This window comes from Mytilus trossulus, chromosome 12 (genome assembly GCF_036588685.1).
Source record: "Mytilus trossulus isolate FHL-02 chromosome 12, PNRI_Mtr1.1.1.hap1, whole genome shotgun sequence".
Taxonomy (NCBI): Eukaryota; Metazoa; Mollusca; class Bivalvia; order Mytilida; family Mytilidae; genus Mytilus; species Mytilus trossulus.
Window position 1 is genome coordinate 36390283 of NC_086384.1, and position 69327 is coordinate 36459609.

The following is a 69327-nucleotide window of genomic DNA, read 5'->3' on the forward strand; positions in this document are numbered from 1 at the left end:
AGTCATCTCTGCAACATTTTAAGTAAATTTATATCTCAGACTGGTATCTGCATATATATTCAACTATTGCAAAAATGGCTCTGTTTGAACACTTCTAGTATGTATAGTAGCTAAATTGTGTCAGATATATGGTTACAGATGATACTGTTGTGACAAGATTTCTAAATTGACCATTTGAGGCAGAAAATGTGTTCTTAAATTGACAAATAAGCATACAGTAAGATGTGGACTGGAGACAGAGGCTAGATAAACTACTTTATATAATCTTGACTGTTGTAATGATTGACTGCTAAACATTCCATTTTTGATATTCTGATATGCTTTCTATATCATGTATATGTATCAAAACAGTTTTTAACAGGTTCTAGGTATTTATTTTATCAGAAAATATGCAAAAAGGGTAAGCTGGCAATAATTAAAGTCTTGTTTTTAAATTCTTTAAAAAATTTAAACAGGAGAGGGGGTATAAAGTGTAAAGTAAAGAAAAACTCAGAGTATGCACAGTGATTTCATTAAGACTATAATTCTGATAAATGAGTATTAATGTGAGAAAAACTGATTTTAGAGAGTTTTCTATTTGAATAAATGTCTGTATAGGGTGCACTTTGTGAATACAGCTGTGTCTGAAAACCCTCCTCTTTTGGGGAAAAATTTAATATTCATAGAAAATTAATTTTGTTTTCATACTAGTTCCCAGTTATGCTCTCTGTGTTCCATATCGTAGAGAAAGAACTTGGGAATTTTACCAGTAAATAAACACATGCATATTGATTACATTGAAATCTGTTATAACCTTTCCTTCGAGGTAGGGGTAGTTAAGAAAATTAGTGTAAGTTTTAACTCTGAGAAGTTCAGGGCATATAAACGTGCAAATGAACTTTCAATTCTAGGATAAGATTTTTTTCAAAACTTCATAGTTAAAGTGGTACAGTTTAAGCCGTAAAAGAAGTTCCTATGGGAAATTGCTTTGTAAATATAAATATTTACAAAAATGCAACCTACATATCACCACCTGGTCTACATGTAAATATGTTATATGCAAAGTAGTGGTCAATTGAACAACCTTTTACAAGGTCATGATTTTCTTAATAGATATTCCCCTGTATTTGTTTTGTTCAATTTAATCAACATTTTGAGAATATATAATCATAAAGAAAAAATAAATATATATCACATACCGTATAGCGGGTTAGTTTCGCGGGTTGTAAATTTTCGCTTATTTTCGCGGATAGAACAAAATCGCCAAAATAAATTCCGCCAATTTAAAAGTGTACATGCAAAGGTAATGTTAAAAATGTTGAATCCGCCAAAATATTTCGTATACCTTATTCAATGAAAATTGCGAAATTTTACACCCGCGAAAATAACCCGCTTTACGGTATATTTATATATATATATATATATATTTTGATAAATAAAAAGTCATTGGTACAGAAAATATAATTTAAAAGTAAAAAACACAAAAAATCACATCATAAATTGAACATTGTTTCTGTTAGCGCTTTCACCGAATCTCCAGCGGTTCATCAGACAGAATTGTTTTCGTTAATAGTAACGACTTGTGACGTTACGTTATTGTAACGACTTGTGACGTTACGTTATAGTTACGTCATGCGGTAATTGTATATATCTTACGGAATTTTATTAACGGACCGAATTTCACTTCCTATTTAGTGTGGGCTTATAAAGTTCAATAAAATATTGTTCCTTGGCTTCACGCGGAATTTTATCTTCGGTCCACATATATTTTAAATTTTCCCTTTCCACACTAAATAGGAAGTGAAATTCGGTCCGTTAATAAAATTCCGTAAGATATATACAATTACCGCAATTACCGTGATTAACGTCACAAGTCGTTACTATTAACGATAACAATTCTGTCTGATGAACCGCTGGAGATGCGGTGAAAGCGCTAACAGAAACAATGTTTGATTTATGATGTGATTTTTTGTGTTTTTTACTTTTAAATTATATAAATCCCAGCGAAGGAAGAACCAAAAATTTGCGAAAGCAAATTTACAGATCTAACATTGTTGGGTTGATGTTTAGACGAGTTATATATATATATATCGCTAGATTAAAACTGACGTGGAAAGGTAACACATGCCCACCAAAAGCTCTTTTTTTGAGAGCCCAGGTGGTCGTGTGGTCTAGCGGGACGGCTGCAGTGCAGGCGATTTGGTGCCACGATATCACAGTAGCATGGGTTCGAATCCCGGCGAGGGAAGAACCAAAAATTTGCGAAAGCAAATTTACAGATCTAACATTGTTGGGTTGATGTTTAGACGAGTTGTATATATATATATATATATATATATACGTCTGATCCCGGCGAGGGAAGAACCAAAAATTTGCGAAAGCAAATTTACAGATCTAACATTGTTGGGTTGATGTTTAGACGAGTTGTATATATATATATATATATATATATAAACGAGTCTAAATTGAAAACTACGTTCAAACCTATGACTGCGTTGGATAAAAACCGCAATTTTTATACGTGTGCATGTCAAACAAATTTCGTTGTAGAAGGGTCTAAAAACAGCACAAACAACATTTTCCAAAAGACCAAAAGAGTGAAAAAGTATATTTAAACAAAACGCATTTGACTAACAGGTCGAACAACTGATGTTCTTTAACCCTGCTGACTGCCATTGGCGATTGCCAAATAAAATTGATCACAGGTTGTAACAAAATGGATCTTATTATAAATTTAATACGTCACAGAAAAAAAATTGTTAACTTGTGGACAGGATGTTGTGCCACAAACATTCGGTGTCATTATTTCTTTAGTACACCATATCCGGATTTCGACATTAAATGCCTCTTCAGTGATGTTAGGGATCGAAACGGTATTTGGAAGGCCATATAAAAAGCACCCTCATTTTTAGAGAAAGTATCCTCATTTTTAGATTAACTCTTGAATTTTAAGAGTCAATATATAGGATGAACAGATCATATAAACCGGAGGGAAAATATTATACATGCCCAAACAAAAAATATAAACGAGTCTAAATTGAAAACTACGTTCAAACCTATGACTGCGTTGGATAAAAACCGCAATTTTTTTTACGTGTGCATGTCAAATCAAACAAATTTCGTTGTAGAAGGGTCTAAAAACAGCACAAACAACATTTTCCAAAAGACCAAAAGAGTGAAAAAGTATATTTAAACAAAACGCATTTGACTTACAGGTCGAACAACTGATGTTCTTTAAACCTGCTGACTGCCATTGGCGATTGCCAAAAAAAATTGATCACAAGATGTAACAAAATGGATCTGAATATAAATTTAATACGTCACAGAAAAAAAAATTGTTAACTTGTGGACAGGATGTTGTGCCACAAACATTCGGTGTCAATATTTCTTTAGTACACCATATCCGGATTTCGACAATAAATGTCTCTTCAGTGATGTTAGGGATCGAAACGTTATCTGGAAGGCCATATAAAAAGTACCCTCATTTTTAGAGAAAGTACCCTCAATTTTAGATTAACTCTTGAATTTTAAGAGTCAATATATAGGATGAACGGATCATATAAACCGGAGGGAAAATATGATACATGCCCAAACAAAAAACATAAACGAGTCTAAATTGAAAACTACGTTCAAACCTATGACTGCGTTATATATATTTAGCACATCATATTGTCATATATGTTCACATTGGGCCCGAGCTAAGAAAACATATTATTGATGCAGTTCGGTAAAAGTAAATAGATAATCTATTAAAAATTCATGACTACGGAAATTTCTGAAAATATCGAATGCTTGAGAGTCGGCTTTTTTTCAAAATCAGCCTTTTAAAACAGATTATAAGATTTGTTAAAATGAACTTTAATGTGTTCCCAATGAAACAAAAACCCTGAAAAGTCAAATACATGTGAAATGAACTTGTTTTATCACTCCGCTTCCTGCAATCCAACATTTAGCACTGGGTCGATGCCACTGCTGGTGGACGTTTCGTCCCCGAGGGTATCACCAGCCCAGTAGTCAGCACTTCGGTGTTGACATGAATATCAATTATATGGTCATTTTATAAATTTTCTGTTTACCAAACTTTTTTTCGAAAAACTAAGGATTTTCTTACCCCAGGAGTAGATTACCTTAGCCGTATTTGGCACAACTTTTTGGAATTTTGGGTCCTCAATGCTCTTCAACTTTGTATTTGTTTGGCTTTTTAACTATTTTGATTTGAGCGTCACTGATGAGTCTTATGTAGACGAAACGCGCGTCTGGCGTATAAAATTATAATCCTGGTACTTTTGATAACTATTAGTAATGCTATACGTTGTTGACGAAACCGCATCAAAACAAAATGCGTAAAAATAGATATTGTACCTTAAATTTTCTATATTAACAATCAATTTCAATACAATAAAAGAATAACAAAAAAATATATCGGAAATTATTCAACTTGTCACCGAATATCGCTGATAATTTACTCACACGCCTTCGTAACGTTTGATGAAATACTGTTAATAAATTGCTGATTTCATTCAGAATTAAAATCATTTCTCTATTTTTTTTTGTATTAAGCATGTTACCACGTCTTTCATAGAAGTGTTTTTGTTAAATCCTCCGTAATTATCATCGTCCACTTAAAAGTTATTGTAAACTAAAGTTTTTTGAAAACTGCTAGTAATACTGACAACACAACAAAATGCATTATCACAAAATCGTCCAACGTGCGCCTATTTTACCATCAGTGGATTTGCTCTTAACATGAAACAGATAAGTGCTGCCGGCAACGTGGTTACCTGGACTAGTCTAGACTGTACTGGGGTGGATTGTGTTGGACTGGACTGAGCTGGCCTGGACTGGATATAGCAATGTATTGGACTGGACTAATACTTAAGTGCATGTTTTCCATGTCTTTTTGTTTGACAACTGAAATGATTGCCTTTTTGAATTTGATTGTCTGTTTCTCTACAGTTTCATGCTTTTATTTTGTTCGTACATCTATATGACCATTTTGATATTTTCTTTTCTTTAAAAAAACATTTCCGGTCATTTGATCGGTTTTGTTATAAAATTCTCTTTCGGTATGTTGTTTTTGTAAATTCTGATCTGTTGTCTGTTTAGAGATGTGTTCACGGTGAAAGAATTCCAAAATGTCTGTCAAAATATGGTATTATTTTCATCGGTCGGTCTTTGCATGACAATCTAAGCTTGATTTTTAAAATTTAGTTTTGTAAACGATTGAAATGAACATACGAGAAGATCTGTAGAATTATGTGAGTTCAATTGGCGGATTTGTAATCTTAAATCAAAAATTATCTTTGATGACAGTTTTATTGTGTTTTCTTTAAGGTAGGTACGAACATTGCAATTGCTGAACTTTTGAATCTGATGAGCCTGTCTAGCATCTTACATTTTTCGTGCAAGACATCTCCAAAGAAATATAAATGTGTGTTATGATTCAAGATTTCAAAGCTGGTAGTTAATTTCTCCGATTTTTTTCTTTCTAGCTCTCCTGTATCTATTGTATGTATGACTACATGTTCAGGCAAAATTGTATTGAATCAACCTGTTCAATAACATGCACAGACATTTTTTTCAGGAATGAAAGCATAAAATACAGTAACAGACACACATATAAACAAAAATATAAATCATTATCCTGTCTGCATCCTATCTTCTTTCAATGAATAAAATTATACATTGCAGTGCATCTCTTAACAAAGATATGAAACAACAACACATTTGGTTGTTCATGCAGTTAGTGCTTTTCATGGTATACAGTACTTATTGTAAGTATTCTATATAGAATAATAGCATTTTTTGTTTTTGATACTTTCGTTATCATCAAGAATATTAAGCGAGCCCGCTGGGACAAGCTGAAATTTGAGCTGATGAATTCAGTATAAAAAAATAGAATGCCGTTAGTCTTTTAATCTGCAATCTGTCTACACATTCTGTTTTATTGTACAAAGTTTGAATTAAAATGAAATAGCTAGAAAAAAACTACTTATACACGTACCAAACGTTGGGCTCGTTGCTCGTTCCAATGACTGAAGTCGCGTGCATTTCATTGATAAATTGAAGCGGCTGGACAAGAAAATGTGCCGTGTCTGCACTAATACATAACGTCATTACCTAATATTTTCGAGTATCAAGTCCTGTCCATGATAATGAAAATATTAAGCAGTAAGATCGAAGGGAAAATGTACTTGTTGCCGAGAATATTAACTCTTAATTTTTTAACTAATTTCTCAAATATTGTATAAAGGATTTTCAAGGAACTAGTGATATTTTGTTTAAGAGCCAAATGATACCCACATCAGCGTGTGTATTTTTTTTTCGTTGCGTTCAGACACATAAGTGCCTTCGGCTGTTATCTGCTCTTTGGCCTTGTTGTTGTTTCTTTGACATTTTCTCCATTTCCATTCTCAATGTTCATAATGTTAAGTACATGTAATACCACCAAACGCCAACAAGTAATATCTGTATATCCCTCGGTATAACCATCATAGGAATAAGTACTTTCAGAACTGGCATGAAAGTAGGGATACCTTCTCGTTGAAAATGTAATGACGTAGCTCCAAACCCCCACCCTTGCATTGCTTGTCTGAATAGTATGACCCAACGTTAGGTATTTACTTGGTTTGTATGGTATTCTAGGTAAAGGCTTGTATCGGTTTTCGCGAATCTATTTATTTTGACTCGAGATCCGTGAAAACATTTTCGAAACCCCATTTTTTACAGTAAAAATGCATTATTGTTTAATTGTTCAGAGAAGAACAGTAATTAGCTTAAATACTTTATACATATTACAAACTAAATGTTTATTCTCGGATACAAAAGACTTTAGAAAATTTAGATTCCTCTTCATTTTGTTTTATCTCACTCTTTCTTTTAATAAAAGAAAATACAACAAGATTAAAGACGCCGATTGAGTAGTTTTTAGGTGATCATCAACGGAAGTCATAATCCTTACTTTATACACACCTTGGCTCATTAGTGTAAATCACAATTAATTGTTTTGTAAACATTTTAAACACTTTTTCATGAACATAAACAATGTATCATTAATTATATGTAAAAATTCTATAAAAGATAATCTTAGGTAAACACTCGTTGAAAAAGCATGTCAGAAATCAATACAGTGGTCAGTGACTGGAAATTTAATTACAGGTGTATTGTCAGATTAACTCTTCAATCCATTTAAATGCCGGAGGTCATGTTTTGACATATGTGTTTTAGTTCGAGATAAATAATGGATTTTGAATGCTTTTGTTAACCTTGAGATCGTAAATTTAGTTCGACTCAACCGAAATTTCGACACATCCAATTTCGACTCATCAGGAGTCGAATTACATACATTTATATGGAACAAAGTTCGGAACCACGTGAAAACTTCGACTCATCCGAAATTTCGAGTCAACCGAGTTCGAGACAACGAGAGTTAACTGTATACATAACGGGAAGTTTATCTCATATAGAAGACTCAGATCTCTTCAATCAACGACAAAAGCTGTGACCACAAGTAAGACTGTGGCCTAGACGAGAAGAAGTTGATAAGTAAAGCTAACGAGAAGACAATGTCTTTGTACCTATAGTCTAACTGCCAAAATATTAATCAATCTATGTTTTGGGTGCCTTATTATCCTTTGATAGATCAAAGCTATCCATTGTCTATCATTGGTTTTATCCAGAGTATCGACTCTGCCTAGAACCACGGAGTACAATAGCTTGGTACTCTTGAAAGTTTTCACTACACACATAATGTATTTTATATAAAAGTACATTTTTTCGACAAATTATTTTAGGGTAATTTTTGGTTTGATTTAAACGACATGGTACCAAGAGAAGCAGAATTGTCACAGGTTTATTTGTTTATATGGTTATATTTTCATTTGTGGATCGATTTCACTTTTTCACAAGATAAACACAAATATCAAATATTTTCTGTTTAGAAATTCGATATATATTCATGAAGACAAATCTATAACCAAGTAAGCAAACATGCCTAAGGAATGTTAGGTAATGCTACGTCTTTCAAGGCCTTGTTGTTTTAAACCCAACCATAAATGCCGTCAAAATAGTTTTGAAAAATGCGTTTTTATATGAAATATGAAGCACAAATATGCAGGTGACGAATACTTTGACCAAGTTCTGTATTTCATTTATTTTACCCAATCAGACTGTAATGTCTTTTGCAGGTATTACAGAAAAGCTGTTATTCTCCACTCCAACGTCTTTAAAAGAGATAGACTTGAAAAGTGGTGTAGTTCATGTGATTGCAATTCAAAATGACAGAGTATTTTCAATGGCGTATGATTATCAAGAAGAATATTTGTATATTCCAAGGAGAAATGAAGGAGACATAGCTAGGTATATGTTATAAATTTGATTGAGTTAAGCCATTTAAATTGATTTGTTATAGTGTGTCTTTCTATGTTATGATGTTACACTATTGTTTCAGAAAATGATGAGTTAATTGAATCGTTTAAACCAGCTGCAAGGCGCGTTTTTGGCGTATTGAATTTTAAACCTGATGCTTTTTGTTATCTATTAATCATGTTTTTCTTTGTCTAATATGTTCTCCTATTTATTTGTATTGTAGTCCTGTAATATTATGTTGTCATCTCAATGTTATATTTAACTTTGCCATTATAGTGCGAGGTTTGGCATGCCACAAAACCAGGTTCAACCCACCACTTTTATTCCCCTTTAAAAGTATCCTGTACCAAGTCAGGAATATGGCCATTGTTATATTATTGTTCGTTTATGTGTGTGTTGCATTTTAACGTTGAGTCGTTTGTGTTTTCTCTTATTTTTGAGATATTGAGTTAAGACATGGCACGGTACTTGTCTATCCCAAATTCATGTATTTGGTTTTCATGTTATATTTGTTATTCTCGTGGTGTTTTGTCTGATGCTTGGTCCGTTTCTGTGTGTGTTACGTTTCGGTGTTATGTCGTTGTTCTCCTCGTATATTTAATGCGTTTCCCTCGGTTTAAGTTTGTTACCCCGATTTTGTTTTTTGTCCATGGATTTATGAGTTTTGAACAGCGGTATACTACTGTTGCCTTTATTTACACCTGTCGGACGTCAGGAATCTGACGTGGTTAAGGAGTTGCCGTTTGTTTATGTGGTTTATATTAAATGTTTTTGTTTCTTCTATTTATTTAATATAGATTATGCCGTTATTTTTCACGTTTAAAGGGTTTTGCATTTTTAGCAATTTTTGGGGGTGAGCCCTTGCTCCGTGATGAAGGCCGTACTTTGACCTACAGTGGTTTACTTTTACAAACTGTGACTTGGAATGAGTAAACCTATGATTAAGTCATTTAAAAATTACTTGGTTTTCATTAAGAGCATGTGGTTACCATATTGAAAAATCAAATTATAAAAGGTATATATTTCGCTAATTATTATTAATAAAAGATTCCGACTTGAAAATCCTACCGGTGTATTTCTCTATTTTCCCCCTAAAATCCATTGTTATCATATTTCTTTAAAATTGATTAAGTATTTACAATTTTACTGTAGAGAAACATGCAATCACTACATTTACCCTGTGTACACAACAAAGGGCAAGTGTATTAAGCCTTTTGAAAACTGGGGTTGTCAATAGGCTTAAACTCTGTTTGAAAACAAGGGCAATCGACACATAATAGAAAGTACAAACAAGACTTCTTTTCTGATATCTTAAGATCTTTGCCGAAAATATTTCCTATAGGACTCAGACAAATCATGTACCAATTCATGATGTCGACTGTATGTGCAAGTATGTATGAAGTGTGGATTTAAGTATAAAAAAGAAGATGTGGTATTATTGCCAATGAGACAACTACCCACAAAAAGACCAAAATGACACAAACATTAACAACTATAGGTCACCGTACTTCGTATCTAATTTAGAACTGATTCAGCGTCCGGAGCGATCAACTGTTATAACTCATGTCACAATTTCATTATAAAGGCGTTTTAAAAAAAAAAAAAGGGCAAAACTCGGGACTTTGTCCGGTATATCATTTTTTTTTTATTAATATCTTCCGTATTACAGTATGTGAATTCCCATGCATGTACAACTCAACATATAGAGCTAGATTATCATACCCAACTATAACAGTCATATTCAGGATCTAAACTCTGTCGATAGATATAATCGGGTATACAATATTGTTAAAATCAGAGCAATCGTATTCTACGTCTCTATTGAAATGCATACACTAACATTTTTTTTTAGCAAGTTTAACTTTATATCGCTTCTTTGAATGCCTAGATTTAGATTAAAATATTGAATCAAAAAATAAATAATGAAATCATATGTAATGAAATCCCGTTGAATATCCTATATAATAAAACAAAATCCATTTAAATAAAAGTTTGAAACATAATATTTCTTAAAAAATAATTATGGAAACATAAATATCTTGAATATCTTTTAAGCAAAAAAATATTTTTTTAAAGAAATTTTCATAATATTCATATTTTCGTAGAAGTTAATGATCATACATACATTTTTTTTATTCGACCGTGTCGGCAAATTAGGAGAAAATGTCCATTTGTACATTTGTACATTTGAACATGTTTATCATAAAATTTAAACTCTGGTAATACATTTATACACAGGATGTTTAATATCACCTGGTTGCTTTTGGTTTGCACGTCTACCTGACAATATTTTGTTATGTAACATTACATCTCAAGTAAGAGTTCACCTGTTTGGAACAGGGATGCGGACATTTTAAAAGTATAAAATATGTATCTATAATTATTGTTGGGCGTTGTTAATTTCTCTCTTGGGATGAAACATTTGTTTGTTCTGAAAGGAATTTATCAATATCTGAATATATTTCTTAAGGAAAATAAATTACGCAGAAAACCGGAAAAAAACCTTTAAAAAAGAAGAGAAAATTTTTATAATCAATTTTATTGTAAACTATTTTCTGGTAGCAGTATATTCTGAATATAAGTCAAAATATATGTCCTCTTGTCACGCTGTAAATTATATTTTTTTATCCAGAAATTTTGAAATTAATCATCGAAATATCACCAAAGAAAACAACAGAAACATCAGAGATTTTGCCAAAAAAATCAAATATAATCTAGGAAAGCCTTACTATACAAATCCTTGATTTGATGCAACATTTCCATATGCATCATCCATCATCCACCATTTTGAAAATCCTAAAAAAATCGCTTTTTTAAATCGATGTTTCACAATTTTGCTCTGAAATTGAACTGTTGTAAGTAGTATTATTCGCCAGATTTATGTTTTAATACTTAATCGATTTGCAACGTTTTATTATTATTCACGGAATTTTTATATCTATTTTACAAGTAGACATGGGTATCGGTAATTTAGCAAAAAGTCAGCGGGGAAATGACGAGGACAAATACATGACAGAATTTAATAAAAAAAAATTAACTGCTATGACTAACATTGTTAGATAGAAATATGTTTGAATATGAAGGATTGATTTGCAAAAGTTAGAAAACGGGAAAATTCACCTTTAATGAAGTATCTAAGAATTTAATTTGGGGAAATATAATACAAAATTGCGGCTTGTTTACGTCACAAAAGTCACGTGATGTCTATTTTGGTTGGATATGAAATGAAAAAAAGCGATGAGCAGTAGGACCTGTTCAGAATTATATATATTGTATTTCAAGTCCAAATATTATCATTTATAAAAGTTTATAATTCTGGTTTAGCTTGGTGAGTTTATCTATATACATCTATTTGACGGAGCCAAGACAAGTTATAATGTAAACACATTATCAGCAATACACACTTTAGATAGTAAAAGAGAGGTATATTCAAATATATACGATATAGCATTATATATTATATAAATAGTGCAAAAAGATATATATATATATATTTACAAAATGAAGTTTTTATCACGCGCAGGTACGCTTATCCCAATTCTAAAAATAAAACGTTCCAAACTGTTGTCGCAGCACAGACACCAGAAGGTATAGCATTTGATGAGGTAAACAGACAGCTTTACTGGACAGAACATGAATTTGATGGGAAAATAATGAGATGTGATTCGGATGGATCTAATGTGACTATTATTGTTAGAGAAACATATCCTTATGTACTCACAATAGATATTAAAAATGGGTTTGTTTGATTATAAAGACAATAATATGAGACAATATCTGAAAAAAATCGAATTTCCCTGTCTCAAGTTGTTTTTATTTTTATTCAGGCATCTTTTTGGAAAATGTGAACTGTTCGTGTTAACAAGACTATAAAATGCATCAACTACACCAAATTAAACATTCTTTTTAATATTGTTTCTTATAAAAAAAAATCCTTTTAAAGGGTCACCCCCAAAAAAATCATAAGGTCCCTTGTTATAATCTGAAAATTTAATCATTTAAAGTATATCTAAATTTAGTTAATAGCCTTCCTATTTCACAAATCTGATAGATTGTATAAAACATACCATTACTGGTCAGATTTTTATATTACTAAAGCGTGTAAGAACATTTTGCATTTTAAAGGATATTTTAAATGTTGTCTCAAGGGGTAATTTCTTTACTGTTACTGCTGTTTTTTTTTCCATCAGTGGACACGTTTTAAAAACCAAAATTTTATTTCTTTTAATGTAATGTTAAGAGCATCATATCCTGAATGTATAACTCCACATGTTTAGGTGAATTGCAGCCAGTTTGAAAATCTGAACTCTCCAAAGATCAGAATTTGGAGAAATAATTTTGTTGTTCTCTCCTGTTACAGCCTTTTTGTGTACCTTCATAGAATATTTTATTGTCAGCACAGTACATGTGCTTTTATAGTATCTTAATTATTATTATATTAATATGTAGATGGAAAATAACCTCTACATAGTTCAAGTAATTGAACAAAAAGTACTGCGTAATTCCTTTCTGTTACGTTCTGTCATGTTACCTGGTAAAAAAGTAACAACAGGACCATAACCGGTAACAGGAAGGATGTTCAAGACAATTTCACTGATGAATCAAAAAGTTTATCAAGTATAAGCCAACCATTTCATTAAATATAAGTTATCATCACCATATTAAATAAATTTCAAAATAATATACAGTATATTGAATGAAAAAAATAGGTTTTTGCTTTTGATAACAGCAGATAACATTGTGCAATTCTAGTATAGTAGATAGTAACAGAAAGAAATTTTGCATTACCTAGGCAGGATTTCATCTTACAAATACAGTTTGAAAGGATAAATGATATTGTTTGCTGGTATCTTCCAATTGTGACCAATCTGATATGATCCGTTTTTCCTCACCTATAAAATAAAGCCTTTTTGGAGAAAAAAATCCATTCTGTTTCAAACTCTGTCCTCTTACTATTGTCCTGTTACTCAAGTTTCTTTCATGTTACCGACATATCTGACTATATTTTTAAAAGTATATTTCTCAACCTTTTGTATTGCAAATGCTACAACCAATAATTGGCATTTGAGTTTTGCAGGATAGACTACTAATACACAAATAGTGTCTTAAACTTATTCCTATTCCCATTAAAAACTTTTTAAAATTGATTCACAAAGAACTGGATTCTTTTTTGTACCATTTTTAAAATTGCCATTGTTTCCATATAAAACAATTGTTGGAATAACAGACAACAGTTTCAAGATCCTCAATGTGTTTTCTTCGATTTGTGCTATTAAGATATCGGGTCTAACGACATTTTTTTCTTATGGCCGAAAGTTAGACTTTATTAAGATATTGTCTCATATGTTTTTTTCCTACAGAAAAAGTAATCTCAATGTCAATGGTTCATTTTTATTCATCACCAATTGTGTTGCAAACCTATTATCATATTTCAAAATATATTGATTCTAGCATTAGATTTCTGTTTCTTATTCCTATTTCTACTATGGAATAGATTACATAATTAGGGAAAATAATAATATGAATCATCAGACTACATGAGGTTAACTGAGTTTAAAAGTTATCACAGGGCATTAAAATACATAAAAACTGAGTGCCAAATATGATAAGAATCTCAGACTGTGCGTGTATTGCAGGTCATACAATCATAATAACAATTTGTTAAACTGTTCACCTGCATAATGTATTTTTGCCTTACAATTTGTTATGCATCATTTTTCAAATTGTGTACTTTATTCATGATTTTGTACATTTACTCTTAGATGGATATTCTATGGTCAATCGCTTGGGAACGGACAAGTTAGCAGACTTGCACTTGACGGAAAGGACAAACTAGTCATAGAGACATTTACAACTAATGTATATGGTATAAAAGTTGGTATGTCAATTATATAATAACGTGAATAAAAGGAACATTTGCTCTGGCGAAATAACTTACTCTTAATATTTGACAGCTTATAATTTTTAATGACATAAAAAGACCAAAGGTCATAATATTTACTAAAATAATTATCATTGATGATCAAACTTTCTGAAAGGTTTGTAAAATACTGATTAGGTATTTTATTCTATGGGCATAAAGAGCAAAGCTATCGATGAAGTTCACATTGATTCGATATGAAATAAAGAATTACAGTCTTAAATATTGTAGTTTAAAAGCAAATATATATTTAGAAGATAAGAAGATCATTCATTGTCTTGTTATTCCAAATTGGAACCAGAATATATTACTTTGTTAAAAAAAAGATGCAAGCATATTTGTTTATCATGATTTTTTTTTAATTCATAGAAAAAAAATACATGTTAATGCGTCTGTCAGTTACATTATAATAACGTGAAGATAAACATACAAGGACTTGTTCAATATGATGGTGTTATATTGAAGCAAAACGAAAGAGATCGAACAATTTTGCAAATCCCGATAAACATGATAAACTCCAAAACTAACAATTACATAATAAACCAATAAATACACACATTAATTAAATTCAATGCATTGCCTTAACTAGTAATTAATGTAATCGTTGTCATTAGGTTTATGAAACGCGGGTTATTCAGTGAGCACCACATTTTTATTTGACTTTTTTCATCAACAGAAAATAATATAAGTCACTCCTTAAATCAACAACATGTATTTCTATTATTGTAAATAATATTTCAAATGTGAAGCATAGTTTATTGATAAATTCACATGTTTAAACTTTATCAATAACAGGTGCATGTTGTGAACATAAATATGAGCTTTCGTAAACGCAAATTTGAATGGTTTTTCCCGAATTGTGGTATTAGTATGAGTAAAATAAGTTCAGAGCAGATGCTTGTCGTCATGAGAGCAAACTGTATTGAAAGTCAGTACTTTATTTACAAAAGGGTGTATTGATTTTCGTTGATGAATGAATTACTCGGTATGTCCTCCTTCCATATAACGATTTAGCATATAAAGATAGAGTGCGTCATATTTACAATCTAACCAAGTTATCATATATTCAAAGATATACATACAATCAATAGTTACTGGTCAATATAAAAAAGTGAAGATTTACAAAACCAATCAATTCATATTTTAAGATTGATACACAATAATGTTTAACAATAAATTGTAACTACAAAAAAACAAAAAAACTGTAGAACAGTAGATGATATGAACACTTTTTTCATCTTCACGTTTTTCATAAATATTTAGTATTGCAATGTTTGTTTCATTCTGAAACTATTACGAAAATACATCAATTCGCAAACACGTTTTTAGTTATCTGTTGTTTCAGATGTTAGTGATAAGCTGCTTTATTGGATGAATTATGGACCAGGCAATTTAAGATCTGCTTGGTATAATGGATCTTATGTCACTACAGTAGTCACTTACAATTCTGGACATAATAACAGAAACATTGACATCGTTGGTGATACAATCTTTTTCGCAAGCGGAAATACAATTGTGAAGACTAACAAATACTTAGGACAACTTCCGACTGTTGTGCATAGAGATACAGAAGAAATTTGGGGTGTTTTGTATTATAGGAGAAATGGTAATAAAGTATGAATGATTAAGAACACATACAAATTAACATTGCCCTACTTCGTCAAACAGATATACAGAAAAATTACAGAAATAAAAACACGAAGCAGAAGATATGGAACCACACAAAAACTTTGGGTAAGCTCAGGTTCTCCGGACGGGTATGCATATCCTGTCCAAATGTGGAACCCGTCGTGTTGCTCATGTTAATACAAAGACAGGTTTAAATTATTATTATTTCAACGCGAATTTAACAATATTTAAATAATAGAAGATCATAGTAGTTGTGAGACTCTTGCAAAATAAGTGTTATTCATGTTTCAGTATCAAGACTTTGAACCCGTTTATGCATGTTTGTGTTGTAACGGTTTCAAATATGTGTTTTATGTAAGGATTGGTCTTGGGTTATTTATAAAAAGAAAGGCGTAGAATGTCAAAGGGACATTTAAATTCCTAAGTCGAACATAAACTGACAATGTCATGGTTACAAAATACATTATGGAACATAGAAAATCAAATACCGAGTTACACGAGCCCCACCGAAAACTAGGATTGATATCATGTTCTTAGAAATAATGACCAGATCCTGTTTAACAAGTGGCATCCTTTGTATTATTTATGTTAACACAAATACAGGGAAGTTGTAGACCATCGAAGCATATCTATATATGTCACTGCATATTTAACACTCACAAATAAAATGTAACTGTTTGTAATTGAAATCTTAAAAATCAATGTTAAATACAAATTATCCGGAAACATTTTCGCTTCAATTCTGCCATAACATTGTCTAACAGCTAACAAATTGCTTTTTTGTACAGTTATTCATGCTTGTAACAGTTGTTTGATACTATGTATTTTAACTATTATTATAAACATATTCTAGTTAAATGAAATCAGGTTCTTTGAATGATTTTTTTTAATAAAATTTTACAATCTGAAATTTGATATACGATTATCTTACAAACTCATATTTGTTTAATATTATCCCTTCTCTTTGGTACTATGATTAAACACTTATAAAATTATTAAATATTAGAAAATAGCAAATGGAAAGAAATTTGTCTCTTTTTTATCGATGAGTCAATAGTTATAAAGGTACCAGGATTGTAATTTAGTACGCCAGACGCGCGTTTCTTTTACATAAGACTCATCAGTGACGCTCATATCAAAATATTTATAAAGACAAACGATTACGAAGTTGTAGAGCATTGATAATCCAAAATTCCGAAAAGTTGTGCCACATACGGCTAAGGTAATATATATAAGCAGTCATGTTTCTGTTTTTGACTACTGTCTTAATATCCTTGGAGAAAAAGTTATGGATTTATTGAACAATTAACTTCGGTAACCTTGGAGGAAAAGCAAATAAAAAGAAAAAAAAAACACATGGTAAACCTTGAAAAGAAAATAACCAAACAAATTTCTACGGCTGAATGCATTTTATTTATGTTGTATGAAAAAAATTCATCTCACAATGTTTTATATTTTAATAAACAAGAGCAGTTTCAAATATATGACATAAGTTCATGAGGTACGAAATGGTTGATGCATTTAGCCCATAGGATACGAAATGGTTATTATCGTGGGTACAAAATTGTAAATGTTGGTATACATTTTTGGGTACGAAATTGCAGAGGTACGAAATGGTCAAGGTATGAAATGACTTGTTCCATGCTTCATAAGGGTAATATATTTCGTGCCTCATTTTGCATTAGTCACGTTGCACATGGTGAGTACAATTTGATTACAAATCTCAATTTGTGATGTTACTATGGATTATGGTTCAATAGCTTCCGTCCATGCAGAAACCAGTGAAATGAAGTTCAGAAATGCAAGCTTTGGCTTAAAATATTGAAAACAACACGTTCTTAATTCCTTGCGTCCGAAGCGCAACGTATCCATTGAGTGCCATACACATACATACTTAATATGAAGACACTACTGAAATGCAACAACGCTTGTCAAGCTGACATCTTCTTTTTTGTGTACAGTATTAGCTTTCATTCCACCATCAGTCAATCTTCAGTAGTAATTAAATTATGATGCAACCGTAACTGTAATATCCTTATGTCAATTTCCATTAGAGTCCACAAATATTAAGTGTCAATTGTTAAAACAGTGTAATTACAGAAGATGCGATTATATCACTTAAACATATTTTAGTATCTTTTACATACAAGATTGATATGTTTATTATGTACAAATGTAATTATGTTTTGCTACTGATGATTAAACACGCTCTATTATACGAGTTTAGATGTTGATTATCAAATATGTTATGAAAGTGTGTAACACAAACTACACGAGAAAACACCTAATTAAGCGATCAACCAAAAAAAGGACAAATGTACTATCATAGATTGTTGCTTCATTGCATATGTTGACACTTGCTTTTGCCTTTGCTCTTGTTTGTTTTTTGTTTTCTACCAGCTTGCAAAAAAGAACAATAACCTGAAGAAAGTGATATTCAAGAAAATGATAAGACGGCGGATAGTATCAAATGCATATATACATAGATATAATTTGACGAAAAAAATGAGGAAATAGTATGTACATCATTTTGTCTCTTCTCAAGTTATGTTTTATCCATAGATGAAGAACCCTTTAATCTTATTAACGTAGTTTTCTCTTACACAATCAAGACAGCTTTTAACATATAAACAACATACACAGCGGTTACAATTATAAATGAAAACCTCATAATCTTCTTTATAGACATAAGAAGATGTGGTATGAATCAAAATGAGACCGCTCCAACCAATTTGTAAAAGTAAACCATTATAGGTCAACATTTAAATGTTTAAAAGCTTGAACAGTTTAAATTCGTTTTTTGTAAATTTGTGTTTTTGTTTGTTTGATATTTTGTTGTTGTACATACACTGCGTCAATAACTGTGGTGTTCCTTATGTCAACAACTTAAGCTTTCCTTTTTATTTTTTTTTCTATCTAGTTGCTTCTTATGGGTACAGAAACACCGTAAGTTTGTTAATTTGACAAAGGAAGAAAATCACAAGAACGCACAATATGGCATTTTCATAATAAAGAAGGAGAGAACATTTCAAAAATAGTAAATAAAAAACATACGAACGCAAAAAATAACATTCTCCTACACTATGAATTCTTAAGATTGGTGCATAGACTGTTATTTAGCTTGAATGATCTGGACTATTTTGTTTGATACACATATTGATTTGGCTTTAAAGAAAAACATCGGCTTTATTTAATTTTTTGACATTTCTATCTGCAAATATTTTGAATAAGAGTAAACTAACAAAAAATTCAATTTAAAAGCGAAATAAGTGAAACAATAATTGATTTTTTTTAAACTTACACTGTTGATATTAATGACTTAAATTCAATGTACGAATCATTCCGCAATTTTGATAACATAGACATTATATGAACGATTGATCTTCAATGAACAAATAGTAGCTCATCAATTATTGAAAAACTTAAATTATTTAACTACATAAAAGTGTTGGATATTTAATTCAAACTTTCTAGATGAACTTTATATTATGTTCCTACAGTAACACATAAACAAATCTTCTTTTTTGGGGAATATACAGATGTCATGGTGTTGTCGTGGTTGCTTTCTGGTTAGAGTTAAAATTAAACCTTCCCTTTTAACTAACATCTTAGTAGAGGACAGTACAATAGTTTGGGACTGCCCTAATTACAGCTCAGTATGCTTTGATATAGTATCATTTACCACAAACTCATTCAGTATTCTATCTGATACATCTCATCAGAGTTCACTTCCATCTAACTGTATCAAACCTATCCACGCATCAACACCAGACAGAAAGAAGAAGGATAAAAGTCAAAAAAGAGTACCTATTAAGATGCTTACAGTAAATTTTCTGTCGATAAAATCAAAACAAAGATAAGTTAAGAACTTAGTCGAAAACACTAAAGCAGATATTGTCCTAGAAACAGAAACCTGGATAGACTCTTCTGTAAAAGATAACCAGATTTTCCCACCAAATTATACCATCTACAGAAATGACTGCAACATGAAAGGAGGCGGGGTGCTAATAGCAATAAATCATGACCATCTAAGCACATCTGTACCTGAGCTACAAACAAATTGCGAGATTGTTTTGTCTAAAATCAGCCTAGCTGGCAGTAAAGACCTTTATATTGCATCCTACTATAACCCTAAAACTTCCAATGAAGAAAGCATTGAAGAACTTGGACGAAGTCTTGAAAAAGTTAATGCTACAAAGAATGCCCTCATAATTGTTGGTGGCGACTTCAATCTCCCAGGCTGGAACTTGAAAAGAAGAACCCTGAAACCAAAATCAACATGACAGAAAAACCACTACAAGTTTGGCGACATTCTTGACGACAATGGAGTTGTTCAACTAGTGAAGGAACCAAAAAGAGGTCCCAACACGCTCGACCTAGTGATTACGAAACCATCAAAGAGGAAATAATTCAAATCCATGAAAAATCAGAAACCTAGCTTCAAATGGAAGCTCAGCAGAGGAACTCTGGTTATTGTTCAAAACCCAGCTCAACCAAAGTGTAACCAACCATATCCCGCACAAGTTAGCAAAACAGTAAGATAGCTTACCTTGACTAACACCAAATCCAGGTAAATTGATACGTCGCCGTGATAGACTATACAAAAGAACGACAAAGTCGGCGGATCCTAAGATTATATCAAAATTCAAAGAAACAGATTGAAAGTACATCGAAAATATAGTAACACCTAAAGAAGAAACCCAACCACGCAGCAATATGAAACGTTTCTGGACTTATATGAAGACTGATAACAGCGATGTGGCACCACTACGTAGTGATGGAGTACTTCACTCGCATCCTGTTGACCAAGCAACAATCCTGAATAAACAGTTTCAATCTGCATTCTCTTCCAATGAAACATTTAGTCCAGAACAAATCAAATCTCGTTGCAACATGCTAGGTCAATATCCTTCTGCTGAAGATCTAATCATTACAGAAAATAGAGTGCTGAAACTTCTTACAAAAATGAATCCACATAAAGCTTCAGGACCAGACAACCTAAAACCTAGAATACTTAAAGAACTTGCTACCAAGATAGCCCCCATTTTAACTATCTTCTTTACAACATCACTTAATGCCGGGGAAGTACCATCTGACTGGAAGAACGCCAACGTAAGCCCAGTCTTTAAGGTTTATGTACCCTTCTGTAGCCATTTTTGTACGAATTTTTCAAACCTCAATTGTATCAAAACTACAGCTATAATGAATAATAGAGATAGGCCATTTAGTACATATTTCAAGGGGAAACTTGATGCAAAGCATTATTTTTTACTGTTTCATTGCATGTGATAGAAAAAGAGGACTTTGTGGCAAATAAATCAAGATTTTTAGAGAAAATCCACAGCCTTTAATACAGAGATTTTTGTTATAAAATTTGAAACATAAGTTACTCACCTGATTTTCTATGATGTGCTAGTGTTTATTTTTTACAAAAAGTTCTAAGCGACCTGTAAATTCCAAAACACCTCGTGCTGAGTCACTAAAGTCGAGCGCACCCTAAAAGGTGTACTTGATTTTGGTCATATTTATATTTGTTTTAACCAATAACTACATTTATAAAGTTGTTTTAAGAAAATCAATGCTAGCACTGCATGCAATAATCATATTTCTACTAGTCATAAAATTGCCAAATATTAGAGTACAATGTTAAATGCTGTGGATTTTCTATAAAAATCTTGATTTATTTGCCACAAAGTCCTCTTTTTCTATTAAATGCAATTAAACAGTCAAAAATAATGCTTTGCATCAAGTTTCCCCTTGGAATATGTACAAAATGGCTTATCTTTATTATTCATTATATCTGTAGTTTTGATACAATTGAAGTTTGAAAAAATCGTACAAAAATGGCTACAGAAGGGTACATAAACCTTAAGAAAGGAGAGAGATACAAGGCAGAGAATTATCGACCAATATCTCTGACATGCAACTGACGTAAACTCAAGGAACACATTATTACTAGTCATATTATGAATCATGCAGATCCCACATTATTCTATATCCATTACAACACGGATTTCGTAGATCATGCGAAACCCAGCTGATTGAATTTGTGGATGACATCACCAACAACATGAGCGCAGGAAAGCAAACGGATGTTCTCATCATGGACTTTTCGAAAGCCTTTGATAAGGTCGGTCACAGTCTTCTAATTCATAAACTGGAACACTATGGTATCCGCGGAAATGTAAATAAGTGAATCGCTAGCTCCCTGTCTAATCGAACACAAGCAGTAGTTGTTGATGGAGAAAGTTCATCTCTTATTGATGTAGAGTCAGGAGTACCCCAAGGCTCAGTACTTGGGCCGTCATTATTCTCGTTCTACATTAACGACATGCCAGATGGAATTAAATCTACAGTCCTACTATTTAAAAACACACAATAGCTTACCTTACAATATCATCAGACAAAGATTCACATGTTTTACAACTAGATCTGGACAAACTTGGAATATGGAAATCAAAATAGATCAGCAGGAAAATCAGAACAATTACAACTGCATACAGTCTACATGGTTAAATTCTTGAGTCAGTCAGCAGTGCAAAATATATAGGCTGCACATTTACATACGAACTCAGATTGAATGACCACGTAAACAATATATGCAATAAAGCAAACCGAACAATTGGTTTCCCAAAAAGAAATTTAAATATAGGATCAACAGTTAAGGAGAATGTCTATAAAACATTGGTACGTCCAATTGTTGAATATGCCAGTCCAGTATAGGATCCATACCTTAAGACAGAGACTGACAGACTTGAAATGGTACAAAGAAGAGGAGCTCGCTACGTTTCCAACAAACATTATAACCACTCCAGCGTTAACTTGATGCTAAAACATCTGACATTAACATCTCTAGAACAAAAAATTTGTAAGGGTTCCGCGGAACACAGTGTCTCGCCTACTTTTGCTGTAAATCGCAGGCTCAACAAAAAAGAGTCAAAAAATCAATAAAAATATTCCTCTAAATACAATCTTATGATTGTAAGAAGCTTCTGTCCAAGTTTGGTAAAAATCTAGAATAGTTAACGAATCTAAAAAAATGGTTTGAAAACTTTAACTGTATGTAATATTAACTGGAAGAAAATCAAAGTCAATTTATAAGTAAAATATAGAAAAAAATGGAGTTATCTTTTTACAATTTTTTTTTTTTTTTTTTTTTTTTTTTTTATTTTTTTTAATAAAATAATGTCTTTATTGCACTTTTCTTTGCTGTTGTAACAAATTACTCGACCTACAGCAGTTGGCCGAGTATCCCTGTGAATTAGTCACTGGATAACCAGGGAATTTATTCAGTGAATTCATATATAAGATCATAGCTTGTTAGTTTTACAGTTCATGGTTATTACATACATTTTACAAACTATATTGTTTCATGATTACGGAAAGTGTACAGTTTTGTCCGGTTTTGTTTCAAAAGATTAAAACATTATGATCGTTGACCTTAACCTTATTGATGAAAACCGTTGAAGCTGGTTGATCAATTGTCCGGATTAATTTATATGTTTTATTGATACACACGAACAACTTCAACTTTAGTTAAAAATTACATGTGGTAAGTGTCGACATTGTTGTTGGAAATTCATTTGATTAAGTGATAAAGTGTGTGTAAAAGTATTTTGAGACAAAATTCTGTACATTTTCACAAAGCATGCTGTTTTGGTTTATTACCACGTGCTCAGCTCATATATTGTCAACTTTTGATACACAAATTCTATATATGAAAAAAAATATTATATCTAGCTATTCATGATCATATGTATCTTTTTACATCATTTAAAAATTTGCTGTTTTTAGCATTAATATATATGTTAATTTCGTATGTTTTTAAAAATTCATTTCTGAAAACTGCATAAGCGTCTATGTCTTTTTGTTTATAATTTGATATATGAGTGCTTTTATGAATTGAATATAATAAGACAGTTAGGAAGAGATTTATATCATTATACATAGGATCATGTATTTTATAGCCAAGTACTAAAGTTTTAAAATTAAAAATATGTGACCCAATTTTTATTTTGCTTACAAGTACATATATTTTCTTCCAAAATTCATGAAAGAATTGACATTTGAGAAAAAAGTGTTCGTAATCTTCAGTCACGTTACACAAGTCACACATACTTGTTTCTTGTATGTGCCATTGTAGTAATAATTGTTTACATGGTAGGTAGTCCAAATAATTATGACGTCTTGAAAGGCTATTATATTTTTTTTCTTTGACGCCTTACTTCGACGTCATAATGCTGAAGACGCCATTTTCGGTTGGACTTTGAGAGCATATTTTGCTCTCAACTTTGAGACCCAATTTAGCCATCAAATTTTCAAAGAAGGCTAAAACAAAATGCATATATAAAAATTCTTACCTTTTATGTGTTTGTTTTACGAAAATATTTCCAATTAATCCCTACAGAAATAATAATATAAGTAACATTTCCATCCGAGGCGGGAACATGTCGACTGCATTTTTTAAAACGTTTGTCGGATTTCTTTTTAGGAGATTATAAAATAATTTTTACACCAAACTCGGTAAAACCCGAATTTCCGGGACCATTGTTTTACATTATCCGGAAATTCAGGTTGGTCAAAATGTACCGAGTTTGGTTCAAAAATATATTTTATACACCTTAAATGAAGCATCTTGAGGAGAAATCAGCTAAACGTTTTTATAAAGCAGTAAATTCCCAATCAAAGTCCAACTGAATATATGAGTTTGGCGTTATGACGTTGATGTAAGGCGTCAAAGAAAAAAAATTATAATAGCCTTTCAAGACGTCATAATTATTTGGACTACATGGTAGGATGAAATGGAGTAATTTCCATCTTAACATTTTATATTTGTTATTAATTAAATAGGTAAAAGTAAATTGAAGCACATTATTTATTGGAGTGATTGATTCTAGATGAAAGATATTTTTCCATTTGGAGAACCCTAGTGGTCTCTCCTCATTTTTGTTATTTAAATAGTTATATATATCTTTGGATGACATATTTTCAATTAGTTCTGGGTTTTTTTTAACAGTCAAGGACAAGTTTAATTTTGTTTTTACAGAAGTTTTCAAAGATTTGTCAGATTTTAATGTACTAACCAATTCTTTTGGAATGCAATTTTTCAATTTTAAAAGTTCTGAGATCCAATTGGTTTTTGAGGTTAGTTTCTCCAATATAAGTTTTTGTGATATGTGCCCTTTTTGGTCAATTATATCATTAATGAAAATAATACCATCTTTTATCCAATTTGGATAAACTAAACATTTTCCTTTAAATTTTATATTTTTATTACCCCACAATATTTGCTGCCTAATATTTCTAAAATTTATGATAGGCGTATTACTTGTTGGTGTATTATATGCTTCATACCAGCTCTTTAATATGTTCAAGTAAAATGAAGGTAGAACATTACTTAAATTAGGTAATGATTTTATGTTGTCAGGCATCATATGAAATATAAGGTTGTTTTTACCAAATTTATTGAAATAATATGTTGGAATAACTTTCCAATTAGCAAATTCTTTTGACGTTAATCGTTTAACCCATGAAATATTTAGTGCATTTAAGAAGCAATCAATGTCGGTCATTTTTAGACCTCCATTTGTGTAATCTTTGGTAAGTGTTGAGCATTTTACCTTTTCTTGTTTATTATTCCATATAAAATTATAACTAAGTTTTTTAAAATCTTTTATGTACATTTGGGGTATTGAAACAACCGAAGCTAAAAAAGTAAGATTAGGTAAAATAAGCGACTTAACAACTGTTATTCGTCCTATCATGGTTAAATTTCTTTTTTCCCAATCAAGTATTAATTTTTTTGTCTGTTTCATTGTTTTTTCAATATTTAATTTGTCACATTCACTTTTATCTAATCCGAAGTAAACACCTAGACTTTTAATTGGTTCTTTGCTCCAGTGTATATTTTCAATTTTTTCTTTACAATGTTTAAGTCTACCTAACCATATACCTTCTGTTTTAGATTTATTCAGTTTCAAACCAGAAAGTGTTCCAAATATTTCTATTAGGTTTAGTGCTTGGTGTATTTCATTTTTTGAACTGAGAAAGAGTGTTGTGTCATCAGCCAATTGGGAAATTTTTAAACTATGCGTTTTTTCATCAAGTTTAATTTGAAACCCTTTAATGTTTGAATCTTGTCTTACCCTACAGGCCAGAATTTCAACTGCTATAACAAAAATAAGAGAACTTAACGGACATCCTTGTTTTATACCACGGTGAAGACTATAGGTTTCTGAGATCCAGCCGTTATTAGACAGGCATCCTTTAGTATCATTGTATAACGTTTTAACCCATTTTAAGAAGGAGTGTGGTATTCCAAATTTTAGTAGAGATTCATACATGAAGGGCCATTCTAAAGAATCAAAGGCTTTGGAAAAGTCTATGAACAATAAAACCCCATCTATATTAAATTTTTCTGAGTAGTCTATAATATCTTGAATCTGGCGAATGTTAAAACCTATGTACCGATTTTTTATATATCCATTCTGATCGCTATGAATAATTTTGGACAACACTATCTTTAATCTTTGCGCTAAGGCATAGGCCATAAGCTTAGTGTCTACATTTAATAAAGTGATTGGCCTGTAGTTATCTAATGATAATGGATCATTTTTTTTATATAATAAGGAGATAACACCTATTTTTTGGAGAGTTGTCATTTCTTCTTTTTCATAACATGTATTAAATACTTTCACTGCAGATTCTTTCAGGTATGGCCAAAATGTTCGATAAAATTCTACACTGAGACCATCTAGTCCAGGGGATTTATTTAGTTTCATGTTAAATATAGCATTTGTACATTCTTCTAATGTTAGGTTGCCCCCCAATAGTTCACTGTCATTATTGGATAGTGAGTGATCTATCTTTGTTTGACTTATATAATTTTTTATTTCTGAAGGGTCCGGTTTAGTACTTTTATACAAATTTTGGTAGTAATTTTTCCCTAGAATAAGAATATCCGACGCGTCTGTAACAATATTACCATGGTCATTTCTAAGGGCGGAAATGGTTTTCTTGGTTTGTCTTGATTTTTCAAGACCCAAAAAATATTTTGTGTTTTTTTCCCCTTCCTCTGCCCATCTGACTCGGGATCTAATTTGTGCACCTCTAGTTTCTTTTACATATAAATTTTGCAAATTGTTTTCTACATTATTTATTTCTTTTTTAAGATGTTGAGAATTACTTGATTTTTCATTTAAGAATTTTAACTTATTTTCTAAATGTTTAATTTCATTTTTACTTTCAGCAGCCTTTTGTTTGCAGTATGCAATGGTTACCTCCCTTACTTCAGTTTTGAAAATGTCCCAAGTAACTCGAGGATCATTATTTTTGGTGAGTATTTTTTCTTGATTAGTATCAATTAGTTTAATTATTATTTCTTTGTATTTTGTATCATTCAGTATACTGTTATTTATCTTAAAGAATCCTTTGCCTTTATTTTGAGCTTTAAGTCTTATTTGTAAAGAGATTGCTTGATGATCTGTATGTGATATTAGTGCAGGTCTTATGTCTGCTGATATTATGTGCGGTCTTATATCTGGGCTTATTAGAAAAAAATCAATTCTGCTTGCAACACTTCTATTGTTTTTTCTTCTCCATGTAAATTGACTGCTGTTTTGATTTAGTTCTCTCCAAATATCAATAAGTTTATATTTTTTTATAAGTTGCTTTAAACTGTTAACAGGTTTATTTTGATTATAAGGGCTAATACTTTTTCTATCAAATGAAGTTAAACTTTCATTCATATCACCCCCCATTATTAATATTCCTAAGCGGTTATTGTTAATGATATTGTTTACTTTTTTGAAAAAAGAGTTTCTATTTCGACGAATGTTCGGAGCATATACATTCAGTAGCGTAAAAATATTACCATCAAGTTCTATGTTAATGAGTATTATTCTTCCATCATTATCTCTAGTTTCATTAATAGTTTTATATTTTATGTTATCTTTTATAAGAATTGTTACGCCTCTTGATTGTGAATTTCCAAAACTATGGTAAAGTTTCCCTTTTATCTCATTGTTTATGACATTTTCATGTTTTTCAATAAAGTGTGATTCTTGTATGAATAAAATATTACATTTTTGGTTTTTGCACCATAGGTTTAATCTTTCTCTCTTTTCTTTTTGCCCTAAGCCTTGACAGTTTAAGGAACATATATTTAGTTTTTCACTCATTATGGAGATTATTTATTTTTATATTACACGTCATGCACATAACTTCAGAATTATACAATAGAGACAGAAGGTTGAGCTTAAAAAGTAAATAAGTTGATATCATATTGTTAATATACACACTGAAATTGTTTACATACACATATAAGTTATACACATATAAATTATACACATATAAATAATATAGATAACAGTTGAATTTTATTTCTAAATTACGTAGTATCATGTGTTTAAACCTAACATTAATCATGATGATGAATTTTATGTTGTGTGTGATAATCATATACTTGTTCACATGTTTGTTTAAGAAAAATAAAAAATAAATCATTATGACGTTTATTTTCTTTTTCAGGTTGATGTGTCCGTTGCATAGAACATGTAGAAGCGATTTTGTATTTTGCGCAAATTTACTTTTTGGATTTTCATGATACACAAATAGGAGTATTTTTCTCACAGCGTTATGAAGACTGTGATTTTGGATATAAAGTAGAAGCATAATAATATGGCAACTGAACCATGATGACTGGATTTTCCTGTTCTCTTTGCTCAACAATTTTATTTTGATATTGAATATCCTATGAATATTGAGAAGGAAGTGTACAAGAAAATTAAATATTTGTGCAGTGTATAATGTACATTTGATTGGATTTAACAAGCATAAAAGTATTGGATTTATGATAATATTTGGATTATGTCTGTGTGAAAATGTGATTCTAGAATTTTCCTGATCATGCTGATCTAATCTGAGTGTCTTACTTAGCATGAGGAACTGCTGATGTACATGTACATGTATCATAACTCTTTTTATGCATAATGTTTTTTTGCGGATAACGTTTACAAAACATTTGATAGTTGTGATCCAGCTTTTATTATGACATTTAGTTGATAGATATATAGAAATTTGTTTGCCGTTAAATAGATTGTGAATTTTTAAAAGATGAGTGCTTTTCAACATGTTCAATATCAAAAATAAATTACATGTATACATATATTTTTGTATTACTCTTTCATGGGAATATGTATAATCTACTATTATACCATATCCGTTTTTTTTTCATTTTTTATAATATAGGTAAAAACAACAAAAGAGACAAAAATAACATAGATAAATTTACATACACACATGATTATTTACAAAGAAATATTTGGGTGTTGGCCACACAAAAAAAAGGGGGGAATTAAAAATACAATTTGTTCTTTAATCATAGTACATTGACCTGAATTATTTCGTCTTCAAATGAGTTAATGCCCTTTTGGTTTTTGAATAGGGACGGATCGTTCATGGACTTCATCAGTCGGTGTTGTTGCTGGACGCTTTTCACTGCGAGAGTCTGGTGTTCCCGCGCCAAATTGAAACATTGTTGTCTGAATATTTGATTTTTTGGCTGTAGCGTCTCCTGATTTTTTCCTTCGTTTTGTTGTTTTCTTTTTTTTCTTTTTGGGGTTTTCCACTTCCTCCAAAATATCATTGGTTTTATTTTCGAAAGAAAATGTCTCTTTGGTGATTTTCTTCGAGGCCTTTCCGAGTACATTTGATAACTTTTTCGGATTGACTTTTGTTGCTGATTTTGAAGCTGCTACATGCATGTTTTCTTCTGGTGTATCATCAATTGACTCAGTGTTAGATTCGTCGCTGTCAGTGTCACTTTGAGAAGAGCTGCTGCTTTTTGACTCATTTTCGTGAGGCATGCTGTTACTCTCCTTGTTTTGAGCTTCAAAACTTGGACAGTCAGCCTGCTTATGCCCTGGGAGTTTGCATTGTTTACAGACCCAGTCATTTTGACAGTCTCGAAATCTGTGACCATTTTGAAAACATTTATTACATACTAAGTTTTCATTTGTTGATGGCATTTGATCTTTGTGGAAGACCGTAGCTCTATACTTTCCTATTCGGATAAATCTTGGTAGGGGTTTTTCTAAAGGGTCGCAAAAAATAATGCGGTCACCCGTTTGGCATTCTGTCAGCAACCCATCTACTCGGAGTCGTTCTCTGTTTAATTTGTGAACGGTACATTTGCCTTCATTTTCAATGGCCCTCAAAATTTGACCGTCGTCTGCAGAACACGGAACGTCTTTGACTCTGACACGTAGGTACAAGAGTGATGAGTATTCATTTGATTTAGGGTTTGTACTATACACGTTAATTAGCTTGTTACGTACAGTTATCTTTTTGGTAATGAGAGTTTCTCTGTCATTCTCAGAATCTGGGTAGATGCGCCACATACCTCTTACTCGTTGTAGGCCTTTCAGATGGCTCTTTGGTATACATGAGTCAATGGAGTTGTAGAGTTCGAGGTGTGTAAGGAATTGATCTGGGCTGGGTTTCACCTCACCAAAGAGGTCAGTTTCCAGAATAAATACAGGTTTTACAGAGCTAAGAGTTTCGTGAATATTGACATGAGGTTCACCATTCAGATAGTCTTTAGGTATAAGACCTAGTTTAACTGCATCATTGTATGCTTTGGATGAATTAGTGTTATGGCTGACATCACTGTCATTTTGTGGTTTACCTGCAGTAGCCATATTGGATTTACTGAGGTTTTTTTCAACGTATTTTTGTATGAATTACAAGTTCAATTTAACTAATTAAACAGTATATAAACAGTATATACACGTCACTACACTTTCATAGGTTTGTTCTATCGAAAAACAGTCGTTTGAAGTCTTGTATTTACGATTATTTCGAAGATTTGGTAAGAGCTCAAAATTCTCCTTGGATAAGCTTGAGGCCGCTTACGTTGTTCTTTTTACAAAATTTACTTCTGGATACTATCAAATGATCATAAATAAGCTTCTGTCCAAGTTTGGTACAAACCAGAAGAAAGTTATTTAAATTTCAAAAAACTTTTACCACAGAGTGAATGTAATGTTTCCCCGCAGAAAAACTAAGTCATTTAAAAGTAAAATACGGAAAAAATGGAATTTTATTTTTACAAAATTTACTTCTGGATACTTTCTTATGATCATAAACAAGCTTCTGTCTAAATTTTAGTAGAAATCCCGTATTGTTTGAGAAAGTTATTAAAATTCTAAAAACTTTAACCACAGAGTGAATGTAATGTTTCCACGCAGAAAAAACTAAGTCCATTTATAAGTAAAATACGGGAAAATGGAATTTTATTTTTACAAAATTTACCTCTGGATACTATCTTATGATCATAAACAAGCTTCTGTCCAAGTTTAGTAGAAATCCAGTATAGTTTAAGAAAGTTATTAAAATTTCAAAAACTTTAACCACAGAGTGAATATTTGTGGACGCCGCCGCCGACGACGACGGAATGTAGGATCTCTTAGTCTCGCTTTTTCAACTTGATTCGAAGGCTCGACAAAAAGGAAGGAAGCGAGACTCACAATGCTATACAAAATAGAAAACAACAAAGTGGCCATGTCAAAGGAAGGTCGTCTAATACCTACGAAAAGAATGACACGAAACATGCATGATCAATCCTTCCAAGTACCATCAGCATCCTGTGATTACCGAAAATACTCATTCTTCCCAAGATCCATCTGGGATTGGAACGCTCTTCCTCCTTGGGTCGTATCAGCACTGTTTGTCGAGGCCTTTAAAGCCTCGATGACAAAGTTGAATTAAATTCAATATTTTAGGGGGAGGGTGTGGTCGAATATGCGCGCCAAACCATGGCAGGATAATCAGTCCGTTGATTGTGGCCATTACCTGGCAGAAGCAGAAGCAGAAACTATTGATTGTTGCTTTAAATTCCTGATACATGTATGTTATTACCAGAATTGATAAAATAAACATGAACTTTAACATGTTTAATCTAATGCAATTGACGGTTTCGAAGTGTTTTTCTTGATTTTATCCCTCACTGACAAATTGAAAGCTAACGATAAGCCAGAAATAATAGCAGATACATAACTGACAGTGATAACATATAAATATTTATGGTTTCATGTATCGTAATGTCCAATAGTACCATTTAAAATGTTTGAGTTGTCCTACTTGAATTTAGATCTATTCAAATATTAAATTGACGATATACATAACACTTGTAAGCTTTTGATAATAAGTATTTTCTAATTAGAAACAAAATCAGTTTATGCTTTGAAAGTGTTAAACAATAAATACAGATGTAATTGTATCTTATTGTTCGAGACGAATATTCAATGCAGTCAAAAGCTTAGAATTCAAACTGCTAATTCGATTTCGAAACTGGTTCATTTCATAATTGTTTGTTATTTCACCACAGGAAGATGATTTTATTTATTGTATAGTTCGTTAAATAACCGTTGATGATAGACATGTCTATAATAAAAATGGTCCAAGAATATCACAAAAAAAAAAAAAGATTGTGAATAAACGTACATGAAACGTTATACTAATGCAATATATTGCACTTACTATAAAACAAATAATGTATACACATGTTTATAAGAAGATAACAATTTCTGTTCGGCTTCTTGACCGAAACAAAAGTTCAATGATGATCGCGAAAGCATTATCAAGCCGCACTAAAGAGTTTTCAAAGGGAACATAGTGAAAAACAAGTCTGCATTATTTTTTTTCAATATTGAATTTACAGAAATGTAACTCACGAGAAGAACAATTCTGATTCGAACATTATATTAGTAAAAGACCTGAATTGAATCGTCAATTTCTGTCACTAAATTTTTAGTTCATGTTAATCTGAATTGTTCATTTATCTTAAATTGCGAAAAGTAGATCTTTAAGATATTAATCTTGCATGTATATACATTGTATAATTCTATATGTGTACAATGGCGTCATGAATGCACTTAATGACATTACATCGTGCTACTGCATTATCTACTTTATTGTATTCAGTTCTTACGTAATAAGATGTCGTTGTTCATAGTTTTGACCATTGTACTTGGCCTTTGTCATCAAGTCTACAGTCAATCAGGTAATAATTTTCAACATTTTTCTTTTCTTCTTTACACTTAATACTTCTTCTTGTTGTTCGCATTTTATTAACAATTATTAGACTAAGTGTTCTTGAAATTTCAAAATAATTTTCAAACAGAACATAATTATTATTTAATATAATGTGTTTTTTTTTATATATATCTTAACAAGAATGTGCCCATAGTACACGGATACCCCATCCGCATTAACATTTTCATTATTCAGTGGACCGTAATAATGTGATAAAAACTCTAATTTGACGTTAAACGATCATATCATAGGGAACATGTGTACTACGTTTCAAGTTTATTGGACTTCAACTTCATCAAACACTACCTCGACCGAAAACTTTAACCTGTAACGGGACAGACGAACGAACGGACGGGGCGAACGAACGAACAATACCAGAAATCATAATGCCCATAAATGGACCATAGAAAGAAAACTATCTGTATGATTCAACAAATGAAAAAAACACTTCATAACTGCATGGACTGTGTGATGAAAATCATGCGAGGCCTCATTAAATGAATGCTGTAAACATTTTAAGTTTTGAAGTTTTCTTATACATGTAATATTATTATTATTTATTAAATTGATTTTCTTTGATGCATTTGTTTTCTGTAGATTTATCAACATGTCCAACCCGAATTCGGACTTTGAAACACGTACGGGTCTATACAGATGCATGTTTACTGTTTGTCGAACATGAATTGTCGTGGGACGATGCTCGTAAAAGCTGCAGGAGCCTTGGAGGAGATTTAGTAACGGTAAAAGATGCTACAAAAGAAAAATTCATTTTGGATTCCTTAAGATTGGAGCATTGGAATGCAGCTAATGTGTGGATTGGTGCTACAGACAGGGCAAAAGAAGGCGACTGGCGATGGATAGACGGTATGACTTTTATGTTTTGTTCAAAAAGAGGGCGAAAGATACCAGAGGGACATTCAAACTCGTAAATAGAAAATAAACTGACGACGACATTGTTAAAATAGTAGTCACTTCACAAGACACAACATAGAAAAACTAAAGACTAAGCAACAAGAATCCACCAAAAAATAGGGGCGATCTCATTTGCTCCGGAACGGTGAGAAGATCCTGCTCCACATATGGCACATGCCGTGTTAAACATGGTTGTTTACTCTATTACCTTTATGCAACATATTCATTTGCTTCTAGCAAAAAAACTTGTTTCAATCTATTTCATTTGGATAATAATTGGCTTTCGATGTTATCCGCGTAGTTTTTGAAGAAAACAATTGGGATAACTGAATAAAATAATGTTTCTTTTTGTCAAAAAATCATATACATGTAACTCCTTATCTTTTCTCTTGAATTTATTCCATATTTAAATTTTATTTCTTAAAGTTTCCTTGTACTGATAACAAACTGTAAATATTGCAAATCGTGCAAGCACTTATCTTAAGGATATTTATATTAAGAACAACGAAGCTAGGTCGGGGCTCTGTAAAACCGACTATACGGTATAAGTTGTTCTTAATGTTGAAGGCTGTACGGTCAACAATGATTTATTAACTTAAATCTACTTTATTTTAACTCTGAAGAATCATTAATTTGAACTTGGTTATAATTTTTGGAATATATACCATATCTCTTTTTTTGAATGTTTGTTAAATTATTTATTCTTATAACCCCGAGTTTTATCTGTGAGTGTAGTAAAGAAAAATGTATCCTTCCCCTTCTTTTCCCTAAACAAAAATGGTCACTTGGCCCTTGTATCAGCAAAAGTAGACAACTCAAAAGATTTTAAAGTGTTCGATAGTTGTAAATGATATATATATCAGAGAGTTGTAAATGATATATATGTTACAGTAAATAGGTGAAATTAGGAATTACATGTAATTACTAAAATTTAGGAATTACAGGTAATCCCCGATGCACTTAGTTAATACAAGTAATTCCTGAAACGTCCCAGTTATTACCAGTAATTACTAATTTTAAAATGAATTTTTACACCTATTTACTGACTGCTAAAACATTGTTGTATTATGGTCAGGTGATCAAAAGTTATGGTAATACTAACTAAAAGATCAGTTAGTACAGTACAGTGAATTTTGAATGGTTGATTTCTATAAAAAAAATATCTTGAATAAATGTGGACTTTTAAATATTTGGTTAAATCCGAGTAACTTTAGTTTTAATACAAAACGGTTCAAGTTGAGCATTAAACAGATAATTTTTGACAAATTTCAGCAGACATGGAAATCAGAAATTAAAAATTCTCCTAAAGTATAATGTTTTAATTTTTTAAAGAAAACTTTGAATTTTAAGAATATTTAGACTTACTACCTTATACAGATAAGATAACGTTATGTAGCGGGTTAAAAACTGGAACGAACTGTTATGTGCATTAGCTTCGAGATATAATTTTTTTTTTATATTTTTGTTGTTGTTAAATCATTAATAAAAATGATATAGTGAAATTATAATTCACTGTTAGTAGCCAATCTGGTTATATTTTGTTAAAATAGCTGAGAAACAAGGTTGATAAGTTGTGCACTTACGAGGGAATATTTGGACCTCATTGAATACATATTCGTGTGACCTCCAATTGAACCTCTTGCTGGAGATGGGTTATCGATGTATATAAAAGCTATTAAAGTTGTAAGGGTTTTGCAGAACAGATAGCCTACTTTTGCTGTTAATCGCAGGCTCAACAAAAATGAGGGGAAAATATTAAAATTTTAATCTAGATACTATCTTTTGACTAGTACTGTAAGAAGCTTCTGTCAAAATTGGGTAAAAATCCAGGATGGTTTATAAAACCTAATGTTTTAAAAACTTTAACTGCATAGTGTATGAAATGTTAACTGGAGAAAAAAACTCTAGTCCATTTATAAGTAATATACGAAAAAAAAGGATTCGTTTTACAAACTTTACTTTTGGATATTAACTTATGATCATAAAAAATTGCTTCTGTCCATGTTTGGTATAAAACCAGGATATTTGGAGAAAGTTATTTTAAAGTTTTAAACCACAGTGCATGATGGAGATTTTAGTTTAACCAAATTATTAAAATCAATTTTAGATAGATATCATTGTCCTGCATGCATATATTTACAGAGTTTTAAATCCGATATAACAACTATTTTCCAGTTTCAATTCACAAACATTAAAGAGTATGCACTTTTGATGTGCCTTATATTCCTACATCCTTAAGTAAGCTCCCTTAAAATCTCTATCTCTTTACTTTCTTATTTGGTATTTTGAATTATGTTTTTAATTTTAAAACAAAAACATCAAGTTAGTAAATAGCTGTAAAAATGACAAAAAAAATCAGTGATTACCAGTAATCACTGAAACAACTAGTAAATACATGTAATTACTAAATTGGCTAGTAATTACTGGTATTTACTGAAACGTTTAGTAATTACATGTAATTCCTAATTTCATCTATTTACTGTAACATATATATCAGAGAGCCCAGGTGGTCGTGTGGTCTAGCGGGACGGCTGCAGTGCAGGCGATTTGGTGTCACGATATCACAGTAGCATGGGTTCGAATCCCGGCGAGGGAAGAACCAAAAATTTGCGAAAGCAAATTTACAGATCTAACATTGTTGGGTTGATGTTTAGACGAGTTGTATATATATATATTTGCGAAAGCAAATTTACAGATCTAACATTGTTGGGTTGATGTTTAGACGAGTTGTATATACATTATGTACACAGCCATGTATCACCATCATTGATGGCGATCCGGTGGATACATCTGTTGTAGGGTTGTCACTGACTCAGACGTACTTATGAATATAATTATTTTCTGTGACTGTATCTTACATTAATTTGTAGGATCCTTTACTATAGATAATTTAGCTGATCTGTAACAATAACATCTTCATGCCTTATATATCATGTACTGTAGTACGCCGCTAGATTAAAACTGACGTGGAAAGGTAACATATGGCCACCGAAAGCTCTTTTTTTTGAGAGCCCAGGTGGTCGTGTGGTCTAGCGGGACGGCTGCAGTGCAGGCGATTTGGTGTCACGATATCACAGTAGCATGGGTTCGAATCCCGGCGAGGGAAGAACCAAAAATTTGCGAAAGCAAATTTACAGATCTAACATTGTTGGGTTGATGTTTAGACGAGTTGTATATATATATATATATACAACTCGTCCAGGTGGTCGTGTGGTCTAGCGGGACAGCTGCAGTGCAGGCGATTTGGTGTCACGATATCACAGTAGCATGGGTTCGAATCCCGGCGAGGGAAGAACCAAAAATTTGCGAAAGCAAATTTACAGATCTAACATTGTTGGGTTGATGTTTAGACGAGTTGTATATACATTATGTACACAGCCATGTATCACCATCATTGATGGCGATCCGATGGACACATCTGTTGTAGGGTTGTCACTGACTCAGACGTACTTATATATATATATATATATATATTGTCTAAAAATAGCAACAATCAACATTCAATCTATCTAGGAGTGGATCAGTTTGTAAATAAACTGATGCAGTTACTAAATTGAATTATATAAGTGTCTAAGAATGTAACTTTAACACACTAATGAGTGTTATAAAATTAGGTGTTATATTTTATATATTATTCACGCAATATATATATATATATATATTTAAGAAAAAGTTAAGTAAAGTCCGTATGCTGGTAACATATAAGAAAATTATTAAAAGATAATAACGGCCGTTTCAATGCATCACTTTTTTACTAGTACTTTCACTGCTTCCGCAGATCTTCAGGTAATGTGACTTGTATATAAATAAAACAATTGATTGACGTTAACAATAGTATGACGTTAACAAATACAAATACAAGGGAGACTACTTTATATATATACTGTATATATTACTAGATACGCTTGTTCGGTTGGAATGAGGACGTTAAGTTTGCATGAGATCTGTTGCAATTTAAATTGTTTTCCGTTATCTAGAAACACAATGTTAACAATACCTGTTTAAATTTTCCACTTTTTACATTAACTTGGTTTATACTGTGAAAAGCATACCTATCATAATAATTGTTCAAGAGAGTAGAAAGATAGAAAATGGTCATGAAAAGACATGACCGCATAAGTCAATCTTTGATTCTGATTGGCCAATTAAAAAAATTAACGAGACTTAGAAGCAATAGCAACACATTTGTGGTATATTATCTTGTTTTTTTTTATATAAAAACTCATTAAAAAATCACATATTTTTCTTTTCTCTATTAATTTTTACCTGACATCTTTGATAACTAATTAAAGTCTATTTCAATTTGACAGGATTAACTTAACCTTTTTTTCACAGATTCATTTCTTTTCAGGAAGTCATGTGGCATACGGGCATTTTGCAAAAGGACAGGGTAACAATCACAACACAGGATTTTTATTTGCTGGTGGTTCAAACGAAGACTGTGCACTGATTAAACGAAGTGATGGTGGCCTCTGGCATGATTATCCGTGTCATCCGATCGTAGGGAACTTAGGATATCATTACAGTTATGCCTGTGAATTCCGTTAGTACTCTTTTATAGGTTACTATGCGGGACGAGTTTTACTCATTGTTAAAGGCCTTACGGTTTCCTTCAGTTGTTCATTTCCATGACATCTGATTGAGAGTTGCAATTACATCACATCTTCTTATTTCTATATTGTCACATAGTTAGATATCAGAATGTGTTTTTTTTAAAGTTACACCTAATGTTGAAATGTATCAAGACAAAAGTTACAGAAACAACTTCCTTTCAATCATTTAAAAACTAGTTATTTTGATAGTAAAAAAAAAGGAAATGTAAGATATATTTAGCTCAAATTCATTATCCAATTTCTAACAAGCATACACGTTTACACGAAGCAATATATATCAGCGGTGCCAAATAACGAACATACCAGGTTAATAATAAATAAAAAAAAACTTCACGTTTTATCATAAAAAACACAAAAATAAAATCATAGTGAAATTCAAATAATGTTAATCTAAGGGCCTGACACGAATCTAGCTTTTATTATATATTTCTGTCTAAGAAATTATTATAGTGTAAATGATTAAGATTAAACAGTGATGCCTATTATTAATATATATATATACATGATTTATTATAAGTATTTTTGTTTTGAAACCACCATCAGACAGGACTACGATGGCGCCGACTACGATAACTATGGAGCCGACAACAACTACTATGGTGCCGACAACGACTACCATGGCGACGACATCGACTACTATTGAAACGATGGCACCATCAACAGCTAATCCTAACATAGAGACGCCAGCGCCAACAACATATAACCCTAACGTAGAGACGCCAGCGCCAACAACAGCAAATCCTAACATAGAGACGCCAGCACCAACAACATCAATGCCTAACGTAGAGACGCCAGCGCCAACAACGATGGCGAATATAGAAACACCAGCACCAACTACACTGCCCAATGTCGAGACTCCAGCCCCAACACAGCCAAACATTGAGACTCCGTTACCAACAACCGCCAATAATATTATCGTTGGCAACAATACTGTTATCATTGGTAAAAAATGAAAACTCTAAATTGTCATCCTTATTAGTTTACTGAAACCTAAACAAAATGGTGTTCAATTGGATCATTACTACGATATTAAAATAATGAAACTTTTCAGTTTTAATTTATACCCATTTTTAGTGAGAAGTCTATATTCTTTTTAATAATGTTGAATTCCGTATGTTGAGATTTTTTGTAACGTCTGGTCATGATCACTATATATGCAAAATATCCTTTCATTCATAAGAACAATCGTTCTGTTTTGGTGGATGTTGTTCTATCACCTTTATACACCAAACCATACAGCACTTGTTGTTTTTTCTTCACATAATAAACGTACTAGGATGATTGATACGTGCTAGTTTGTTATTTAACATACATATCTTACATGTACCTCCTATAAATATAAGGGGACATGATTTAATTTAATTAACGGACTTTTGTCGTGACCATATATATTTGGTATAGGGTTCTCTAATAAATACATATAGAGTTAGGAACCATCTGGAGTTAGTAAAAAATACTCCCCTTTAAAACAATGGTTTAAACAGACGACGAAACTGATAATGAATGTGACCTTCCGAATTAGACTATGTATCGGATTTGTTATCACATAAGGAACACGACGGGTGCCACATGTGGAGTAAGATCTAACCCTTCCTGATCACCTGATATCACCCCTAGGTTTTGGTGGGGTTCGTCTTGTTTATTCTTTAGTTTTCTATGTTATGTCATATGTGATATTGTTTGTCTGTTTGTCTTTTTCATTTTTAGCCACGGAGTTGTCAGTTCATTTTCAATCTATGAGTTTGACTGTCCCTCTGGTATCTTTGATCCCTCTTTTGAAATACATTCATAAAACACCAATATAAGGATAAATGGGAAATCAAACTGTCAGAATCTTCCGGACACAAAACCTTGTCAAATATATTTACATGCATGGATGCTGTTTACATTTTCATACAGTTATTGAGCTTAAATGAAGTTTAGACTATTATATTTCAGTATATATTTGGTTTCCAAAAATTAAAAAAAAAACTTCCAGATTAAAACTTACCAAAGATTTGTTGGCTTACCTGGCATTATAGACCATGTGAGCTTATGTTATCGTCTAGCGTCCATTTGCGTTCGATGTCCGTCAACAAAATTTCAATGCAAATTCCGAAAAAACTACTGACAACATATTTCAAACAAACTTGTGTTGAATGATCCTCAAGGTAGATATTATGAAGGGTTTTTTGTTGTTGTTGTAGGGAAACACGTAAAGTACCCGGCCACGTTCATTCTGTGTTTTTGTGATTTTTTTTCTTCTTTTTGTATTCCTTATGAGTTAAGCCTTTTACAACTGATTTTTATGATTCGTTCTTATATTGTACTGCATGTATATAAAACCAGGTTCAATCCACCATTTTTTACATTTGAAAATGCCTGTATACCAAGTTAGGTCAGGAATATGACAGCTGTGATGTGTTTTATCATTTGATTTTGCCGTTTGATAAGGGACTTTCCGTTTAGAATTTTGCTCGAAGCTCATTTTTTTTTCAATTTTACTTTTTATACCACTGTCCCAGGTAGCGGGAGGGTTGGGATTCCGCTAACATGTTTAACCCCGCCACATTCTGTATATATGTGCATAACAGGAGTCATCAACCTGTAATTCAGTGGTTGTCGTATGTTGATGTGTAACTTAATTTTTTTTCGTTAATTTTTTTACATAAACTAGGCCGTTTGTTTTCTCATTCAATATTTTTACATTTGTCATTTTGGGGCCGGCCTTGTATAACTGAAAGTGTGGTATGGGCTTTGTTCATTGTTGAAAGCCGTACGATGACCTATATATGCTTTTTTAATTTCTGTGTCATGTTGGTCTCTTGTGGAGAGTTGTTTCATTGGCAATAATACCACATCTGCTTTTTATACGCCTGTCAAAATTTTGACGGGATGTATTATGGTATATGAAAGGCCGGTGTCCGGCGTAGACATGTCGCACTGTAACTTGATAACGACTTATCGAAATTTCATAAAACTTATTATAATATAGTTGTTTCTTATGATGGTCAAATGATGTGTATATATTTTGGGGAAAATCAAATTAAAAAACTAAATATCGAATACCCTGGTGTAATAAATTTCAGTAATAAATAAATTTCTCTCGTTAAAATCTAAAACATTGTTACATACACGAGCGAATCGTACAAGTTGAGATACATGTATATAAACACCGTAAGATGGTGACAAAGGAACGGCACCATCTAAAAATGGATAATAAACGATAGGAAATGAAAACTCATCTCTTTTATCATAAATTTGAGTACTAAGCTTTCCGTTAGTGATATAGATATCAAGATCGAGGAAAGGGCAGTGGTCATTGTTAGTATTAGCTTTATGTAAAGTAAGTTCAACAGGATGGTTATACTTGAAAAAAAACAAAAAAAAAAACCCGATGTGTATAGGAGAGGAGCAGTCGGTTGTGCAGCATCATGACAGAAACAGGTAGGTACTTAATATATCTGCATCTCGACAAACCCTAAAGCCTTAATACCAAAACAGCCAAAACAATGAGTGTTTCAGGTACGCAAACTTGTAACTGTACTGTTGCCTGATGATAAAATATACATGTACGAAAGAGAATATATTTTGATTTCTCTACTTATTCGTCAATTTATCCCTTCCTGCACCCATTGTTAAAAAAATAAAAGTTAAAATCCGATTATGACGGAAGTTTTCTTGCTTTCCTCTGAATTTCCTGTTGTGACGGCATGAAAAAAGGCGATCACGATTGATGACGTCACATAGATCATTCCAAAAGAAGAAGAATTGCCTGCGTATTGTGTCAAAATCATTTGAGAAACAAACACCACTAAATCTCGTGTATTACGATATGTATCCACTATGACTCGAGTGGATACATATCGTATCACATGCGCACTAGATGCAGTGGTAGAATCTATATTTAACTTACATCTTCATGGTGATATTTTATAGAAACTTATTAAAAAAAAGTTGTTTATCAAAAATATTTCTGTAAAGACCTAATTATCATTATCTTTTAAATCTGTTTCTGTTCGTATTCCAAAGCTGGATTTGTGGGGTCATCACGTAGTATCGGGAAGTACGAAATGTATAGTACTTTTTATCTAAACGATAGTAATCTTGCATGTACAAGTGTACAGAGGTGTCATGAATGATCTCAACGACATAAGATCTTGATAATGCATTGTATAATACATTGTATTGCATTATTTTGTACCAGGATGACGTCGTTTAGAATTATACCTGTTATAATTGCCATTGTTCATCAAGTCTACTGTCAATCAGGTAACACTAATTGATATATACTGTCTAAAACAATTTCAGTTACATTGTATACTGAATACGTTGTTCATGTGTGTGTTGAGGGACTTGTGAAAATGTTGACCGTGTGTGTGTGTGTCTATGGACAAGTGAATACGTTATTCATGTGTGTGTGTGTCTACTGACTAGTAAAAACGTTATTCATGTATGTGTGTGTGTGTGTGTGTGTGTGTCTAGGAACTAGTGAAAGCGTTGTTCGTGTGTAGGTGTCTGTGTGTGTGTCGAGGGACTAATGAAAACGTTGTTTATGTGTGTGTGTTTGTTGAGGATCTTGTGAAAATGCTGTTTATGTGTGTGTCTAGGTACTAGTGAACACGTTGTTCATGTGTTTGTTGAGGGGCAAGTGAAAACGTTGTTTATGTGTGTGTCTAGGTACTAGTGAACACGTTGTTCATGTGTTTGTTGAGGATCTTGTGAAAACGCTGTTTATGTGTGTGTCTAGGTACTAGTGAACACGTTGTTCATGTGTTTGTTGAGGGACTAGTGATTACGTTGTTTATGTGTGTGTCTAGGTACAAGTGAACACGTTGTTCATGAGTTTGTTGAGGGAATAGTGAATACTTTGTTTATGTGTGTGTGTTGAGGGACTAGTAATAATTTCGATCATCACGAACCATATTGATATGTCTATCAAAACGCTCACCAATTTGCGTTATAATAAGATACTAATTTAGGTGGATCTTACTCTGCTTTTCAAATAGAATATGGCACGCTATTTTGATCGATGCATTAGATTTGATTGCATTATCCTTACATTTGCGCGCAAACTTCATTTTTGATATGTTTTAATTATTCAAACTTTATTGGTACCAATAGTATTTTGTATTTTATGGAAATTCGAACGATGTCATTAAGATTATCAAGAATGACAAAACTTGGCGAAAAAACCCTTTATGTGTCCTAAAATACCGCATATTTCATAAAGGAATAACCGAATTTTAGACGGGAAGCATTCAACATTTGTAAATATTCCGAAGTAAGTGTTAGATTTGAAATGTAATTCCAAATTGTTGGGTTACTTCATTAATTATTACTGAAGTTATTTATTTTATTTGTGATACTTGTAGATACGATTTGGGGTATTTGTGCATACATGTAACGTTGCGCTCTTATGAATTGTTATATTTCCCGTTTTTAAAGTTTTATGACGTTTAGCCTTTTACGTACGTTACGTTGTCTAGTTTTTATTCATTACAAATTATTTGATTACGGAGACACATCGTTATTTATAGAGAGATCATAATCGGTTGATATGATGTATATGAGTATAAGAAGCCAAAATTAAATGTAATTTTGAGGAATAAAAGATACATATATATACTTGTACCGCATACTCGAGTTATCGCCTTATTTTTAATTTGATGCCTGAATGATGTGATCCGCTACAGTAAGATTCAAAGATGACAAAATAACAGGGCAAAAAAAGAAAAGCGACAAACAACAAACAATAGAATACAAATCACAACAAAGAAAATCATGCAAAAAACGAGTTAAATGAATGCGGTAACGTTTGGTTTTAAACAGTTTTTCTACAGTAATACAGGTATTTAATTAGGCAGCAACCATTTGATTTGTGGGGGGGGGGGGGGGGGGGGGCATGGTTTTTTTTCTGTACAATTTTTTTTACGCCTGTGGCGAAAAACAATCTATTTTTTCGCGACAAGTCGAAAACAAATGTTTTCTTTCAACTTTATCATTACATACTAGAACACACCCGTGATAACGCGGGTCCGTGACTGAATTAAAGTATATAACTATGCGTAAACCTTATTTTAGTATTGGTATTATCATCTGATAAAAGTCGTGCCGATTATAAGATACAGTTTCTCTGCTTTCAAATCTTTCTGTTTGAACCCGTCGACCTAGAACTCTTCAATTATTGGTAATATTCAGGTCCTTGAATTGAGTATTTTTAATCAACAGCATTGTTCAATAAAGTTCAATTCTTTGATTCGCTGTTTTACGTCATGCCCGCTAACAAATTGAAAACTGTACCTATACGCCTTATTTCAAGTTAAGTCCACATTTTTAGTATTCGTATTGTTATCTTAGAAAGTCTTACTAATTAAAAAACTACAATAGGGAACAATTTGACAATGATTGAATTTAGTTGTGTCGACTCTGTGATTATGACCCGTGTTTAAAGCAAAATCAAATACACCATTTGGTGGTGCGCCTGTCAGATGCGGAACGTACATATAAGGTTAAAGTAACAGGTGAATATACTAAATTGGTATCGGTATCGGATTCGACCCGGAACTTGTTAATTATTGGCAATATTAATTATCTGGAAAACAAAAGGGTCTGGAGTGGTGTAATTTTAATCTACAACATTGTACTTTATTTGTTGTAAATAAAGTTGAATTCTTTGATTCATGGTTTTAACGTGATGCCGGCTGATAAATTGGACCTCGTAATTTTAGTATTATAGATAGTGGCAGCTGAGGGTGAAACAAACAATGTTTTTTTCTCAGAATCAAATCAAATTATTTTTTTTCTCCGAAAACTGGAAACAAACTTTTTTCTCCAAAAAAAAACATAGCCCCCCACCCCCAGAAAATCAAATGGTTGGTGCCTTATACGTATCTTTATTTTTTAGATATATCATCATGTCCATCAAGAATTCAGCAAATGCAACACGTACGTGTCTATACAGATGCATGCTTACTGTTTGTCGAACATGAATTGTCATGGGACGATGCTCGTAAAAGCTGCAGGAGCCTTGGAGGAGATTTAGTAATGATAAAAGATAGCGCAAAGCAAAAGTTCATTTTGGATTCTCTGATATTCGAACATTGGAATACACAAAATATGTGGATCGGTGCTACAGATAAAGCTAAAGAAGGCGACTGGCGCTGGATAGACGGTATTAGTTTTAAATCTTTTATTTATTTCTTTGTGTTTTAACTTTTCACCAGACTCCTTAAAAGAGAACAACTAATGTTTAGATTATTTTCTAATTTGATTTAATATTTCCTAAAATAAAATACAATTGAGTGTTTTAAGGAAACGTGATGGCCACTAAAGTATGTATACATTGGTTGTAACCCATGTTAACCTTAATGTATAAATATATGACACATACATGTATATTTGTATAATGACTTGTATTAAGCTGATACATATATCTACGACGAATTATTTAATGACAAAAAATAAGTTTTTGAACAAATTCAAAACGCAGCTTTCTGGCATGAAAATACGGATTTTTTGTGTTATTAAAATTTGCTATTACAAAATGATAAATTATTATAAATTAAGGAATGTATCTCCCTCATGCAAAGCTCTGATTCCTTTTACGGATTTGGCTATACTTTTTGGACCTTTTGGATTATAGCTCTCCATCTTTTATAGAAGCTTAGGATTTCAAATATTTTGGCCACGTGCATCACTGAAGAGATATGTATTGTCGAAATGCGCATCTGGTGCAAGAAAATTGGTACCGTTAATTTTATTTCTGTGCCCATCAAAAGTAAGTCTTCACTTCACGTAGCAATAAAAGCAGGAAACCATTGCAAATAGCCACAGTGATAATGTGTGATTTGTGACGTCGCAAATACCACATGATAATTTTGAAGCACTGACAATTGATTTATAAGGTGTGTACTGAATTATTATTTCATTAAAGAAAACTTGATTTGTTTAATTCTTATGATTGTCTAAGGTCTGCGACTTTGCTCTTTTGTCTATCTGTGGTTTCTCCGTTCAAGTCTGTTGAGTCAGTATTTAAAAAGGCGTTGTATGAATGCCAATGAGACAACTAAGTCTTTCATCAGAGACCACAAACACAGAAGGTTATTAATCAAAGGTCACTGTATGGCCGTTATCAACAATGAGCTAACCCTTTAACACATGTTATATATCAGTATGTATGGTCAGATTATGTTTCTGTTAATGAGAGAGAGTTGTTCCCCTTTTGTCAGTATTTTGTATCTATGTTTGTGACGTCATCTTTGTCTGATTAAAATGTAGAAAATGGAGAAGATGTGTTTTTATGTGTCCGTATATAATCGCCTCCATCCATGCTACCAGAGCTATTCTATGGTGGCCGGTTAAGGCCATTTCGCGTTTTCGCGTTTTCGCGTTTTCGCCCATCATATTATATAGGGCGAAAACGCGAAAACGCGAAATCGCGAAGTCGAAAACGCGAAAACGCGAAGTCGAAAACGCGAAAACGCGAAAACGCGAAGTCGAAAACGCGAAAACGCGAAGTCGAAAACGCGAAAACGCGAAATATTTTTTCTTTCCGATTTCGCGTTTTCGTTTTCGCGTTTTCGACTTCGCGATTTCGCGTTTTCGCGTTTTCGCGTTTTCGCGATTTCGCGTTTTCGCGTTTTCGCGTTTTCGCGTTTTCGACTTCGCGATTTCGCGTTTTCGCCTTTTCGCGTTTTCGCCTTTTCGCGTTTTCGCGTTTTCGCGTTTTCGCGATTTCGCGTTTTCGCGATTTCGCGATTTCGCGATTTCGCCTTTTCGCGTTTTCGCGATTTCGCGTTTTCGCCTTTTCGCCTTTTTGTCTCGGTACCATAAAACAAAATCTTAGATATCAATTCGTGGATTATAATCCAAACCCGAAAGTTGAATTATCGATTTTATATATATCTATGGGGGTTGTTGTTGTTTGTTCATGCAGGTCATATGGTCTTATTAAGGAAGGCAGTAAAAATCGTAAATTATTTTGTAAATTAGGCCGTTAGCTCGTTTGAACTGTTTCATTTTTTTGTCGGGGCATTCAATGTTCAAAGCCACACAGTGTCCTTTGATCACTTTCTATTTTAAACATATTTTATTTGATCAAGTTCAAATTGGATAAGACACAAGTCAAACAGATTTATGAAGTCTTCTCCATTTAACATTTTTAGCAATATAATACAAAATGTATGTATGAGCATTCATGTATAGAATGGTATATCTATAAGTATATATTGATTTATGTCAAAAGACAGAGAAGAGCAGATAGAAAAAAAGAAAAAAAAGAAAAAAATATATAAAAATAAATAAATGAATAATTAGAAAACTAAAACACAAAAAATAAAAATACAAATTAAACAAACGAGAAAAAAGGATAGACTGTCACGTAAATGAAGATGTGTGTGCGATCATGGTTTGCTATCTAGAAAATTAGAAATATTTCCGAACTTTTAATATACTGGAAGACATTTTTTAAATTAGTTTGGTTTTTATCTAGATCAGTTTGAGCTGTACAAGATCTGCAAAGAGACCCCGTCTGCAATAAACTGATACAAATATCCACTGGAGTTAATTAACTCATGTAGCAGAAAGTGATGAACATCATTATACCATTCTGCAGACTAATGATTCATTTATTCCATCAACCATACGTCTTTGGAATAATCTTGATGATTCAACTCGTGATGCGGAATCAATAAATAATTTTAAAACTGAACTAAAAAAACTTTATCCTCAGAGTAACATATTTCTACCGAAGAAATTTGAGTTAGAAATTCGAAAACTTAATATTATTCTAACCCAACTTCGATGTTTTTGCATCATCCTTAAACTATGATCTATATAGGGTCAATATCATCCCTGACCCTTTTTGCCTGTGTGGTGTTAATCGTGAAGATTTCTATCATTTCTTTTTTAAATGTATATTATATTCAGAAATACAAAATGATATATTTGAAAGTCTGCGCTGGCTGTAAAATTAACTAAGAACTGCCAACCTCGGGTAGTTGTCTTCTTTCTCTAGATAAAAACCAAACTAATTTAAAAAATGTCTTCCAGTATATTAAAAGTTCGGAAAGATTTCTAATTTTCTAGATAGCAAACCATGATCGCACACACATCTTCATTTACGTGACAGTCTATCCTTTTTTCTCGTTTGTTTAATTTGTATTTTTATTTTTTGTGTTTTAGTTTTCTAATTATTCATTTATTTATTTTTATATATTTTTTTCTTTTTTTTCTTTTTTTCTATCTGCTCTTCTCTGTCTTTTGACATAAATCAATATATACTTATAGATATACCATTCTATACATGAATGCTCATACATACATTTTGTATTATATTGCTAAAAATGTTAAATGGAGAAGACTTCATAAATCTGTTTGACTTGTGTCTTATCCAATTTGAACTTGATCAAATAAAATATGTTTAAAATAGAAAGTGATCAAAGGACACTGTGTGGCTTTGAACATTGAATGCCCCGACAAAAAAAATGAAACAGTTCAAACGAGCTAACGGCCTAATTTACAAAATAATTTACGATTTTTACTGCCTTCCTTAATAAGACCATATGACCTGCATGAACAAACAACAACAACCCCCATAGATATATATAAAATCGATAATTCAACTTTCGGGTTTGGATTATAATCCACGAATTGATATCTAAGATTTTGTTTTATGGTACCGAGACAAAAAGGCGAAAAGGCGAAAACGCGAAATCGCGAAAACGCGAAAAGGCGAAATCGCGAAACGCGAAAACGCGAAATCGCGAAAACGCGAAAACGCGAAATCGCGAAAACGCGAAAACGCGAAATCGCGAAAACGCGAAAACGCGAAAACGCGAAATCGCGAAAACGCGAAAAGGCGAAAAGGCGAAATCGCGAAGTCGAAAACGCGAAAACGCGAAAACGCGAAGTCGAAAACGCGAAATCGGAAAGAAAAAATATTTCGCGTTTTCGCGTTTTCGACTTCGCGTTTTCGCGTTTTCGACTTCGCGTTTTCGCGTTTTCGCGTTTTCGACTTCGCGTTTTCGCGTTTTCGACTTCGCGATTTCGCCCTATATAATATGATGGGCGAAAACGCGAAAACGCGAAAACGCGAAATGGCCTTAACCGGCCACCATATACTATTCCCCTAGTCTGTAAGACACATAGCAAGCTCGAAAAATCCCAAGAATGACACTTGTAAAAACATCCAAGCAAGAAAACGAATTGCCTTACTTATGTTCATAACAATAACGGAAAATAAATATATGATAGACCGCATGGTTACGCACTCTTTGTGGCACATAGTTACAAATAGTAATTTTATTAGAACACTATGAAAATCTTATTTTTGTTGTTGATTTGGTTTTTTGTTGTTGATATAAGCCTACATACATTGGCATCTTTTCCAAAATTAGAGAGTCAATTTTATGTTGACAGGATACACTTTAGTTTGTATTAATTATCTGAATTCATTACTTTTCAGGCAGTAGTGTTACATACGCACATTTTGCGAAAGGACAAGGTAATAACCACAACACTAGAAGATTTTTATTGTCTGATGGTTCAAAAGAAGATTGTGCTCTGATCAAACGAAGTGATGGTGGCCTATGGCATGATTATCCATGTGATTTTGGTTTAGGGATCCTAGGATATCATTACACTTATGCCTGTGAATTCCGTAAGTAGCTTGCTATTCGGTATGTGTTTTACTCATTGTTGAAGGTCGTTCGTTAATGTTAAGTTGTTTACCTTCTACGGAATTTGGTCTCTGGTTGAGAGTTGTCCTAATGGCAATCATACCACATCTTCTTATTTCTATAGTGTTTTTATAGTTAGATATTACAAGTTTTAATAAAAATTGTAACACTATTGCATAAGTTGAAAGGTATCATACAAAAAATTACGGCAAAATTGTCATTCGTTTGATGTGTTCTATCATCTGATTTTGCCATTTGATTAGCCTAAGGGACTTTCCGTTTTGAATTTTTCGCGGAGTTCAGTATTTTTGTGATTTTACTTTTTATTCAATTATTAAAAAAAGATATTTTGATAGTAAACAAAAAAGAAATGTAAGACGTATAAATTATGCTCATAAAATTAATATATAATACCATAAAATTACAATATATGAATTTAACAATTATACATAAAGTAGATAAACAACATTTGATGCAGAACAAGTTAAAGCACTAAGAATACAGACATAAAACAGTGCAATTCAAATTATTTAAACAAATGGCCTAATTCGATTGTAGTTTTAATGTTTTATTTCTTTTGGGAATATTATGACAAGAGTAAATAAAGGTATGATTGTTAAAAATGTACAATTATTATTGATAAGATACGTCTATCAATTGTTTTATAAATATTCTTATTTTGAAACAACTGTTAGTCAGGAGTGGACATGGTACGACAAATGGTTCGACACTCACAAGTGTACTATGGCGCCGACATCAAGCACTATTGAAACAATGGCACCATCAACAGCTAATCCTAACGTAGAAACGCCAGCGCCCACAACATCAATGCCTAACGTAGAAACGTCATCGCCGACAACATCAATGCCTAACGTAGAAACGCCAGCGCCAACAACGATGGCGAATATTGAAACACCAGCACCAACTACACTGCCCAATGTAGAAACTCCAGCCGCGACACAGCCAAACATTGAGACTCCGTTACCAACAGGCCCTAATACTGTTATTATTGGCAAAAAACGAAGACGCTAAATTGTTATATTAAAATCTAAAAAAGTTTAGACAATTCTATTTCGACAAATAATGTGCTCCAAAATCAAGAATTATTTCTTCAACCTTAAAACTAATCAAAGTTTTTCTTTGCTCATCTAGCATTACAGACGCCTTTTCGATGCAAATTCGGAAAGAAACTGTATTGAGAACATTTTGCAAACAAATTTGCGTTGAATGATCCTGAAGGTAGCTAGAATGAAGTTTGTGTTAACAAAGATGGCTTCCAATCACATTTAAATTACCTTAAAAAAATATTCATAGAGAAAATCTTGGAAGGTCAACATACAGACAATACCATGACAAGATCTACTTACAATTTTCTCAAAAAAAATATCAGGACTTCATTAGAAGTTATTGCCTCTAAAAGAATATTTTGTTTAACCCCGCCACATTATGTACATTGTCTTACTAATGATCAATTGGCAAATATAAGTTAAATTCATTTGCAGGTAGACAACTTACTATAAGGAAAAAGCGCATGGTGTGAGTGCCAATGAGACAACTCTCCATCCAAATAACAATTTAAAAAAGTAAACCATTATAGGTCAATTTACGGCCTTCAACATGGAGCCTTGGTTCACACCAAGCAACAAGTTATGAATTAAAGGGCCCAAAAATACTAGTGTAAACCCATTCAAACGGGAAAACCAACGGTCTATATAAAAAAGAAGATGTGGTATGATTGCCAATGAGACAACTATCCACAAAAGACCAAAATAACACAAACATTAACCATTATAGGTCACCGTACGGCCTTCAAAAATGAGCAAAGCCCATACTGCATATAGTCAGCTATAAAAGGCCCCGATAAGACAATGTAAAACAACTCAAGCGAGAAAACTAACGGCCTTATTTATGTAAAAAAATGAACGAAAAACAAATATGTAACACATAAACAAACGACAACCACTGAATAATAGTCCAATTTTCCAAAAGACATGATAGTTGACCTTGACCTCATATTCATCGATCAATAACTTTTTGAGTCCTGTATAAATAACCGGGCTGAAGTACATTGTACGTTCACTATTCACTTTTCACTATTCACTATTCAAAATAGTGAACTGTGTTTTTTGCACTATCCCTATTCAAGTTTTTTTAACTGAATAAGTATATTTAAATCGAATAACTAATAAATAACTGCTAAGTGTTTCGGATTCTAGAATGACTATACAAATGATATTAGGTTTATAGATCTTTCATTAGTAGTCACAGCAGTCTGACATATGGCGCTTTAGTTGAAAGCGCAAATATATTTCGTTTTACATTACATTTTTATAGGTTTATATGGATGTCTGAAATATGTCACATAAACTCGATCTCATGTGCATGCATGCATGGTCTAGTCATTCATTTATGATAACAGTTTTGAAACTTAGATTGTTTAATATCATTTCTCCTACAAACTTCGCCGGTTTTGACATAATTTCACAAAGTGATGGGCTGACGTCTTTTCTAATTATATATTTTCTTCATTGATTGTAGCAAGTGAAATACTTTTTGACTAGTCTGTATATGATCTCTTGATCTCTATGACTTATATATAGTAATTTTGATGATCGTTGTGAGCAAATTAATGCATTTTGATTTGAGTATACATTATACATGGCTTTGCAGTTAATATGTTATATTGTATTCTAACAAGGTTAATACATTTCAAAATAGCAGAAACTATAACGTATGCAGCATTTTATCGTAGCATATGAGACAAATACAAATCAGAGATCTATCGTATTTTAATTAGATTTTGGACTTAGTAGCCAGTCAAGCCTGAGGTTGTGAGTTCGAACCCAGCTTGTGCTGGTGCACTCGAATCCAATCATGATTGACTAGGATTGTCAGTTTTCCTATCGAATGTCGGTGTTTTATCCGGGAACTCTGGCTTCCTCCACCAATATAAAATTAAACTGGCCGCCACGAAAGAGCCTAAAAGTGGCGTTTGAAAGTGGTGTTAAAACACCACCAATCAATCAATCAAATACACATACATGTACATTGTACCCAAAGTTCAGATTTAGCATGCATATCATACTATACGTTAGTGGCCATAAACCCTGGAAACACATGCAGTAAGCAATAACAACTGACACAAGAGTTATACAAAATATAGGTAATGCAAATTGAAAACTTTTAAGTTCAACTTTCTCCTAAAGACAGAGCAAACAATTATATCACTTAGAGTCAACAACTTGAAAGGTTGAAAGACTTGAAATTTTTCGTTTGATACACAAGAGTCGAATGTTGTTCACAATCCTTTTAACTTTGAGATATGATTGTTTACTCGAGGATAAAAGGAAGATTCTGAAGTGTAAGATAGATTAAATACAAGGACCAACAGGTATCTAACACTTAGTCTTTCTAACCCTTGTCTTTCTAAGTTCATTTGATTCAAGATGATTCTAGTTTTTGTGTCTTTTCTGTTTGGTTTCGTACAGCAGGCAGTTTACGGTGCTGGTAAGTATATTTTTGTTGATATATATATAGGAAAATAGAAACATTGAATGATAAACTAAAACAGGAATAAAAAAAAGCATAATAAGTAAAACCTTAATAGGAAAACTATATATCAATATTGAAACCGATAAATAAGATGAAAGCAAAACACCCTCAATATTTTTGTATTGTTCAAGCCAATACGTGGAAACAAAAAAAAAAAACGCGAAGAAACTGCTTTACAACAACGAACCAAACATGCATCTCTAGTATGATAATTGAAAATTCTTCATACAAATTGCTGAGTAAAAGTATGGAAAGCCACAGTGAACCCCCCGATTATTTTTTATTTTTCCCATTAAAAATACATTAAAAATGATTATTCGACGCACTTCAAATTCCAGCCAGCAAATTATTATTATTCCCGCCAGAAGATTGAAACTGTTTTTATCATGGACAAACCTAACAAGTTCATTTTTACGAAATAAACATTTTACCTTCTAAAGCTTCAAAAATTATTACATGTAAAAAAAATGTACGCATTTCGTCCGTGGTTTTTCCTTTACGTATTTAAAAATACTGTTTAATACGTCTAGTCTTTCTGTTTAATATCATAATTATCCAAGGCACCAACTGTGGTTAAATTTGTTATTAATTTGAGAGAATCTTGGTCCAATGGCTTTTCGTATATAGAAAAGACAAAAGAAAGACGGAAACTTTGCGATTTTAATACATTACAGCCTGTTATAATTATAATATGAGCAGCGTCGGATAGAAATCGGCCTATGCAAGTACACCTATACATGCATGTATACAAGCTGTATAAGACTTTGATCGATTTTAGAACATTTAAATACGAACTGAAATACTATGTGTCTTTGTTGTTAGGTTCTTGTTACAACCAAATTTTCAAACAGTTACCGTAGAATTTTTTTGAACCAGAAAAAGGTTGAATAATGAACCAGTTTAAACATATTTCATTTGAAAAATGAATTAGACACAAGTAAGTCATAATTATGAAGTCTTATCCATAAAAAAATAATCAAAATGGGTAAATAAAAATGCATTGTTATTCATTTGCATAAGGTAGGTTTCTGTCAGAAACAGCTCACATATTTTACATGTAGCTATTATAATATAATGCAATTTTCCAGATCTCTCACACTGTCCGTCCAGAATACGGTCTCTAAGGTATGTCCATGAATATCTCGACAGTTGTATACTTTTTGTCCGAGACAAGCAATCCTGGACAGATGGTCGAGCTAATTGTAGAAGACTTGGAGGAGATTTGGTAATGGTTAAGGATGCCAGTAAGCAGGCTGTTCTTCTGAATTATCTACGTCTTGACCACTGGGATACTGATAATATATGGATAGGTGCCACTGACCAACAGAGAGAAGGGGACTGGCGCTGGGTTGATGGTATGTATAATTTCAATCATAGATACATACATGTATAACGTTTGACTATTTACTGTAAAAGTAAAATTTAACTTGTATAAGCACAAACAGATATATAGGGCTAAATATTGAGTTACAGTACGGGTATAAGATCAATTCATAGGAAGAATACTAGTACTCCGGCATAATAATATATTTTGTAAGTATAAAGATTCGTTCTAGGTCTTTTATAGCTGAATGTGCGGTAAAGGTTTAACTCATTGCTATACACTGTACGGCGACATATAATATAGTCTCTTGTGGGGAGTTGTCTCTTTGGCAATCATACCACATCTTCTTATATTCATATTTACATGTATAGCATATTTTTGCTTGAATATAGTCATTTTGAAATTATTATACTCTCGACTGAACATCCATATTCTGACTAGCTTACAAACGATTTGGTTCTTGAAAGTAATTTTGTATTCAAAATCGTTCTTTTATTCTCACAATATTTCAGGGTCTGGGTCGGAGAACTTTCATTTCAGTTGGGTTTTAAAAACAAATGTATGCCATTTTTCTAAATTCTTTATGTATGCTGTCCATGGTTATTCTCTTATTCTTTGTACTTACTCACCCTATTTTCCCTTTGTTTCATTATTAAGGACTATTTTTTTTTTTTATCTTTTCTTCATTTTGTTGACCTTTTGTTGTAAGTTTATTTCTCTATATATTCTGAAACTCCATTTATATTTTCATATATGCATTTCGCATTCCCGATCAATTTTCTACAACTTAAAACATTATCTATGAAAACTGGGTACATATAAACTAAACACAGGTCTTATCTATAAAAGGGAAATGAAAGGATAATGGTGTATACACAACTGAGGAATGTCAGTGTCAAGATCTCTTGGTCCGTGTCAACTAGTACCATGTACAATGTATATATAATTGTCAACTCGTACCACTGCAAAGTCGTACCGATGCAAACTCGTACCACTGCAAAGTCGTACCGATGCAAACTCGTATTACCGACAACCTGTAAAATAACAAAACTTGTCTGTGTTCAAGATCCAAAATTTTTACAAATCATTTTTAATTTGGAGATAGTATTTCTTTAACTTTATTATAAAATCATAATGAGACCGCTAACATCATGTGTTCAATTAGCATCTGCACACAAAACAAAACAGCAAAAACCTTTTCACTGAATCATAATTTTCTAATCTTTGAATTTCATTTCAAAATTTGTCAATTTAGTCATCTCGCAAAAATCATCTTTTTTTCTTTATATAGGTAGCAAAATTTCTTACAGCCGATTCGCAGCTGGACAAGGAAATAATCACAACTCAGGATTTCTGTTTGCAAATGGCGGCAATGAAGATTGCGCACTGATACGACGTGATGATGGAGGTCACTGGCACGATTATCCATGTCAGCCAATATTTGGAGCTTTTGGGTATACCTATTCGTATGCCTGTGAATTCCGTAAGATATAATTACAATATTTGGAGCTTTTGGGTATACCTATTCGTATGCTTGTGAATTCCGTAAGATATAATTATAATATTTGGAGCTTTTGGGTATACCTATTCGTATGCCTGTGAATTCCGTAAGATATAATTATAATATTTGGAGCTTTTGGGTATACCTTTTCGTATGCCTGTAAATTCCGTAAGATATGATTACAATATTTGGAGCTTTTGGGTATACCTATACGTATGCCTGTGAATTCGGTAAGATATAATTATAATATTTGGAGCTTTTGGGTATACCTATTCGTATGCCTGTGAATTCCGTAAGATATACGTATTTTCAATCTGATAAAACAAAAAAACAGACCCTGCATTTACACTCCTTTCTATTTAACTGCGTTAACTAATGGAGCAGCTTTTCAAAAAAAAAATTGAAGGTATATACCATAACGTCAAGACCAGAGAACTCCAAAATGGTATCAAAAACAACAGAGTATACCAGAGCAATCCCAGAACATTCTAATCTCTGTATGTCTATCTAGGGCATGCATAGTATACATGTAACCTTCAACATAGAGAATTACATATATATTGATCAATTATGGACTTTTGACGAGGTCAATTGTTATACATATATATGGACCTGTTCAAATTATATTGACCGAGGACGAAGTATCCGGATATTAAAGAGATTGATCTAAAACCAATTATGCTTTGATCTGCTTCCCCCATTTTAACCAACATGTATGTTTTATAACTTGGTAAAAAATAGTTTAATTCGGACCTTAATGTGTAAGATTTTCAGTTGTGGCATTTTTTTTTTATGTGTAACAGTTGTTACAGTAAACATTTACGATGTGTAATACTTATGCCGCATACACAAGATGTACTTATATTAATACTTATAGCACATAAGATATTATTTTCATTATATATAGATAGAATTGAATACATCGACACTATGTATGATAATGATTACAATCAAAGCGAGTGCTTTCAGTTGTATATTTCATAACCATAGTATTTTTATTCTACATAGTGCTGCAGTAGTACTTTGTGATTAAGAATCGCATATCAACAATTATTCAAATGACTAAAAATACTAAAAAAACAGCCTTTTTGCCATGTCATATTATCACCATCAAATTGAATGTTTAAAACATAAGATCTAACAGCCGAATTGTTTTTTGTTTTGTAGCAAAAATTAAAATGGCTACAACCACCATGTCATCATCAACAATGAAGACGATGTCGTCATTCAAAACAGTGCCAACAACTACATGGTCTAGTGTTGAAACTCCAGCGCCAACAACAATGCCGAAAGCTGAAACGCCAGCACCAACGACAACCATGGCTAATGTTGAAACGCCAGCACCAACAACAATGCCAAAAGCTGAAACGCCAGCACCAACAACTACCATGGCAAATGTTGAAACGCCAGCACCAACAACTACCATGGCAAATGTTGAAACGCCAGCACCAACAACTACCATGGCAAATGTTGAAACCCCAGCGCCTACAACAATGCCAAAAGCTGAAACGCCAGCACCAACGACTACCATGGCTAATATGGAAACCCCAGCACCAACAACACATTTACCTAATATTGAAACGCCAGCGCCGACAACAGCTCAACCAAACAAAGAAACTCCTGCCGCTACCCTTCCTCCACCAACGGCTATAATTGGTCGCAGGAGGCGCCGATGAAAACTCTTTTTATCTACCAGTTATCTTTAACTATCAATTATTATGAACAAACCAATTGAAATGATAATGCCGTAGCCATTGATTATATTACGTATGTTGATTATGTGTCAAAATTGAATAGCGCTAACACAATGACCTCGTCATACATTTACAACTGTAGCAGTCAACATATTAAAAAAATAAATAATTGTTATAATTGTCGAATGCATTATAACCCATTTTGTTATCCACAAGTTATGAATCGATTTACATATCTAATAATTTATGAGGATATAAATATATGGCATATGAAAATATCTAATGACATTTGAATTTAAACATATTAAAGAATTATAAATCTACCAAATAAAGTCTCCAAAGTATTTTTACGGCATTGACTTTTTGATATCAGAAATGTTTAAAGTTTGTTTCACATAACCCAAAAAATTAAGTTTCTTGTATCATTTGAAGTACTTTTGAACAAATATTTAGCCTTTCGTTGTTATTTTTTGCTATATATCTGATTTATTTTTCGTTTATTATTTTGTAAATGATAAATCAAGGATTAAATTTTGTATAGTTATTTTGTCTTTGGTATAATGCAGAGTGCACGAAGTCTCTCATGATGAAAAATAACGGGCGCACATATCGACAAATCAGGATTAGCCATACTCCTAATTCTGAATACTTTGTTACCTTCATATAAAAATGGCTGCGTCAATAAAATCTGATGGTTTGTTGTAACCTTAAGTTCTACATCTTGCGTTTGTCATCTAGAATTGATGTTGAAATGGCTAGAATTTTTCCTTATACGTGTTATAGACAGCTGTGTCTCTTTGTTGATCGACATACATGTACACACGTCTTTTTGTATTAATATTACTTTTTGTTATTGGACGAATAATTACCTTACGTACACTTTTTGATTCATATTGATCAACCAATAGATCAAATGTAATTAAAAAGATACATATAAATCGACGCCATAGAGCTATGCCTCCAATTCAAACAACAAATGCTTAAACTGACATAGTGTAGTACATGGTAAGTGATGTTCGGTGTGAGCCAAGGCTCCGTGCAAAAGACCGTACTTTGACCAATTATGATTTACTTTTACAAAGTGTGACTTGGTGACTTGTAGGGAGCGTTTTTTCATTGGCACTCATACCACATCTTCTTATATCTAGGCAAATGATGTTATATAATTGTGAGTGGATCTCACAAATAGAAAAGATGAGCACAAAGACATGTGTGAGGCAATCAAATAATATTGATAAACAAAACAAACTTTTATTTACAAATAATAACAAAATATAAAATACCCATATAGGACAGGCGTAACTATGATTCACATTATATATATTATGCACAGATAATTCAAACAGTAATTGCATTTTAAATCACTAAACTCATATCCTTTTCCTCAGCCAATAATAACTGTTTCCTTATTTACTATACCAGCTCCAGGAGGATTCGTATTAATCCTGGTTGTAAATGCTGATGTATCTTTATAAGGCGCGGGTGTTTCGACATTTAGTAAAGTAGGGGCCGGTGTTTTAACATTTGGCAAAACCGTCGGCGCTGGTGTTTCAACGTTTGGCAAAACTGTCGGCGCTGGTGTTTCAACGTTTGGCAAAACTGTCGGTGCTGGTGTTTCAATCTAAGCTAACGTAGTCGCAGTTGATGTTTGTGTCTTAGCCATAGTTGTTGGCACCGGTGTTTCAACGTTCGTTCCGGTTGTAGAAGATGTCAACATTTTAGGCATTTCTGAAACATACAATGATTTATTCAACTATGTATTCACCTTACAAAAGCTGTCTAGATAAACCGTATTAAAAATTTATTTTGTATTTACCTTAATGTCAATTTCAAGGTGATGAAATATGATGTAAACACTGTTGCCTTTATGGTATTTATTCTCTCTTCCAAACAATGCAGGAATCTAATGTGCAGTAGTTTGTTGACGTGGTTCATAAGTGTTTCTCGTTTTCCGTTTTTACATAGACTATAACTAGACCGTTGTTTTTCCCGTTTGAATGATTTTACACTTAGTCTAGTAATTTTTAGGCCCTTTACAGCTTGCTTTTCATTGTGAGCTAAAGTTTGTGTGAAAGACCGTACTTTGACCCATAATGGTATACTTTTACAAATTGTGACTTAGATGGGAAGTTGTATAATTGGCACTCACACTTTCTTATATCTTTATTATGCATTAATGTATTCATTTAAGAAAGTGTCGTTGTCTTCTATATTCAAGGGTACATGTAAATTGAAGATTTTATGACGTGTCAAAACACACAATTGTCATTCAACAGAAATTTGTTTTTTTTTAATGTATCAACACTTGCATACAGGTATTCATTCTTTTGGAATCTATTCATTACTGTAATTACTTACTATATTCACAAATACTGGAATAATGATAAGCAGGTCCACCACTGCATGGGAAATCATGCCATTTATAACCGTCATTAACACGGATCTGAGCACAATCTTCAAGAGTCCCTTTTGCAAACAGGAATCCAGTTTGGGTCACTCCTTGACCATGTTGCCAGTAACCCCATGTCATCTTTTCTCCTTATTAAATAAAATAATCGCTTTCGTTCATATTTGATATAAGAGACATATCTTAAAAACATGTAGATATAAATTCTTTTTTTCGTGTCCTATGTATTCACCTTACAATTGGTACTTCAAATGTTTTCTTTATGTTGTATTTGCATAAATTGTCATGTTTAATGTGTTTATATCTTGGAATACGCATTGTATCATATGTGCTTTGTCCAATAAAATATTTGAATTTGAATTTGAATATTTTGTTTTTCGATTTTTAATAATTCTCTTTAAAGATTTACTTTTACAAATTGTTTCTTGGATGGAGAGTTGTCGCATTGGCACTCATACCGCATCTGCTTATATATTGTATCTATATCTTTTAAAATTAGTTTAATATTTAACAGATCTGTCTTTAACCAATTATTTTTTGAGTATTTTACTAGTTAACAACAATTGAGTGTTTGGCTTAAATCAAAACAGAGAATATTACTATTGATTTCTATGACCGTGTCGTCAGTAAAGGGGAATAATTGTAATGACGCTTGATATTTACCTTTGACCCATTTCCATTCGCCTTCTTTGTCTCAGTCCGTTCCGCCGACCCAGACAACCTTTTTGTCCCAACGAAGGTATTTTAAAGCATTCAATACAAACTGTTGCTTTGTTAGGTCTTTGATGACAACCAAATCGCCGCCATGTTGTTGACAGTGTCGTCTCACATCGTTCCAGGAATGTTCGTCGTGAACGATTTCAAAACACGTGTCGACTGAGTTAATGAGTTCGAACCCAGCTTGTGCTGGTGCACTCGAATTTAATCATGATTGACTAGGATTGTCAGTTTTCCTATCGAAGGTCGGTGTTTTCTTCGGGAACTCCGGCTTCCTCCACCAATATAAACTGGCCGCCACGAAATAACATAAAAGTGTCGTTTGAAAGTGGTGTTCATACATACATTGTACCCAAAGTTCACATTTTGCATGCATATAATACCATACGTTATGGGCCATATACCCTGGAAACACATGCAGTAAGAAATAACAACTGACACAAGAGTTATACATAATATAGGTAATGCAAATTGAAAACAATTAAGTTCAACTTTCTCCTTAAGACAGAACAAACAATATTATTATACTTCAGTATGTTTTTTCTATATAAAAAGTAATGAAATAGTTGTGCCAATTCAATAGTATACACCTATTGACTGGGTGTGAGGGTAATAGCAAGTTTGTTGTCCCTAAGATACAAACTATTGCTCGAGTCAAAGCCGAGAGCAATAGTTGGTATGCGAAGGGACAACAAACTTGATATTACCCGTACAACCAGTCATTAGGTGTTTTATTATACTGAACAAAACAGGGGAAATATATCATCTGAAAGAAAAAAAATTGTCACATAACTTTTAAACATGCACATGATGAACTATATATTTTTTTATAATTCGTTTTATATTTATAAATATTTCATTAATTTCAATCAAGACTAAACTTTCCGTGCTTATAATAAATTCTAGCTAAATTACGACAAACGCCAATTTAATTCACTTTTAATATACTGTGAGTGAACTCATATTATAAATAAGGGCCTATATTTTAGATCTTTTAAAAACATTTCATTGAAGATTTTCTTTCTCTTTCATGATTGCTTCTTGTAAGTGAAATTACAATCAACACAAACAAATTCCACCGTTTACAATATAAAGGTGAGTTTGACGTTGCAAATCATACGTAACCAAGCAGAGAGTAGTCAACGCCATCCTTATCGTCCAATGAAAAATCAGCATGAAAAAGTACTGGAAAGATAATTATGCAACTATTAACCGGGGCAAAAGTCTTTGAAACTATTGACTGGCAAATGGTTCTGTGGAATGAAATAGCACAACTATTTGTCTACTTTTTATATAGAAAAAACATACTGAGGTATAATAAGTGTATAATATCACTCACAACACTTGTTAGAGTCAACAACTTGAAAGGTTGAAAGACTTGATAATCTTTCGTTTGATACACAAGAGCCGAATGTTGTTCACAATCTTTTTAACTTTGAGATATGATTGTTTACTCGAGGATAAAAGGAAGGTTCTGAAGTGTAAGATAGTTCAAATACAAGAATCAACAGGTATCCAACCCTTAGTCTTTCTAACCATTGTCGTTTTAAGTTCAGTTGAATGATGATTCTAGTTTTTGTGTCTTTTCTTTTTGGTTTCGTACAGCAAGCAGTTTACAGTGCCGGTATGTATATTTTTGTTGATATATAGGAAAATAGAAACATTGAATGATAAACTAAAACAGGAATAAAAAAAAAAACGTAATAAGTAAAACCTATATTGGAAAAATATATATCATTATTGAAACCGATAAAACAAAAGATAAACAAACAAACAAGATGAAAACAAAACACCCTCATCATTTTTGTATTGTTCAAGCCAATAGTTATCAAAGGTACCAGGATTTTAATTTAGTACGCCAGACGCGCGTTTCGTCTACATAAGACTCATCAGTGACGCTCATATCAAAATATTTATAAAGCCAAACAAGTACAAAATGGAAGAGCATTGAGGATCCAAAATTCCAAAAAGTTGTGCCAAATACGGCTATTGTAATCTATGCCTTGGATAAGAGAATCCTTAGTTTTTCGAAAAATTTTGTAAACGGCAAATTTATAAAAATGACCACATTGATTTTCATTTGCAAATGGTCATGTTCTGTCAGAAACAGCTCATATATTTTACATGTTGTAGCTATTATAATATAATGCAATTTTCCAGATCTCTCACACTGTCCGTCCAGAATACGGTCTCTAAGGTATGTCCATGAATATCTCGACAGTTGTATACTTTTTGTCCGAGACAAAAAATCCTGGACAGATGGTCGTGCTAATTGTAGAAGACTTGGAGGAGATTTGGTAATGGTTAAGGATGCCAGTAAACAAGCTGTTCTACTGAATTACCTTCGTCTTGACCACTGGGATACTGATACTATATGGATAGGTGCCACTGATCAACAGAGAGAAGGGGACTGGCGCTGGGTTGATGGTATGTATAATTTTAATCATAGATGCATATAACGTTTGACTGTTTACTGTAAAAGTATAGATTAACGTGTATAAGGACAAACAGAAATATAGGGCTAACTATTGAGTTACAGTACGGGTATAAGACCAATTTATAGGAAGAATATTCCATGATAATATATATTGTGTCAGTATAAACATAATAAAGATTCGTTCTAGGTCTTTTATAGCTGAATGTGCGGTAAAGGTTTTACTCATTGTCAAATGCTGTACGGTGACATACTAGTATAGTTTTTAATTTCTGTATCACGTCTCTTGTGGAGAATTGTCTCATTGACAATCATACCACATGTTCTTATATTCATATCTATAGCATATATTTTCTTGAATATAGTCATTTTAAAATTATAATACTATACATCCATATTCTGACCATTCTTTTAATAAATTTAATTTACCAATTATAGAGTACGAAATACTTAACAGCATGACAGGAACAATTTTACAGAACAACTTTATATACTTCGAGAATTAATATTTCCTCAGTGATGATCATCATGCCAAAAGGATTTGAAAATCCCAAAAACTTATAAAACCGTTGACTAGCTGACAAACGAGTTAATCTTGAAAGTAATTTGGTTTTTAAAATCTTTTTTATATTCTCCCGGTATTTCTTGAATATATATCAGGATGTGGATCTGAGAAATTTCATTTCATGGGGTTTTAAAAACAAATTTATGCCATTTTTCTTATTTTTTTATTTATGTTGTCCATTATTCTCTTATTCTTTGTACTCACCCTTTTTATTTTGCTTTATTATTTAGGACTATTTTTTTTTTTATCTTTTCTTCATTTTGTTGACCTTTTCTTGTAGGTTTATTTCTCTATATATTCTGAAAACTCCATTCAAAGTTTTATATATTCATTTCGCATTCCCGATCAAGTTATTTCAAATGTAAACATTATCTGTAAAAACTAGGTACATACAAACTAAACTTGCGTCTAAATATCAACAGGGAAATGAAACAAAATGGTGTTGTAATTCGTGACACATCACTCAGGAATGTCAATGGCAAGATAACTCGGACCGTGTCAACTCTTACCTCTCAAACTTGTACTGCCAACAACTCGAAAATAAAAAGTGCCTTATATCCTGAATTATCTTTAATTTGGAGATAATATTCCATTAATTTTATTATAATGTGTATCAAAATGAGGCAGCTATAGAAAATTTGAAAAAAAAACAAGTAAAAACACTTCATTTATCAGAGTTTGCAATTAATTTATCCATCTTTTTTATTTATGTAGGAAGCAAGATTTCTTACAGCCGATTCGCAGATGGACAAGGAAATCACGGCTCAGGACTTCTGTTTGCAAATGGTGGCAATGAGGATTGCGCACTGATACGACGTGATGATGGAGGTCACTGGCACGATTATCCATGTCAGCCAATATTTGGAGCTTTTGGCTATACCTATTCGTATGCCTGTGAATTCCGTAAGATATAATAACAATATTTGGAGCTTTTGGGTATAAATATTCGTATGCCTGTGAATTCCGTAAGATATAATAACAATATTTGGAGCTTTTGGGTATACATATTCGTATGCCTGTGAATTCCGTAAGATATAAATAAAGTATATTCACTCTGATAAAAAAAATCCTGTGTGTGCACTCCTTTTTAATTTTTCTGTATGTATAAAGGGAGGAATGAAAGATACCAGAGGGAGAGTCAAACTTTGAGATAGAACATAAACTGAGAACGCTATTTTTGAAAATGAAATTACAAACAGACAAATAATAGTACAGAAGACACCACATAGAAAACTAAAGAATAAGCAACACGAACCCCACCAAAAAAACTTGTGGTGATCTCAGATTCTGCTCCACATGTGGCATCCGTCGTGTTGCTTCTGTTACTACCAATCCGGTTAATAGTCTAACTCGGTAGGTAACATTTATGAAAAGGGAAAGGGTATTGTAGTTATGACATATGGAAAATATCTGATATTATCTGTGAAACGGTTATACCATAACGGTCAACCAACTCGTGGTGGCGTCCGTGAAATTACGAAGGGATGATTTCAAATTCAACATTTGGAACTCTTGGTTTAATAGATTCCTTGTGAGTAGCAATCCTCTATCAAGGAAATCATGATAAGAAATACAAGCGCGGGAATATCGTATCAATTGTTTGGGAGAGACATACTCCGTATGCAGGCGCTGCTGAAATGTTGCTATATAGAAATGGAAAGTTCATAATTTTATTAACTTGGTCAACAAATGGATGTACTTTTTAAAGAATGAAGCTGTATACCATAACGTCAAAACCTGAGAACCCCAAAACGGTATTGAAAACAGAAAAGAGCATTCCCAATTCATTGTAAGCGAAGCCAGTTCACATGATCTACTTTTAATTCAAATTAGTCGTGTGTTCATTTGAAAAATAGACTGTAATACATTGATATCTAAACATTGAAATGTATAAACAATCTTTTTTTTTACATAAATAATGCCGTTAGTTTTCTCGCTTGAATTGTTATACATTATCTTATCGGGGCCTTTTATAGCTGACTATATGCGGTATGGGCTTTGCTCATTGTTGAAGGCCGTACGGTGACCTATAATTGTTAATGTTTGTGTCATTTTGGTCTTTTGTAGATAGTTGTCTCATTGGCAATCATACCACATCTGCTTTTTTTATATATAAGCAAAGATTTGGTTCTTGAATTACTGACATCTGCATATGACAATTTTGTAGTAGTACTGATTTTTAATGAAATGCTTATCGTTGAATATTTTCTTGTCAATAGTTAAGCACGCACTATCTCTGTATGTCTAGTTGGGGCATGCACAGTATGACCTTCAACATAGAGCAATACACACATATATATATCAATTATGGACTTTTGACGAGGTCAATACGTTACATATGGACCTGTCAAGATTCTACTGACCGAGGACGAAGTATCCGGATATCAAATTGGTTGATCTAAAAGAAATTATGCTTCAGTTGGATCTGCTTGTTTTTTTTCCGTTCTAACCAATATGTATGCGTCATAGCTTGGAAGCAAAAAATAAACGGTTAAAAATAAATTGTTTAATTCGGATCTTTATGTTTAAGATGTTCAGTTATGGCACTTTTCATGTGTTACAGTTATTACAGTAAACATTTAAGATGTGTAATACTTATGCCGCATACACAAGATGTAATATTAATACCTTTAGCACACTTTTTTTTTATATTAAAGATAGAACTGACAACATTGACACTATGTATACTAATGATTACAATCAAAGCGAGTGCTTTCAGTTGTATATTTAATAGCACACAGTATTTTTATTCTATATAGTGCTGCAGTAGTACTTTGTGATTAAGAATCGCATAACAGTTATTCAAATTACTAAACATACTTAAAACAGCCTTTTTTTGCCATGTCATATTATCACCATCAAATTGAATGTTTAAAACATTAGATTTAACAGCCGAATTGTTCAATTTTTCTTTTGTAGCAAAAATTAAAATGGCTACAACACTTGCGCCTATGACCACCATGTCATCATCAACAATGAAGACGATGTCATCATTCAAAACAGTGCCAACAACTATATGGTCTAGTGTTGAAACTCCAGCGCCAACAACAATGCCAAAAGCTCAAACGCTAGTCCCTACTTTACCAATTGTTGAAACACCGACACCGCTACCTACTTTACCATACGTCAAAACATTGGCCCCCACTTTACCAAATGTTGAAACTCCCGCGCATAATAAAGGTACAGCGGCATTGCCAATAAGGATGGCTGCGAATCCTCCTGATGCTGGTATAGTAAACAAGGACACTGTCGTCATTGGCTGAGGAAAAATATTCGAGTTTAGTGATTTTGATTACAATTACTGTTTGAGTTATATGTGCAAAATATATAAAATGTTAATCATAGTAACGCCAACTAAGCAATAAACCATTGAACTAATGAATCTATTAGCAATCTTATATATAAAGTCCTATGATACAGTTATCGTCCTTTGAGTGTTAACAGTGTACATGTATACGTTGCCATTTTTGTCATACTCTTTCCCACTATAAAAATATTTTTGAGACAGATTTTTTGCGATTTCTTAATTTGAATTTAATGAAGAATTGCAATACGAAGAAATTGTGTTCTCAGGCAATATATGCGAGCTTTGTGTTATAATCGACCACTGAAAGATAAGACTTGTAATACAACTACTGTGGACTCATTGTTATTCGTTGGATACCAATTTGCGTGGATTTTGTGGATACAGTGGAACCACGGAATAAAATGTTCAACGAATATCATCTTTTCAATAGGCTGTATACAGAGATTGACAAAACCACGAAATCAAATATTCACGAATATGCAAGTTTTCAGCAATCCACGAAAATTGATACCCACGAAAATAAATGAATTCACAGTATTCTACATAAATAGTACATGACACACATGCTCGACATGTAATTATAGCAATGAAATAAATGTCAATGTCATCTTGATAAAAGTGCATTGTTGTACAAGTTAACTTACTAGGTACCAGATTTACATGATAAATTAGAAATATATAAAAATGAAATGAGGTGTATTAATTTATTGTTATTATAATCTGTGTGTAATATAAACGGTACTCTATCAATTGCTATTCCATGTATTCAGTGATTAAGTAAACGCTATATTTTTTTTATTATATTTTGCAAAATATATGCGTCGACATATTAAGTGTTCAATACTGTTAGGTTTCCCATTTTCCTCTAGATGCATCGTTTATTGTTTTCCATTAAATCAGTTGTAAACATGTGCAAAATGTTAAGTTCGAATATGTTGTGATTGTTACTTTCCTTTTCTTAACTGTTGACCCATGTTATGCGCGTACTTGCCCGATTATACATGTTTTAAACAATGCTGTATTCATTTTTAAAGGCGAATATTTTGCCGTTAAGCCCTTCTTGGTGTGTTCTCTGTTCCACTGATACTTACGATGATCACATTTTTAGATTGTCTTTTTCGAGATGCAGATTTTCGGAGATTGAATTTAACAAAACCTTGCTAGAGTTATATTTAAAAAAGAAGATGTGGTATGATTGCTAATGAGACAACTGTCCACAAGAGACCAAAATGACACAGACCGTGATTAACAACTATAGGCCACCGTACGGCCTTCAACAATTATAACAGCACATACCGCATAGTCAGCTATAAAAGGCCCCGATAAGACAATGTAAAAAAATTCAAACGAGTAAACAAACGCCCTTATTTTAAATAAAAAAATGAACGAAAAACAAATATGTACAACACAAAAACAAACAACAACCACTGTATGGCTTTTCTTAACGTAATATGTACTTTTCTCCCATGCCTATCAATGTTGGGTTTAAAACACGTGTCTCATCCTAGCGTTGAAAAGACATCTGTGTTCCGTTAGGGCTAAGGAAAATGATATATTTTGCCTTTGGTATAGTCTCTCATGATGAAAAATAACGGCCGCACATATCGACAAATCAGGTTTAGCCGTACTCGACAAGTCGTAATTCTGAATGC

At 32.5% G+C, this 69327-nt stretch overlaps 4 protein-coding genes across 7 annotated transcripts; all 4 read left to right on the forward strand.

The window, feature by feature from the left end:
- Positions 1-5676: 5676 nt before the first annotated feature.
- On the forward strand, positions 5677-29062 carry LOC134691999 (low-density lipoprotein receptor-related protein 6-like). 4 transcript variants are annotated; one of them, XM_063552334.1, is made up of 8 exons: positions 5677-5753; positions 8166-8337; positions 11870-12085; positions 14109-14224; positions 15612-18411; positions 18816-18841; positions 27144-27229; positions 28424-29062. In XM_063552334.1, the coding sequence occupies exons 1-5, from the start codon at positions 5690-5692 to the stop codon at positions 15884-15886; spliced, it is 843 nt and encodes a 280-aa protein (XP_063408404.1). In that variant the 5' UTR covers positions 5677-5689; the 3' UTR covers positions 15887-18411; positions 18816-18841; positions 27144-27229; positions 28424-29062. The 4 variants fall into 4 exon arrangements, 3 of the variants coding, with proteins under 3 accessions (XP_063408404.1, XP_063408406.1, XP_063408405.1); XM_063552336.1 differs by having other exon boundaries at positions 27147-27229; XM_063552335.1 differs by lacking the exon at positions 18816-18841.
- Positions 29063-32883: 3821 nt separating this feature from the next.
- Positions 32884-39561, forward strand: LOC134693270 (lithostathine-like). Its single transcript, XM_063554017.1, has 4 exons — positions 32884-32957; positions 33587-33853; positions 38253-38444; positions 39058-39561. Exons 1-4 carry the CDS (start codon positions 32894-32896, stop codon positions 39465-39467), a joined length of 933 nt encoding a protein of 310 aa, XP_063410087.1. The 5' UTR covers positions 32884-32893; the 3' UTR covers positions 39468-39561.
- Positions 39562-42698: 3137 nt separating this feature from the next.
- On the forward strand, positions 42699-51188 carry LOC134693375 (perlucin-like protein). Its single transcript, XM_063554161.1, has 4 exons — positions 42699-42765; positions 45401-45667; positions 49961-50155; positions 50870-51188. The coding sequence occupies exons 1-4, from the start codon at positions 42702-42704 to the stop codon at positions 50977-50979; spliced, it is 636 nt and encodes a 211-aa protein (XP_063410231.1). The 5' UTR covers positions 42699-42701; the 3' UTR covers positions 50980-51188.
- Positions 51189-53523: 2335 nt separating this feature from the next.
- Positions 53524-58591, forward strand: LOC134693273 (aggrecan core protein-like). The gene is made up of 4 exons (XM_063554018.1): positions 53524-53681; positions 54815-55081; positions 56342-56533; positions 57719-58591. Exons 1-4 carry the CDS (start codon positions 53621-53623, stop codon positions 58225-58227), a joined length of 1029 nt encoding a protein of 342 aa, XP_063410088.1. The 5' UTR covers positions 53524-53620; the 3' UTR covers positions 58228-58591.
- Positions 58592-69327: the final 10736 nt, after the last annotated feature.

Bases quoted from the DNA above. Each gene is read 5' to 3' on its own strand.
- LOC134691999 (XM_063552334.1), top strand. From the start codon at position 5,690: ATGAAACAACAACACATTTGGTTGTTCATGCAGTTAGTGCTTTTCATG. The intron at 5,754-8,165 runs GTAAGTATTCTA...TGTCTTTTGCAG, and splicing joins CATGGTATACAGTACTTATT to GTATTACAGAAAAGCTGTTA. The intron at 8,338-11,869 runs GTATATGTTATA...TATCACGCGCAG, and splicing joins AATGAAGGAGACATAGCTAG to GTACGCTTATCCCAATTCTA.
- LOC134693270 (XM_063554017.1), top strand. From the start codon at position 32,894: ATGTCGTTGTTCATAGTTTTGACCATTGTACTTGGCCTTTGTCATCAA. The intron at 32,958-33,586 runs GTAATAATTTTC...TGTTTTCTGTAG, and splicing joins TCAAGTCTACAGTCAATCAG to ATTTATCAACATGTCCAACC. The intron at 33,854-38,252 runs GTATGACTTTTA...ATTTCTTTTCAG, and splicing joins CGACTGGCGATGGATAGACG to GAAGTCATGTGGCATACGGG.
- LOC134693375 (XM_063554161.1), top strand. From the start codon at position 42,702: ATGACGTCGTTTAGAATTATACCTGTTATAATTGCCATTGTTCATCAA. The intron at 45,668-49,960 runs GTATTAGTTTTA...ATTACTTTTCAG, and splicing joins CGACTGGCGCTGGATAGACG to GCAGTAGTGTTACATACGCA. The intron at 50,156-50,869 runs GTAAGTAGCTTG...AACAACTGTTAG, and splicing joins CACTTATGCCTGTGAATTCC to TCAGGAGTGGACATGGTACG.
- LOC134693273 (XM_063554018.1), top strand. From the start codon at position 53,621: ATGATTCTAGTTTTTGTGTCTTTTCTGTTTGGTTTCGTACAGCAGGCA. The intron at 53,682-54,814 runs GTAAGTATATTT...GCAATTTTCCAG, and splicing joins GCAGGCAGTTTACGGTGCTG to ATCTCTCACACTGTCCGTCC. The intron at 56,534-57,718 runs GTAAGATATAAT...TTTGTTTTGTAG, and splicing joins TTCGTATGCCTGTGAATTCC to CAAAAATTAAAATGGCTACA.